At 58.0% G+C, this 67,520-nt stretch overlaps 3 protein-coding genes across 8 annotated transcripts; all 3 read left to right on the top strand.

Moving 5' to 3' along the window:
- Positions 1-12,821: 12,821 nt before the first annotated feature.
- Positions 12,822-41,618, top strand: SEMA3F (semaphorin 3F). 3 transcript variants are annotated; one of them, XM_031470369.2, is made up of 19 exons: positions 12,822-13,320; positions 17,311-17,468; positions 30,555-30,715; positions 30,814-30,876; positions 30,988-31,107; positions 31,819-31,911; positions 33,475-33,568; positions 34,896-35,015; positions 35,227-35,366; positions 35,492-35,606; positions 35,749-35,818; positions 35,984-36,128; positions 36,983-37,205; positions 37,820-37,908; positions 38,040-38,081; positions 38,267-38,424; positions 38,610-38,677; positions 38,928-39,061; positions 39,734-41,618. In XM_031470369.2, exons 2-19 carry the CDS (start codon positions 17,357-17,359, stop codon positions 40,142-40,144), a joined length of 2,358 nt encoding a protein of 785 aa, XP_031326229.1. In that variant the 5' UTR covers positions 12,822-13,320; positions 17,311-17,356; the 3' UTR covers positions 40,145-41,618. The 3 variants fall into 3 exon arrangements, with proteins under 3 accessions (XP_031326229.1, XP_031326233.1, XP_031326230.1); XM_031470373.2 differs by having other exon boundaries at positions 39,825-40,027; XM_031470370.2 differs by lacking the exon at positions 31,819-31,911.
- Positions 41,619-43,471: 1,853 nt separating this feature from the next.
- GNAT1 (G protein subunit alpha transducin 1) lies at positions 43,472-46,976 on the top strand. Its single transcript, XM_031470397.2, has 8 exons — positions 43,472-43,577; positions 44,859-44,901; positions 45,021-45,162; positions 45,261-45,418; positions 45,507-45,635; positions 45,866-45,995; positions 46,267-46,420; positions 46,532-46,976. The coding sequence occupies exons 1-8, from the start codon at positions 43,472-43,474 to the stop codon at positions 46,720-46,722; spliced, it is 1,053 nt and encodes a 350-aa protein (XP_031326257.1). The 3' UTR covers positions 46,723-46,976.
- A 6,817-nt stretch (positions 46,977-53,793) lies between these two features.
- On the top strand, positions 53,794-67,282 carry SLC38A3 (solute carrier family 38 member 3). 4 transcript variants are annotated; one of them, XM_031470390.2, is made up of 16 exons: positions 53,794-53,843; positions 60,446-60,583; positions 60,680-60,761; positions 60,904-61,019; positions 61,580-61,653; positions 61,737-61,829; positions 61,909-61,990; positions 63,059-63,141; positions 63,224-63,282; positions 63,443-63,607; positions 63,690-63,769; positions 64,040-64,140; positions 64,376-64,500; positions 64,605-64,749; positions 65,692-65,795; positions 65,884-67,282. In XM_031470390.2, the coding sequence occupies exons 2-16, from the start codon at positions 60,483-60,485 to the stop codon at positions 65,986-65,988; spliced, it is 1,515 nt and encodes a 504-aa protein (XP_031326250.1). In that variant the 5' UTR covers positions 53,794-53,843; positions 60,446-60,482; the 3' UTR covers positions 65,989-67,282. The 4 variants fall into 4 exon arrangements, 3 of the variants coding, with proteins under 3 accessions (XP_031326250.1, XP_031326251.1, XP_010976520.1); XM_031470391.2 differs by lacking the exon at positions 53,794-53,843 and adding an exon at positions 54,646-55,030; XM_010978218.3 differs by lacking the exon at positions 53,794-53,843 and having other exon boundaries at positions 55,869-60,583.
- Positions 67,283-67,520: the final 238 nt, after the last annotated feature.

Raw genomic sequence — 67,520 nt, 5'->3', positions numbered from 1 at the left:
CTTCCTGGCCCATGAATGGTGAATGGCCTCTGCTTCCCTCCAGGAAGACCCCTCCCATGACCCCCCATTCCCTGCCACCACACCAATCACGCTAAGCTGGGCTGTCCTTCTCAGGGTCCACCACTGCCCCAATGCCAAGAACAGGCCTGCACACAGTGGGTGCTCAGTGAGCGATGCTGTCTGTGGTCATGGCTGTGGGGTGAGTGTTTCCAGGGATGATGCCTGACCAGTTTGGACTAGCTGTTCTTCCTGTTCCTCCAGCCCATGTGGCTTGATCAGGCCCCGAAGGCCTGACCAGACTCAGAACTGGGCTGGGCCCCTCAGTGGGAGCTGCCCATCTGAGGTCCACAAGCAGTCCAGCTGTCCCTGCCCCTGTCACCTGGGGAAAGAAGGGACTGGCATGGCCCCTCTCCTGTTCCTCCCTCATCTGTCATTGGCCTGCAGGGGAGCCCTAGGACCTGGAAGGAGCATGTTCTCTGGGCCTCAGAGCTCTCACCTGAGAAACAGGGATGATCATGCCCTGTCTCTGGGGTGTGGGGCTGCTGTGGACACAGGATCTAAGCATTCTGCCTGTCATCCCTCAGAAGGCTTCAGCCTCTACTTTGCCCGCTGTATGGGGTGGGGGCAGGGGGCTTATCGACCTTCATGTATCTTTCCCCAAGACGGGCTGTCAGTGCTCTCTTCCTAGTGAGGAGGCCTTCCAGATAAAGCAGGGGTGGGGGATCTGGGGTCCTGGGTGCCTGTAAGACTGTGCACGGGGCTCCCTAAGGGTACACAGGGATCCCCGACCGGCCTGACTATGCTATGAGACCTTGCTACAAGATCTCTGGCCAGTGGCGAGTGTGAGGTGTGCTAGCCCCTCCCTCTGGGTACTCCAAAAAGCAGTAAGTGCATCCCCCAAGGTTCATTTTCCATTTCCTGTAGGTCAGGATCTCAACCTGACAGGCATCCCCTCTCACCTCCCAATCACCATTCCTCCCGCCCCTTCCCCCTCCCCCTGCTCCCCTTTTCTATTACCCACCACTTCCCCCTACCTAATCAGAATGTGCCCCCACCCCCAAAGAGTGGCTTCCTCTCCCTGTGTCTCACTCCCACCGGGATGAGAGGCCAGCACCCGGCCCCCTGCCTCCCTGCAGACCCTGTCCTCTTCCTTCTGCCCTTCAGGAAGCCCCCACCCCATCCTGAAATCCCCCACTCTTCTGGATCCCCCCTCCCCAACCTGGGATTCAGTGTCCTGGGGCCCCCACCCCCAGCAAACTTGGCTCCTTTCAGCTCCCCTCCCTCGAGGGCAGAGGCAGGGCGTTCAAGTCCATTTAATCTTGGCAGAATGCAATTTCCTGCTTCAGGGAGCTGGCGGGTTTAGGAGGCTTAATGAGGGGGGAGGGGGGAGATGGGGAAGAAGAGACGCTGAGCGGGGCTGGGAGATGGAGACAGTCCCTGAATGGGGTGGTCCAGAGAGCTCAGGGATGTGTGTGTGTACCTGGGGGTTACCTGGGGGGGGGGTGTCTTTGGGTCAACTCTTCAGCTTCAGGCTCCCACTAATAGGTCAGGGGCCTCTCCACAAACTTCCCCACCCCAGCTATGTGGGGTGGAAGTGGAAGGGGAGGGGCCTCAAAGTGGCCCACGGTGTGTGTGTGTGTATGTGTGTGTGAAGCACACGTCTGCATGGCTGAGTGGTGGGAGTGCAGGTCAAAGTGTACAGTTGGGGGAGGGGGTCCCAGGGAAAATGTGCAGCTGGAGCGATCCTAGGTGGATTGTACACTCTGGGTGGGTCCTGGGGACCATGCAGCTGGCAGGTCCCAGACCCCCAGGTGGGGAAGTGGGCAGCCGCCGGGCTGGAATTTCAGCCCCAAATGGGATGCTTATCTGGATACTGCCACCTAGGAGGCAGAGAAGATAAGGGACAAAGGGGCCTCTGAGTTGCCGGAAGCCCCACACCTGGTGGGGGCAGGGCGGCCAAGAGCTTTGTGGAACACCCAGAACACAGGCAACCCCTGGGGGAGACTGAGGCTGGGCGGCTTCCTGCTGCCCCTGTCCTGCAACCCCACTTGGCTCCGCATTCCCGCCCCTCCCCATCTTTCCTGGGACTGGGTTCTGTATATATACTTCCTGGAGAAGCCCTTGGAGGAGCCACAACCCAACAGAGAGTCCCTAGGCAGAGCTGGTGGAGGGGTGGTCAGGGACTGGTGCCCACAGGAAGCAGGCAAAGGGGCAGGTTGAAGGGTCTTCACAGGGAAAAGCAGGCACCCTGAGCCCTCCAGTAGCAGTGCCCTGGATAGGGAGGCTTGGCTAAGCCTGGGGCCCCCAGTACGGGGTGGGGGACAGAACAAAGAGGGTGAAGAGGGTTTGAGGACTCTGGAAGGCAGGACTGGGCCTCAGCTTACAATCTGAGCCCACACTCTGCTGGGAATTCTCATTTATGAGGACCTGGGAGGAAGGCCAGTGGATACCACGGAGGGCTGAAGCCCTCAGCCCCTTGGCTCATTGGGCTCCACTGGGCCTCAGTTTCACCACTCGCGACAAGGGAACTGGGACATGGTTTCTGAGGAGTAGCCCAGAGCTCCCTGGAAACAGGAGGGCCCTGTCCCAGCCCAAGAGTCATATGGGCGTGTGCTTGAATGGCAGTCAGCTGTGTAGAGATGGACACTAGGGAGCTGGGGCAAATGTAAGGTATGACCTGGACACAGCCTGTGGCCTTGTGCCCTCCTGGAAGCCTCAAGGCCCCCCAGCTCCCCATCTCTAATGAAAGCAGCATCTTCTCCAGAGGAAGCATCCAATCTCTGAAGGATAACTCACAATCTACCAATAGGCTATGCTCAGGGGCAGAAAGGCTGGCAGGCTGGAAGTCTATAAGAGCCCCCCACCCCAGCTCCTTGTGTAGGGTTGACCTGGTTCCTTGCACCCCTGCTTCCCCTTTGACTAGCTCATCAGCTGTCTGGACCAGCTGCTGCCCCCTCACTTGGCCTCTTCCTCTGACTGACGCCTCCCCAAGTACTGTTCTGGGACCCACATCTGCCCTCACACTGCCTCTTTGCTGATCTCAGCCCTGGCCTTCCTAGCTCTTGTAAGGATCAGTCAAAATGGAGTTCCTGTGCCACTGCCCCCACCCCCAACTCCTGCTGCTGCCCCACACGCATCTCTAGTAGATTCTGGCACTGAGTCCCACTCAAGACAGCCCCACGATCTGGCTCCAAGACACACCTTGACAGGTCACACCTCCAGCTCTTGCCCAGGTTGTTCCTTCATCCTTCAAGCTGGGAGATCTCTGGTCCTCTAAGGCTGAGTGACAGTGTCACTTCCTCTGTACAGTCTTCCCTGTGTCACCCTCCTACCCCTCTGTGTACACACCAGCTAGGATACCCCCTGGCTGACCTGGGAGCTAACGTGGGGCTGCTTCACCTTGCTGGACTCCATAGCTCCTGGTTCATAAATGTTTGGAGGAACTGTGGGCTGGACAGTGGGGTCAGGGCCAGGGCGGGGCTGGTCTGTTTAAGGAGGGAGGTAGGTGTGTGTCCTGGGAGTCCCAGGTGGCCTGCTTTGCTAGCTCCGTGTTCCCATGACAACCCACCTGCAGGCCTCTCCCAGGGAGGACAGTGAAGTTGTCTTTGCTGGTGTAGGCTCCAGTGGGCGGCGAGCCTGTGTGCCGCCCTGCAGGTCCTGAGTCCCTGACATGAAGAGGCAGTGGCAGAATACGGAGTCAAGGCTGTCCCATCCTGAGTGGACCCTTCTGCTGGATGAGAAGGATCCACTCTTTCCTGGGGCCCCAGCCTGTGGCAGGGCAATTCAGGTAAGCCCTCATGCCCCTGGGGATGGTGTCTGGATGTCTGTCATCCCCTGGGGAGAATCAATGAGTCATAACAAAGGTGACATGGGCAGAGTGTGCCCTCCATACCCGATGCTGCTCTTGGTGGCTCATTTCATCCTCCCAGCTCTCTGGGAGGGAGCGACTTGCTCTCATTTTATAGATGAGGAAACCAGTCCCCAGAGAATAAGCAAATGAATGCACATGGGCCATGGGTGGGTGAGACCCGCAGGCAGCTAGGCTTGGAGTTGGGGGTCTCTGGTGGGACTAGTGGGGACCTTCTCAAGCATGTGTTTTCTGTGGCCCCAGCCTTGATGTCTGGGTAGGTAGACGAGGCACAGTGAGGTCACAGAGCTCAGTGGCCTTGTCTGTGTCTGCTCACGTTCCTGTGTCCACAGAAGATCTAGTGGCTGTTTGGAAAGCAAGACCAGAGCTGCAGGGCTTCTGCCCCTGCCCAGGTCACTCTTCTCCACACTTCAGTGGGATGCCAGGCCCTCTCCTGTCTGGGGTGCGTCTCCCACCCCTCATGGGGCCTCTCCGAGGTATAGGGTCCAAGGTGGGCCTGGGCCCTGCAAGGACTTGAACTTCCCAAGCCTATGCCATTAAGGCCTCCTGAGGTGGCCCCCACCCCGCAGCCCCAGGCCTATAAGCCTAGCCTACCACTCCTTGGAGACAATTTTGTTGAAATTTCAGGCCAAACTAGGGTGGAGAATCAGCAGATAGGAGTGGTGATTTGGTGATTCTGGCTGGGAAATGTGGGCTCTTGAGGCACTGTGTTGACTCAGGGTTTTGGCTGGGGTAGAGGTGTCCTTGGCTGGGAGGTACTGATTGTTGGGGGTACTCAGCTGGTAGGGTAGCCATAGAGAGGGCAGGGAGGTCTTAAGACAGCCCCTTCTCAGGGAGGGAAGCTGAGACAGGTGGTCTGGGGGGGGGGGGGCGTGTCCATCAGGGGAATCAGATGCAGGTGGGTCTGGTAGGCCAGGGTGCTACAGGCCAGCCCACGCCACGTGCCTGGCTCTGCCCCCAGAGTGAGTGCTGGAGTTTCCTCCTAGTTCTAGCCACCCCGCTCTGCTCTCCGCTTGCCTCCTCTCCCTCAGGCAGGGGCTGGGTGCACAGAGAAGAGTGGGGAGGAGACAGCCTCGTGGGTGAGGGTGGTGTGGGAGGACCGCAGAGAGGCACACGGTGGAAAGAAGTGAGGGCAACTTGGGCTACAGGACCTGAGCAGGGTGCTTCAGTAGAGGACAAAGGCGTGGGCATGCTGTAGGCCTGTTTCCTCTCAGGGATTGTGAGGAGCCCAGCAACTGGCGGGGGAGGGCAACTGTCTCCTTTTGAGGAGGTGGTGCCCCTCTGTGCCCCATCAGTGTCCTGGGGAGTCAGGACCCTCCAGGGCTGGGCCGGCTGAGGGGTACAGTTTGAACTCCAGAGACCCTTCCCTGTGAGCTGAGTGGATGTGAATGAGGTAGAGGTTGCACACAGTAGGTGCTCAGGCAGCTTAAGGACACATGAATCATCCTTCTGGGTGGCAAAAAGCAAGACCCCTCCGAGTTAGTCTGGAGGTGCTGGGGACAGGGCAGAGGGTGGAGTGTGGATGTCTGATCTCTCCCTCTGCAGGCCCAGCCCCCTCGCTTCCTCCATATCCCACCCCCCACCCCCAACTTATCCCTCCATCTAGGCTGGTCCCTGCTCCTTCAGGCAGCAAACGTGAGCTTTGAGAAACTTGTCCTCATATTAAAGCTTAAACTACTGTCTCAGGAGAGGAGGGCAGAGAGGCTGGCCAGCCAGGCCTCATGTGGAGGGTGTATGAGGCCAAGGAGGACACCTCTCTCTACTCCAAAACCCCAGGTCAGATCTGATACACAGGCTCCAAGGGAAAGGTGAGAGGACCCTGAGTTCGAGGATACCCAGCAGCTCCCCCAGTCATCCAGCCAGGTCCCCATCCTCCTCTTTCTCCCGGATGCCTATAGATTCCTTTATGGCCCCCCAGGAGCCAGAGGAATCCTTTAAAATCTTAAATCAGACTATGCCATGCTTCATTGCCCTCAGGCCAGCCCTAATCTTTCCTCAATCAGAGGCTGCGCCCCAACATTCAGGGGAGCCCTAGTCTGGAATCCTTAGTCAAGGTTGCACAGGCCTCTGATTCTCAAAGTCTCAGTATTCCCTTCTATGAAATGGGTACACAGTGCTATTCTGGCCAAGGTGAGAGGCCCTCATCCTTCCTTCCTAAGTCTCCACAGATAGCACAAGTGGAGCCCCCAGTTCCTGGATGCAGGTCCAGAGGCCTTGTATGGCCACAGTGTCCACTCTGCCTAGGTATGTTTGGAAGTGAAATCTTCACAGGACAGGAGGGCACCCTATCTTGGGGTAGGGAGCATGGGCTCAGCTTTGCTGCCCTGCCAACCACACACACAGAGAAAAGAGGCTCATCATTCTGGATGGAGCGCTTAGCAGGTACCAGGTTGGCCAGGGCAGACCCAGCTCTCCACTGCCTGGCATCAGCCCTAGTACCCAACACTCCTCTAAGGCATGAGGCCATGAGCTTTAAAGGCAAAAGTCTCTGCAAGGAGCACTCCTCCTTGGCCAGTCCCAATGCTTCTGTGCCAGAGATGCCTCACAGCCCAGAATAGGTGACAGTGCCGGTCAAGAGCCTCCATTTTCTGGCTCACAGGGGTTGGAGACCCAGATGGGATGCTCTGGCCTTAGATCTCTGGTCTGAGGGTATGAACAGTGACCTCATATTGTAGCCTTTCCTCAAGGAAGACCTAGAGCCAGCCTTAGGGAAGAGGACAAGGATGGCAGGATGCCCAGGGTCTGCCCACCAGCCCCTCCCCCTTCCAGGGGGCTGCTTTCATTTGGGCCCCATTTCCCTGCTGTGAGTGAGGGACCAGGGAAGGCCATGCTGTGGCTGTCACGGAAGGGACATTCCCCAGTCATTTGGAACTAAGTAAGTCCAGATCCCAGCTTGTAGGCCTGGCTGCAGGACCCTCCTCAGGCCCCCCTCCCCCAGGACTGTGGCCACATAGACACATGGAGGGAGTGTGTGCAGCAGATGTGAGCCTGGGAGGCAGCCAGAAACCCCACAGGATCAGAGCCTGGTGCAGTCAGCTTTGTTGGGGGGCTGCCTGGGTCTCCCCTAGCTCTGAGGCACACCTCTGCCTAAGGGACTATGCCTGCCCCTGAAGGGCTCACAGCTAGAGCTTCCTTGCCTTTTAAGTCAAGGCACAATCTATCTTGAGTCTTATGGGCTGTAGCTTGACACACTGTCCTCAGCCCACCTCTTCCATAGAGGAGGAAACAGCACATGGGCACCCATCCCTGCGCCCTCCTCCAGGGAATGTGAGCAGAGGCCCAAAGACGAGGGTAGAAAGCAGCTCCCAGTCTCTGATCAGAAAACAGAGAGGCCCTGGGCTGAGCCCCTCTCTCATTCAGTGAGTCATTCAGCACCTAGTATATACCAGTCTCCATTGTGGGTGCCAGGGAAGCAGAAAATAGATGAAACAAACAGTTCCTGCCCTCTTGTTGCTGATGGCCTAGCAGGGGTGGGAAAATGGGCAATAAACAGCAAGGATTAAAAGATGTAAATGATGATGGATGTTGGGAGGAAAAAAAGAGAGGAAGGAAAGGGAAAGTCAAGAGCGCTGGTTGGGGGGGCGGGTAGATACTACTGAGAAGGTGATATCTGAGCTAAAACCTGAAGGAGATGAGGGAGAAGTCAAGGAGGTGTCTATGGGAAGGGCATTCAGGCAAAGGGAACAGTCATTGCAGGGGTCCTGAGGCTGGAGTGTGCCTGGTGTGGGAGGAGGAGGGAGGAGACTGCAGCCAAGAGCAGGAGGACATGAGTCAGAGATGGGGAGGGGAGATGGGGGGGAGGGGACAGCCACTGCAAGGACTTGGCTTTGACTCTCAGCAAAGTAGGAGCCATTGAGAACTTTGGGCAAGAGACATGAGCTGGCTTCCATTTTAACAGGGTCCCTCTGGATCCTGGCTGGCTAGATTGCAGGAGGCAAGAACAGAAGCTGGGAGCCTGGTAAAAAGGCCCCTGTACTTGTCAGGTGAGAGATGAGGTTGGCCATGGAGGGGGTGGCTACAGAGGCAATGGCTGCAGAGCTGGTGGCCAGGGAGAAGGCGAGAAGTGGTCGCCTGATATTTTGCATATTTAGAAGGCAAAGTTGAAAATATTTACTGATGGTTTGGAGGTGAGAGAGAGTCCAGGCTGATTCAAAGGCATTTTGGCTTGAGCAGCTGGAAGGATGGGGTTGTCCTAACTGAGCTGAGCAAAGCCAAGGAGTGGCTGGTGGGTACTCCCAAGTGGGCTCCAGATCCAAGGTCTTGTCCACACAGACCCAGGCTCCATATCCCATACATCTACCCAGTGGCTGGGGCTGCCCAACCATTACTGACCCAGGGCCCAGGCACCCAGAAAAAAGGCCTGTGCCATGGGGCAGAGGAAATGACGAATTCTGATTCCAGTTCTTAATAATGAGGCCTCTCTGGTGCAGATAAGGATTAAACTCTAGGCCCAAGACCTGGGCTCCCCAGCAAGGGCTGGGCAGGCCCAAGTGGGCAAGGGATGGCTGTCTGGCCTTTGTCTAAACAGGATATGCTCAGGCTAGCCGACGGTCAGGGGTCACTTGGCAGCCAGCCAAGCTTGGGCCCACCCGACCCCCACCTCCCTCAATATGTGCACCCGCGTGCACATGAATTCAAACATAGGATGAGGGGGTGTGGGGCAACACAGGAGGATCTCAGAGCCCTGTGTCTTCCTCTCTTGTTCACTCTGAACTCACATGAGAAGCGAAGTGGTTGCTGACGGGTCTATGTGGGGCCCACCCAGGAGAACACAGAGGCAGAGAGGCCTGAGTCTCTTAGTGTCAGGATGCTGAACTTGCAGAGGCCCAAGGAAGCTCCAGACCCAGCCATTAGGACTGGCTTCCTGGAAGGTAACAGCCAGAGGCCTGTAGAATCTAGAAGGAAATGGGAAAGGCATTCCAGGCACAAGGGAACAGCCTATGCAAAAACCGAGAGGTGAGAGAGAGGGCAGAGCTCCTGGAAGAGGCGTGAGATGCCTGCGGGGCTCCCCTATGAAAAGGGAGGCTGAGGCAGCCTCAACAAGGGAGGCCAGTCCCTTGTGCAGAAAGGGACAGTGTGTGTGGGGTGGCCAAAGGCTCAGGGCTAGAGGAAACACAGGGTTTACACTGGCGCTGAAGTCGGGAAAAGCATTCCTGGTAGAGGGGACAACTGCTGAACAGGCCTAGAGGCAGCTTTGGGGAGCAGCCAGGGAAGTGGGTTGTTCCAGCTTTTGATCGGCTCAGAGCCAGCCCCTTGGGTAGGCTGGGCAGGAGGAGGCTGAGCCCTGAGCCGAACCCCATCCTGAGCCTGGGCTGTGGGTGACTCCTCACTGCCTGCCCCCTCCCAGTGCTGCTGAGCACCGCCCTGTACCCCCTCCTGGGCCCCCTTTCCAACACTCCCCCTCTCTAGGATCCAGTTCCGGGCTGGTGGGGGCTGGGCCAGAGAGCAGGCAGCGCCTGGGGCAGAGGAGATGAGAAAACCAGAAAGTGGGGAAACCTGAGCCAGCAACGCTGGGGCTGGGCGGGCCAAGGCTTGCTCAGCCTGCTAGGCCCGGGAAACAGGTTCCCCGGAGACTGGGCCTGAGGAGGGAGTGCTGGTTTAGTTGCCACCTTCATTGAGGGGGCACGGCCAGTCTCTGAGGCCCAGGCCTTCCATGTCTGGCCTTCCAGGTACAGAGGCTGGGAGGGCAAGTTATCTCTTAAGTTTACCCAGTATAACAGGTTGCCCTCTCCCCACCCGGGGTGGAGGCAGAGGCAGAAAGAGGCAAATAGTGTAGACAGAGAGAGGATGGACAAGTAACAGGAGGCCCATGTTTGCACATCAGTCCCCCACAGCAGAGCCTAGAGGAGCCAGAAGGAAAAGAAACAGGCCTGAGCACTCCCAGAAACAAAGGCCAGGCCAGGTTGAAGGGCTGGGGGAAAAGACCTTCAGAACCCTCCTGCTTCCTGCCAGGACCATCACCTGGGGGGATGGATTGGGATGAAGGGGGGCCAACTCCTTCCCAGTGGTAACCCCCACCATTGGACTCTGTGGCATCTCAGAAGCTGTGGGAGGCTGAGCCATGAGCCCAAGTCTCCAGAGTCAGGATGTCATCCCAAGGGCTTTTCCTCATCTGGGAAGGGAGAGGGAGCTGCTCCAGGATGGGGACCCCAGAGGCTGTGTCAGTGGGGGAAGTAGATCTGGCTTAATCATCTCTGAACCCCCTATCGCCTTATGTGTCCAGACTGGTAGGGCTGTCCAGGGTGGGCCATGGGGTAGCTGGAAAGAAGGATGCCTGGGGTCTGAGTGTCCGCAGAGGAGGGAGAAAGGCTGGTGGGGCAGGGGGAAGATCACCCAAGCCTGGCCTGGCTGTTTCCCTTCAGGCAATCCCACAGGACATCCTAGCTGGTTCTCAGGTGGAGCTAAAGCAGCTGAGTGGCTCTTGGAGGGGAAGACAGAAGGACTCCCGGTGGTAGGGAGAGTGTAGAGTTGGGGCAGCCAGTCCAGAGGAGCTGGGTAGTAGGTAGAGAGTTGGCTCCTGGCCTCTTGGCTCTTGGCTCCTGTTCCCTCTTGGATCTGATGCTGCAGGGATTTGCCCTTTTATTCATTCAATAAAGATTTATTAAACTCCATAAGCACCACATGGGGCTCCAGCACTCATTGCCAGCCTCCTAGCGCTGGTGTGGGTTACAGGCCCTTGGCTCCATGAGGGCCCCATGGCCTGCCCCTTCCCTGCTGGAGCCTTCCCTTAGCTCCTGAAAATTCCACTTTCTTCCCACACCACAGCCAGGCCTGACCCCACTTCTCCCAGTCTCTTTTTTATCTGTACAATTGGGACAGCAGGATTGCTTCTCAGTGGGATGGTGAAGTGCAGGGGTGGGGAGGAGAGGGAGGGGGAAGTGACTATAAACACTGCTGGGCATCCAGGGCTGGTTTCAAGGGGTCTTTGGACTTCAGAAATTGAAGGCAAAATCATTGGAGGCTCTACAATATTCTTCCCAATAATAACATACTATACATAAAATAACATATATAGTGATACAAAATACTCAGCCCAGCACATCACAGGGCAAGGGTGCAGAGTGGATTCACTGCTGCAATAATTGTTTCAATTTCTATTGATTATTCAGCCTTCTCACATCGATTAGGAGAATTGGCATCATTCCACTATGTGTAGCCAAGTTCATCCCTAGCTCTTTTCCCTCTCCCTGTCCCCTTTCTCCCGCACCCTTGCCACCAAAGGCCTCTCTGTGCTGGGCCTATTCTGTGCGTCTGAGAAGAGCTCTATGAACAAATCAAATTGAGTCTCTTTCCTTCCCAACCCAGTACCCTGGAATCATCTTTGGCAAGTCCTAACAGTTCTGCTTTAGTGACCATGATGATCATGCTGGTGGTGGTGACAGGGGTGGCCAGGCTATGAGGAGACCAGGGAGGCTGGGAATGATGGTGGTGGAAGTGATGGCTTTGGAAACCACAGTGATGATGACATAGGCTGCACTGGTGATGGTGCAGTGGTGGTGACCTCAGGGGTGACCTGGTACAGAGGATAGGGGATATGAGGGAATGACTGTCACAGTGTTTTAAATGAAGCATGACAGAGAGGAGATGGGCAGGCACTGTCACTGCAGCAACCGTAACTCCAGGCTGCTGTTTCCTCACTTCAAATGGCCAGCCTCTGCTTGGAGCATGTGGGCCAGCACTCCAAGTCTGAGTCAGGAGACCTTCAGCAGGAATCCTAACATCCCACCCCAGCCTACATTTGCAGTCAATCAGTCAGTGGGTCAGAGGGAGAAATGCCTGTCTTCAGGAGTGTCTTGTTAACCAGGAAGAGAAGGGGGAGAAGAGGGAGAGGAGGAGTGAAAGGAGGAAGAAAGAAGAAAAGAAGTGGGGACAAAGAGGAGGAAGAGAAGAGGAAGAAGAAAGGAGAGAAGGAAGAAGAGAAGAAAAAATAGGAGAAGAAGGAGGGGGAACAGGAGGGGAGGGCAGAGAAGGATGGGGAAGAGAGGGAGGAAAAGGAGGAGAAGGGAGAGGAGGAGGAAGCCCAGGGAATAGGAGAAAAGGGAGGAGGGAAAGGACAAAGAGAGCCCATGCCCACTGGGACCTCGGCAAAGTGCACGGGACAGAGTTGAGACTGTGGTCCTGGCTGGTGAGGCCATGGCCTTGAGGGCTGAGGGCTGATTGGGCTGAGTTCTGGGGATCAAAGTAGGTGCACGACTCGGTTGCTGGGCCCTCAGGTCATCAGGAGGCCATTTGAAAGCAAACATTCATTTTAGGAGAGGAGGCCCAGAGTATTCGGCTTCTCTGGGGATGGAATTGTAAAAGGTGGGTCCGTGGGGCTACTGGCTTAAAATAGGGCTGGCTGCTGAGGGGATCGCAGGGAGCCCTAGTGCGGCTGAACGGAGCTGTGAGGCTGACCTGGCCTGGGCTGGAGGCGGCGGGCAGCAGGTCCAGCGGTGCCAGCCGTCCCAGGGGCTGCACCGCCACCTGCTGAGCAGCAGGCGCAGTCCTGGGTCCTGAGCTGCGGGGCTCAAGCGGGGCCCGACGCGGCCAGCAGCGAGCGGGAAGGAGGGACATGGCAGGGGGATGCGCAGGTGAGCGCAGGCTCGTTGCTCCCCGGCGCGCCTGTCCTTCCCGCCAGGGAGTTGAGCGCCCGGGTAAACACCAGGCGCGCTGTGCGCGTATCCACCGAGAGACAAAGCCCGGGCGGGGCGGGGGCGCCGCCCGCGAAGCCGGGGCGGGGGCGCGGGGAGTGCAGATTAGCTCCCCCGGGCGCAGGCTGCCCCACCGCCTGGCAGCCCCCGAGCCCAGCCCGCGGACAGGTGGAGCGGGGGCGGGACGGCGGCCGGGCGGGTCCCGCCCCGGGGGTGGGGCCGGGCGGGGCGGGCGGGGCGGGGCCGCGCTATGCAAATGTAGCCCACGGGCGGCCAATTGCCGGCGCTCCCCGCGCGGCTCCGAGCGCCGGGTCCCGCCGGCGGCCGCGAGACCAGAGCCAGCAAGCGAGCGAGCGAACGCCCGCCGTCTGGCGAACCCCGAGCGCAGCCCAGCGCAGCCGCCCGGCCCCATTCCAGAGACCAGGGCGAGCACAGCGCCACTGGGCCGAGCCGAGCGCAGCGCCCCGAAGCCCAGCACGCGCCGTCGCCCGCGCCCCTCGCCGGGGAATGCGCCCTCGGCGCGCCGGCCAGGGGGCGCCCGCAGCCCACCCCGGGGGAGGCGGCCCCGAGCGCCCCTGAGCCTTCCCATGGCCCAGGATGGGGCCCAGGGACTCGGCTGCTGACGCACCCGAAGCCCAAGGAACCCGTTAAGCCGGGGCCGCGGCGCCGACCCCGGCTCAGGCACAGCGGCGAGAGGGCGCGGGCAGGGCCATGGCCCCGGGGGGCCGCTAGAGCGAACTGGCCCAACCGGGAGCCGCTCTGCTGCCGCCGCAGCCGCCGCCGCCGCCGCTCGGGAGCCCAGGCCCCGCCGCCGTGGAAGAGGTGAGTGCGGCGGGAACCGGGAGGGAGCGGGAAGGCGGCCGGGCCACCCCGCCGTCCCTCTGGGACCCGCGGCGCTGCAACTCTGAGGAAGTGTCTGGGGCGCGGGGCTTGGAGAGCCAGGGGGCCTCCCGCGGACCAGTGTGGGCGCTGTACCTGTCTGGGCTGCCCGGACCCTCAACATTGAGGCAATGTAGGGATGAGTGAATGATGTGGCCTGCGGGGTCACCAGTGTGCAAAGCAACTTTTTTGCGAAACGTTCTGGGTCAGTGGGTGCTCCCGTATACCTCCACCGCCTTGTTCCTGGAGCAGGAGGCCTGATGCCCCTTCTGGCTCAGCTCTCCCACTAACGCCTCAGGCAGCTCTCCCTAGTAGGTATTCCTTCCCTGCCTCAGTGAGTGGATCTGGGATCGTCCAGTAGAAGGGAAGCGGTATATTGGCAGCCCTCACGTGGAGGGTCTCCAGGATCAGCAGGGCCAGAGGATAGCCAGCCCCAAGGCTTTTCTCCCAGCTCTGTGCCAGCCCCTGACCCCTGGCTGCTAGTTTGGGTTTGCTTTTCCCGCAGAGAGTCTTGCTTGGATTGGGGGCCCTGCTGTATGTGGGGTGTAGGTGAGCTGGGAGAGCCTACACTCAAGCCCCCCATCTGAGCAGACTGGGGCCCCAGTGGTGAAGTGGGCAGGGGACACTAGGAGCTTGTTGGGCTTGCCTAGAGCAGGTGAGACGAGAGAGTGTCAAGGTGGCCAAGGAATGAAGCAGGGCTGGCAGGAGGGGTCAGCTGGAGCTAGAGCTGGAGGCCTGTCTGGATAAATAACTTCTAATTCTTGAGATAACTGTGTTGTGAACATCAGCTCATGAACACCCGGGGTAGAGGGACTGAACTGGAGTCACTGGTGTATCCACCCTGGAGCTGGGTCAGATTGGGGATTCCTGTCTTCCTGAATTCATCCAGATTGTCTCCCAGAAGCCCTTGTCCTAGTTGCAGGGATAGGAAACTGCACCCAGAGGTTGGGAGGCTCATCCCAGCCCAGGGGGTTGGATGGAGCTGGGACCTTCCCCCAAGCTGCAGAGGGAGTGTGCCTAGACCCTTGGGGTAGGGTGTCCTGGAAGGTAAGGGCACTGGGCACGCCTACCTCTGCTGCTATCCCTCAGTTCTGAAGAAGCGAGGCCCAGAAGTGCGGGGGTTGGGGAGAGAAGGCCAGGAGCCCAGCCTCAGCCCCCTGCTGCTCTAGGCACATCTTGGGGGGAAGATGGAGCCAAGCCTAGGTGACCTTGACTGGAAAACCCTGACCATGAAAGGGTTTCAATCCCAGCTATACTGGGGTGTCTCTGCTTCTTAGTCCATGGGGTGTTGGGGGAGGGGGAAGCCAAGGAGCCAGGAAGGAGCTCTGGCCTGATGAGGGGAGTATCAGTGGAGCTAGGTGGGGGTGGGTGCTGTTAATAATTTCTTCACCGTGTTCCCCCGCAGCCCCTGCTCCTGCCTCCCTTCCATCCAGACAGTTCTCAGCTCAGAGGCACCAACCTTCTCTGAGGCAGGCTGTCCACTCCTGGCCTCCCCTCCAAGCCTGGGAAGTCTGGATCAGGCTGGACAATTCGACCTCCTAGCCCCCTGCCCCGCCCCCAGGTGCTTCCAGACCCCCTTGTCTGGCGGCCCCTTCCCTGCACCCCTTGCCAGCCCCAGCTCCTCGGTTCTTTGTTCGAACGTCTCTCCTCCGTCCCTCCCTCTCTCCTCCCTCTCTCCTCCTCCCTCCCGCCTGCCTCCCTCCCTTGCTCCCTCCCACCAGCCTTCTTTCCTTCCTTCTCCGCTCTCCTCCTGGTGGGCTCCCAGGTGGCGGTGGCTGTTCCTTCTCTGTCCACCCACCTGGGCTGGGCCACACTGGGGGCTTCTCTGGGGCTGAGGTTGAGTGGAATGCATCTAGGGGCTGGCAGAGGGGAAGCAACTGTGGAAATGTCCTTCCCTTTCCTCTTTCTGTCCTTCTCTTTCTCTTCTTTCTTCCCTCTCCAACTCTCCTTCCATCACCCACGCTGCCGCTGCCGAAGAGGGGACCTGGACTTGGGCCTGAGGCCCCAACAGATTTGAACATCCCCCATTCACCCCTTTAAAGGGCCAAAGCATTGTGGGAGGTCCCTGTAGTGGCCCAGTGAAGCAAGACCCTCCACCTTCCTGGACATCTTGGGGGACTCCACACTGTCTGTGGTGATCCTGACCTTGTCACCATGAAAATGGATGTAGGAGAAATGAGGTCACAGGGTAGGGGGGGAGGTTAGTCACCCTGAATCCCTTGTGATACAGGATCGAAGCTCTCCAAGGGACCCAGGCTGCATCTTGTCCTCCCCAAGCCAGGACAGTGTCTCCCAGCTTCCTTGAGCCCCACCCAACTAGCAGGTCAAGTTCTTGAGCAACTACATGCTTGTGAGAACATGTGCAGGCATGTAAATGTGGATGTGTGTGTATCCACAACTGTTAGTGGGGGCCTCCCAGGTGTACCCCGAGGGTAATGGTAGCTGCACAGCCCTTTCTCCCATCTGCCCCCCTCATCAGCGCTTGCCATTCGGTCAGCTGCAGCTTTGGGCCCCAGCAGACTCGGGGAGGGGGTGTTTCTGATTCCCCTCTTCCTCAGCCCGCCTCCCCAGGAGGGAGCATCTGTGATGGGGGATCTTGAAGGAACATGAGAGGTGTGTCAGGCACTCAGGAGAGGGTGTTCCACAGAGGGCACCACCTGGGGAATGGGCGAGGAGGCTTTAAGCTGCACTTCCTGTCTGACGAACTATCAATGCTTTGCCTGGCAGGAGAGGCAAGGGATCCAGGGAGGTGGGTCTAAGGAGGGCATCAGGGTCTGTCCAGTAGGGCCTGATGGTCAGATGTGAAGCCTGGGCCTTGCCTCAGTGTATGTTAGCCACTGCAGGGAATTAACAGGCCATAATACCTCTTACCCCCACCCCGCCCCACCCCAAGCTCCTAGAAATGAGCCTGGGGTCCTGCCTCCCATGGGAGAAAGAAATAATCAGACAGATCTGGGGGAGGGGCTCACATTGTCATTCTTAGTGCCCCCATCCCCAGTGCATCTGGGTGGGGGGGTTGGGAAGTTGGCACTGGTTTTTGCCGGGAGGGAGCAATATGTTCTGACAACTGGTGCTGGGCTGCATTTACCCAACAGCCAGCCTGCCTGGGGAGACAATATTTGAAAAACATTGTCTGGAGACTTGGGCCTGCTGGGGGTATGGGAGCTCTGCAGGGGACACTGAGGCTAGCTCAGACCCTGCCCCAGGCCTGCTGGCCATCCTAGCTTCCCTTCTTTGCTCTCTATAGGCAGAACTGGAAATTTTCATGGCAGGAAGTCCTTCTGTATGTCTGACCTGGATACCTCCTGCTGTGATTTCAGTAAAATATTTCAGCTGTTCTTTGCCTCTCTTTTTCTGGCTACTGTCTCTCTTCTACTCTAGGCTGTCTGCATGTGTCTCACTCATCCTCCACTCTTTCATGCCCCAACCCCAATAATCAGGGTCAGATTTCCCTATACTGGGGGGAGAGGTTTGGCTTGAGCTGTCAGGACTGGACCCATCTCTTCCCCTGTTCCTTGAGGTGGGAAAAGGAAGGAACAGCCCATGTTGATTCAAGGAGGATGCAAGGGAGAGAGCCTGTTGGGAGCTGGAGAGGGTTGTAAGATAGTCTGCTTGACCTGTGAATGGAATTCAGGGTGCTGTGGTGGGGGGAGGGTTTGAGTCTCCAGTGGCTTCTGATAGCCCTGGTGACCCCAGGCTGCACCTAGTTGCTTGGTCTTCAGGCCTATTGGCAGGGACAAGAAAGTATATGAAGTTTGCATACTGGGGCATTCATGGCCCCAGGCTGAAGATGTGAGCAAGGAGACGTCCATCACCCTATATGTTCAGATAGGGAAACTGAGCTACCTTGGGCAGAATTACACAAGGGAAATGTTGGTAGGGCTGGACACCCCCATCTGCCTCACACATTCCAATCTTGGTTCCCCCTCCCAGGTGTCTAGACGGCCGCCTGCTTCCTGGGCCCTAGGCCCCTCCCACAATGCCTGTCGCTGGTCTCCTCCTCTGGGCTTCCCTACTGACTGGGGCCTGGCCAGCCACCCCAACCCAGGACCACCTCCTGGCCATGCCCCGGGTCCGGCTTTCCTTCAAAGGTAAGAGGCTGCCTTGTTGTCCCCTAGTGTCCTCCTCTGTCCAGAGCACTTGGCCCTGTTGCACAGGAGAGAGAGGAGAGGTCAAAGCAAAACCATGACAAATTGTACAGCCACATGGGTCACCCTTGGTATGTGTGGAGGGGACAGGGAGGTGATGACTTGCTGGGAAAGGCTGGAGACTGGACTACATAGACATTTAGAGAAGGGTTCTGAGTCTGGGTCCCTAGAGTCAGAATGTGAAGTCTCTGGGCGAGGGTCCGAAGACCATCTCCCTCTGTGTGAGATGTCACACCTTTCAAATTTGTGTTTGCAGAAGCCCTTCCTTGCTGCTGGTTTTGCCCTGGGCAGTCCCTTGGATGGAGGGTTAGACAGTTGTGCAGACACTGAGGCCTCAGGAACCTGGAGGAGCAGGACCTGCTCTTGATTCCTGGGTGCTTGAGGAACCTTCCTTTGGGTCTCCAGTGGGAGGGGTTCCCAGGAATTGGGGAGGGAGCTGCTGGCTGTGACTGGAGGGTAGGCCACGTGGTGAGTTCGAGGAGTGCACGTGGTGTTGTGACAGGCCTGAAATCCTCAGTGAGCACTTTGCCTGAAGTCACTGGAAGGTTTTAATGATGAGTTGAGGTCTGCAGAATGAGAGGCTGGTCCCCCAGCTCCATCACCTTTGCAGCTAACCCACTAGGCAGGTGAACATGCATGGCACATGTACCCAGGCGTACAGATGGCTCACTCACCAGTCTCTTCCTCAAAGATGTGCATGATCCAAAGAGTCTACCCTCTGCCTGGGATAAGGGGCAGAGGCCATGCTGGGGCCTGGGGAACCTGGGGTCGCTGCTGACTTCTCAGCCTTGGCCCTCCTCTGGCCCAGGGTCACTTTGTCCAGCTGCCTACCCTGGGTGGGGCTGACAGCCCTGACTGGCTAGATTTCTGGGCACACTTACTAGGGTTGAAAGAGTGGGCTGACCTTTCCTTCCTCGCACTTGGCTGAGGCCCAGCTGCCACCTTACTGTGTTCCCATGTCTCCCAGTAGAGCCCCTGTCCTGGCTTCATCCCACCCCTGCAACTTGATGGTGGAGGGGAGTGAATTTCTGAGGATGTACCTAAAAGGAGTCCTGCACAGGGCCTGAGAAATGGGCAGAATTGATCGGTTTGCGTTGTAGGAAAACAACCCCTCTCCTAGGCCTGGGAAGGTGAGATATTTATTCTGCTGATACATCTACCCTTCCCTGGTGGAATGCCTCAGAGCAGATTAATAAATACTGAAAGGGACCTGATCCCCCTCTCACCCCTTTCCCAGCCCAGGGTGCTGGCAGGGGGAGTAGGGCATCCCCTCCGTACACAGAAGGGAGAGGTGGCTTGGTCTCCACACCCCTGGGACTCTGGAGCTCAAACATCCACTCTGGGTATTATTTTTGTCATCACCCTGGAGACCCATGAGAAGAAGCAGGAGGAATGAGACATAGGGAGGTCCTCTGTACACTCATTTTAAACCTTCTTGGACCTGCCAGGGGCAATGGGGCAAAGGCTTTTGTTCCTGTTTTCCAGAGGGAGAAACCGAGGCTCAGGCAAGGGCAGGGCCAAGGTCAGGCACGAGGCAGAGGCGAGGCCAGAAATAGAACCCTGGAGTCCTGGCCTTGCTGACGCCTGACGCCCACATCGGTCAGGTCGATTCCCTCTCAATTAGCTCTGAAGCCGACACCCGCAGTGACTAAAAGCCCAGCTCGCTGGCAGCCAGCCTGTGGTGCTGACTGTTGTGGCTGCCTGGGGTGGGGCTGTAGGCTGCTTGGGGCCACCCCATCCCTGGGCCTCTGTGCCTTGGCAAACGCAGGTTTCCCTGCCCTGAATGACCATTCCTGTTTCCTACTTGATCTCCTGTCCTAATTTTCTGCTGAGATGTCACTTAGTTTAGCAGATACTCAAGCATCTACTGTGTGCCAGGCCCTGTGCTGAGTACTGGGGACTCTGCAGTGAACAAGATGCAGGAATGCTCACAGTCAAACTGGCTGAAAAGACAGTGGACACCCAGTTGGTCCATGCCACCTGGGATTTACTGTACCCCAGGCTCCATGCACCCCCCGGGCTGGATGTTCAGCCAGATCATGCGTACGTTGTGGCTCTCAGGGAGGAGTAGGGCCCCAGAGAGTGTTGGTGGCATTGAGAATGGAGACCAACACCTACAGAACCTGAGTCCTGGCCTGGCTGTGGCCAGGGCTGTGGGGAGCTTCTCCCGGGTATATATGAGGGGCACAGAGAGGGCACTCTTAAGAGCAAGGGTGGTCACTCCTACTCCATGCCTCAGTTTCTCCATCTGTGCCTTAGATGAATATAGCCACTGGCATACCTCAGGGACTCAGCCTAGGCACATCCCCTCCCCTGGCTGGGTCCCTCCACAGCTGGGAGGTGCTAGTTCCAGCCTGGTCAGGCCAGACCCTCCAAGCCGGAGGTGCTGGTATGAGGGGCCATGCTGCTCAGGGCAGATAAGGGAACAAAGGCAGGAACTGGGCCAGGCTTGGGCTTGCTGCCTGCCTATCCGCCTGGGCACCCCAGCCAGACCTAAAGCCAAGAGGGTGTAAGGAAGGGGCCTAGGGTTCAGTCAGGGTTGGGGGCTCCTATGGCCCATCTCCTGAGCTTCCATCAGCAGCATAGCCAAGGTCAGGCAGACATGAGTGGTCAAGTGGGGAAGATTTCCAGGAGCAGGAGAGGTATTTTTTGAGAGCTCGTGGATGCTTAGGACTAGAGAGCCTGGCCAGCAGGACCCTCTGTCTTCCTACCATCTTTGCCTGTGCCTGGAGTCCCCTTAACCTCAGAATCACTGGCCAAGTCTGGGAGAAAAAAAACTCCCTTCCCTCTTCCTGAGACGGTTCAAGCCCTGGGGTACCACCTCCTGATGCAGCAGGGAGGTGTGACGGCCCTGCCAGTTCCTTTGTTCAGCTTGGGGAATGTTTACTTTTTCCCAGGAAGCCACCCCCACAATACATTGCTGCTGCCTGGGCTGGCTTTGGCCAGGACTTGGGGCCAAGAGGTGTTTGGTGCGGGAAAGGGGTTTTGTGTTGACATGAGGTGGCTGGGCTATGGGGAAACTGAGGCAGGAGTAGGGAGATGGAGTGGAAGGTCACCTCACCTGGGGAGGTCAGGAAAGATGAAAATAATAGAAGTAACAGTAGGTACCCACGATGATAACCAAGTGGTAGTCCCTCCAAGGCCTGGTAGGTGGGAGGAGTGCCCCCTGGGTTTCCTGTGAGGAAAAGGACCCAGAGGCTTCCTGGGTCACTCAGGCTCGACCTGATGTCTCAGTATGTCTCAGGACTGAGAGTAGAGGGCAGGTTGGGGGATGCAGGCACAGCCTTCTCCCATGGGCTAGGGCTAGGGTTCCAGGACCCTGCAGTGCCACCTTTAGCCTGCCCAGCCTCATTTTCCAAGGAGAGGGCTGGGTTAGAACCGGCAGGCGTCTTGTGCCCTCTGCCACTGAAGATTAGCCTTTGGGTTTGCTTATGTCCTATAAATCCAGCCCTCCATCACCCCAGCCCCACCACTGATCAGAGACCCCTAGGAAGCTCTCTCTTTTCGGAGAAGGAAAACCAAGGTCCAGGAGAGAAGAGGGCTCCTATGTCCAGAGTAGCCCTGGGGGTCAACCTTCTCAGACTCAGGGCACATCTGGCTTGCTCTGTGGGAACAATGTTCTGCAGGTGGAGAGTTAAGAGGTGGGTGTTTATCACTCCCCACCAACCCGCCTCAGCCCAGCCTTTGAGCCTCTGGGGCTAATGGCCCAGCACAGTGCCACCTCCTACATCATTTGCATGTGGCATCAGAGACCCAGAGTCACCAGGTCTCCTTATTAGGAAATGAGGAGATTGGAGGTTAGGAGGGGTCACAGTCCGTTTACTTCACTGAAGGGGGAGTGAGTACTTGGTGAATATGGATTGAAATGTAAGTGTCATTAACAAACCTCAACTTAGCAGGCTTGACTGCACTGTGGGAGTGGGGCTGGGGAGCTTGGGGACCCGCCCTTGCCCTCCAGGGGCTCCCTGGCCAGCCACACAGGCTTGGAACTTCAGAGGCCAGAGAGGGCACCAGGGAGCTGGGTAGGGGTCAGGTGGCTTTGACAGCTACAGTGGACTTAGAGCTAGCCAACTGGGGAAGGGTGGGTATTCCAGGATGAGCCTGAAGAGGGAGGAAGGAAGATGCAAAGTATGAACTTGAGTCCAGATCCCTGTGTTTGGGATCTCAGTTCTCCTGGAAATGAGAGCTGCCTCACTTCTGAAAGGGGACTTGGAAGTGACCACTTCGAGAATTGGGAGGTCCTCAGGGCTGGCTGGCTGCCCCTCAGCTGGCCAGGGATCAGCTCTTCGAGAGAGCAGGGCAGGTCCTTATGCTTGCCGAGAACCTGGGTCAGCCAGATCAGGGCCAGAGGCCTTCTGCTGTGGTCCTTCCAGGTCCAGCCAAGCTTCAGATGGGACCGCCACTGACTGGGCCTCCGCAGCACAGGCCTTGTCTCGGGTTCCCTGGCATGATGCCCACCCCTCCCTCCCTGGCTCCAGCTTCCTTTGGCACTGAGTGAGGAGCTGGTGCATGCTCAAGGAGTAAATCATGTTCCTTGGCAGCCCCCGCTGCTTCGTAATCGTAAAGAATTTAAAGAGAAACCGCCAAGATAAAAATCTCATCCTGGCCCATAAAGGCATCTTTCACCCTGTGGCTTGCAAGGCAACGGCCTCAGAGTGGGCTCTTGGCTGTCTGCACCTGTGTATATGCACCTCCAACCCTGTGACCCCTCCAGAGGTGGTAGAGGCCCAGAGGGTGTCTTCAGAGCTGTGGTCACCTGGCTCCTGACTCATGGGAGACCTCTAACTCCTCCCCCAGGGCAGGGAATAGGGTGCTTAAATTTGATAGAATGCAGAGGTGGTGCTGGTGGTGATTGAGAAGGCAGACCCCGAAAGCAGACAGACCCCTATTCTACCCTCGTCAGCTGTGTGACCTTGGACAAGTGGCTTAAGCTCTCCCACCCCTGGCTTCCCTGTGTAAGGTGGGGATGACAGTGGCCCCTTGGAAGCAGCATCCTGAGGGCCCAAGCTGCCTTGCTTGCATCCTGGCTGTGGGTAGACCTTGCATAGTGAAGTCCCTCTGTGTCCCTGCTGCCTCACCCGGAAAAAGGGGGTAAGAATGGTGCTGACCTCATTATGGTTTGGGGAGGATTAACTTTGTGAATACAGTTACGGCCCCAGCAAAGGAAGTCTCAGAGGGTGAGAGTGGCAGACAGGTGAGGGCTGATTCTGGGGTCCCCAAGGAGTCTTCAGTGCCTCACCTCTCCCTCTAGATTTCTAACCTTTGGAGAGGCAGATGGTGTTTGGAAAAGACTGCAAGAGGGCCCCTGAGGATTCCTACATGGGCATCTGGGCCGGCTTCATGGAGGAGGCTACATCTCAAATGGGGGAAGGGAGATGGCAGGAGAGGGAAGAGCAAGAGCAGAGATGGGGTGTGTGTGGTGCAACATTTGGGGAAAGGGCAAGATACTAGATAGAGTCTTGCTCTCAGTGCTAGGATATAGAGTTTGCACATTTTCCTTGTGGTTTTTAAGCTCTCTTTTTCATGGCAGAGGTACCAGATAATATTGGGCAAAATCCAATGACAGAGATGCACTCATGGAGGGGATACCTTGGAAGGAGCTCCCCACTAGATGAACACCCCAGGCTGGCTGGTGCTCATGAGCAGCTGCAATGACCACCGCCACCACCCCCATGCCCCTTGAGCACTGTTCTGGCTCCTGCAGCTTGTCCTAGGGCTAACCAGGCCTGGGTTGTTCACTTGGGGTTCTTCATGGCAAGGTTGAGAGCATGTTTTCCTGGCCTGGCCTGGCGCTGTCCTGGGAATCTGAGCTCCGCCTCAAGGGAGTCCTTGGAGCTTTGGAGAAGCAGAGAAGATTTTTGCTGCATTTTTCTTAGAAATAGCAAGAGGGCTCTTGCCAGAGGCCTGGATGCCAGAAGGCTCCAGTCTCAATCCAAAGCCCAGCTCACGTGGGTGCCTGAGCTTGGCAGACCTACAGGCCCCACCCCCCCAACCCTTTCCTGGGCTCTGAGCAGTCCCAGGGAGAGGGCAGAGGCCTCCTGGGCTCCAGACCCTGACCACTGATCCTGACCCAGCAAAGAATGGGGTCTGGGCGGTGGCTGCTGGCCTAGGATCCAGGAGGCCAGCCCGTGGCAGAGCGAGGTCTTGGCTGGGCTGACGTGATGTTCTCACTGGGGCTGCCTCTCTGCTACATGTCTGCAGGGCAGGGACTGCCCCCAAGCAACAGGCTCCTCCAGGGACCCGGAAACCTTTGGGATGTAAGGCCTTAGCTCCAGTCCCCCCTTCCCCCACTTCTTCCTTCCTTCCTCCCCCTGGAACCCCCTTGCCTCCACCTCCTCCCATCACCATCGTGACCCTTCCTTGGCTTCCTACCCGGACATGCTCTTTCCTCTAAGGTCTCTGCACCAGCCAAGAGCCTTGTTTCTTCCCATTTAGGGCTCAGTGCTGATCCTCTCATTTTGTCCCAAGGGCAGAGTCCACTGCCTGTATACCTGCTGGTCAGCCAGCATGGGTGGCTCTTGTGGGTCATATGCTACACTGGGCAGAGCAACAGCTAGAATGCGGGGGCCTCATGGGCTCCTGTAGCACCCAAGGTGGAGTGGGTGGCACTCCGTGGGGCTCTGCCCAGGGCCGCCCACACTGTCATGTTGCTCAGCCCCCTCTAGTCCCAGCACCAGGCCCGCGTGGAGTCCTCCCTGCCTTTCTGGACTGACAACCAGCTGAGTCCTGCCTGGGCTCCTGACACAGCCTCATTGCGTCCCCCAGTGCTGACCATGAGCACATATCTGTCTGTGCAGTGCCTCAGTTTCCCCATCTGAATTTTGGGGAGGGGGCTAACACTGTCTGGGACATCTTGGGGTGAGTGATTGGAGGGGCTGCTGGGAGCCCAGGAGTCTAAGGAGGGCAGGAGAGATGGGGGCTGGGCCCAGGGCAGGGGGAATGTCTTGACACCCACCAGCCTGTGGGTCCCATCCTGGCCTGTCTGTCTGGTTGATTTATCAGAGTAAATGAGCCATGGAGAGTTTGTTGTCTTTTGTAGTCACAGGGAGGAGGAGGTGGTGGAGGAAGGAGTGAGGGGTTTCCGGGCCAGGTCTGGAATGTGGGAGGAGGGGCAGGCCCCCAGTCCTGTGGAACTGGAGGCCCTGATCCACTCTCCCCACCTGAGAAATGGATCAGTACCATCCTCCCCTCAGGACCCACCCCTCTTACCACCCCTTCCCACTTCTTGGGGCACATTCCAGTGTAAGCTGCTTGCCTGGCTCAGGCCCCCTCCCCCCACCCCATGCACAGGGGCCACCCTGCTCCTTCAAGCCAGCTGTCTTGACCACACTGTGCCTTCTCCAAGCTGGGCTGCTAGAGCTCTGAACATTGTTGCCTGGCTGCTGGATGCCCAAAGCTGTCCTCACAGGCAGCCGTGCACATTAGGGTCCACGTAGGACCTCCTGGCACCCTGAGCCACCAGGCCAGACCTAGAACCATCAGGCACCATGGGGCCCTGGGGGTGGGCAGGGACCAATGGAGGCATCTAGGCCGGAGGGCCCCCTACCTGCTGGTCGAAAGTCACTCGACATCCTTAGAGGGGAGAGGTGTAGAACTGCTAGTATCCTCCTGGCATGTGTGCCAGGAAGTGACCTTGCTGCCCTTTCCCTCCTAGCTTCTCCTAGGTCGGGATGAGCTGTGCCCTCAGCCTGTCTCCTCCTGGGCGGAGCAGGTGGGCGCTGGGGCGGAACGGGCGTGGGAACAGCATGCCTGGGCCTACTGGCTCCAGGCCCCAGGCCCCAGCCCCCAGCCCCCAAAATGGGAGGGAAGCCTGCAGCAGAGCTTGGCCCAGCTGGGCTGCTCCAGCTTGGCTCCAGCTTGGTGTTTACTGAACAGCTGGGATGTTTACAGTAGCCCTTAAGAGGGGCCCCTTGTTTCAGAGGATTTCCCATCTTGAGGGTCCCACTGGGGACTCTTCTGACCTCACCACCTCCCCGCACCCCTGGGATAGGCATGTCAGGGAGGCAGGAATTACAACTATCTCCACCCTCTCCTGGCCTGGGCCAGTGTCCTGGTGCCTGCCCCTCCACCCTGCACTCTGGCTTTGGGTCCCTCTCCCCTGGGGGAAGCGACCTTCCCAGGGAGTGGCAGCTCTAAGTGGTGAAATACGGTAACTGGATCCCCAGTTCAGACATTTAAATTAAATTCAATCAGAGCCGTTATTGAATATAAACACGCAGAGTCATTTACATGTTAATTATGTTGAATGGACTACGAGGCCATAATTAGTTGCTAATTGGGTGAGAGCTGCTGTAATTGGTTTTGTTGGCTTCGACCTGGCTCACCTGCCTGGGGGGAAGGGGGGCGAGTGTGGATGGCTTCTAGGGAGGCCTCTGGGTCTCTAATCTGGAGAGCTTGGCCCAGGGATGGGATTAGAGAGGACAGATTTTGAGGGGCTTGGGACCAGAGGAACCTGGAGGTTCCCCTACAGGGAGAAGGCAGCTTAAGCCCCAGGCAAAACCCTGGGTCTGGCTTCTAGGGGTTCCCATCCAGAACATCCCCGGTAGTGGGAGGAGGGATTGGAGAGTCAGCACCTGGATCCGCAGCGACAGCTTCTCTTGCCCAGCCCCATGTGGGACCTGGACAGAAACAAATGGTAAATGCCCAGGAGAGGATCCATGGGAGCACGAGGCAGATGTCACCCTAGTATGTCCCTGCAGATGCTGGGGCCCTGGGTTGGCCTGGCCAGGATTGGGGTCTTTGTATTGGGATATGAGTGAGGTGGATGTGCTGAGGAAAAAGAAAGGTGCGTGCAAAGGCTTTGGGGCTGCCCTGCCCCCAGCTCAGCTTGGCTGGGGCTCCAGGGTTGCAAGGCTGTGGCCAGGGGCTGAGGCCTTCCGGCTGGCCGCTCATTAAAAGAGGATTAGGCCAGGAGCCAGGGGGCCAGCCCAGCCCCCGGGCCTTCCTCTGGGGCCCCTCACAGCTTGGGGGAGTGATGAAGGGGCTGGGGGCCACCCTTCCTGAGAGCCCACATGGTGTCCAGGAGGGATTGTCTGGCCCCTGCCACTTCTGCTGCTGCCCCTGCTGCCATCTCCTGTCCTCCTGGTTTCCGTCCTCAGAAGGGCAGGAGGATGAATTGCTGACAAAGACCCTGGCCAGCACGCCTGCCCCTCACCCCAACCTCATTTCTCTTCAGCTTAGGGATTAGGGCTGCACCAGCCCACATAAGGTCAGAGGTCAGGGCTGGGCTGCAGGGACCTGTCTATCACCCCCCAGAACCCAAGCACAGCCAGGGGAGGTGACACTGTCAGTCAGAGCCTGCTGCTTTGTGGGGCTATAACCAAGGGGGCGGGGTACCCATCTCTGCTCTGAGACCCCCCTGTTTGCTGCAGCCCCTGCCTCACTAGCAATAGACCTGGTGTCCTAGAGACGGGCAGTAGGGGTCAGGGGCCGCTCACTTGGGGTCTGCGGGTGAGGGCTGCGGACACGCCTCCTCAGTGCTATCCTCGTCCACCGCCTCCTTTAAAGTAAGGCATCATCAGCTGCTTCCCAGAGAGAAGGAAACAGAGACCCCCAGGATTAAGCCTCCTATGCACTGAGAAAGTCCCTGCCTCTGGACCTTTGCCAGGCCTTCTGGGCCAGGACCCCAAGTGTCTAATGGCCATGGGAGAGTGCTTGAGGCTGGGAACGGCTGCGGAAATGAGGTGTCTGATGCCAGAAAAGGCTCTTCCTTCCCAATGACGGGAAAAGCCTTCCCGGATGTCACCCCACCCAACCTGTGCCCAGCCTGGGTGAAGGCATGGGGGTGGGGAGCCCTTCCCTGGAGCATCATCGAGGCACACCACCCTCCCTCCCCAAGGTCAAAGCTTATCCAGACTTGAATCCTTGATACCCACAGAGCCTTTGGTTGTGCCCCAGCTCCTCTCTCAGTATTGTCCTGGGTTCGGAGAGGGGTGACGCTCCTGCTATCAGACCTGGGCCTGGAACAAGTGGAACAGAGGTAGGGACTGGCCTAAGGACACAAGCAGCCTGGGTCCATGTCAGCTCCCTCACATACACTGATGCCCCCTCAGGCCCCAGGTCCCCTTGGCCCAAGTCACTGCTCCTTAGTGGGACTGGGGACCCCAGGCTCTAGCCCTGCTGGCTGGCAGCGCTCCAGGGGTCAGAGCAGGATATCCAGGGCTACTTGACCACCTCCTGCCCTGACCCAGGCTTCTTTGAGGAATGAAGGCCTCCAGTTCCTTTGCCCTGTGGCAAGGCGGGGAGAGAGAGGACAGGACACTGTTTCACCCCTCACCCTGTGACCTGAGGTGAGCACCACTTGGCCCTGGGCCTGTCTTCCTGTCTGGAGCTGGGGGTGCAAGGCTGTCTTCCCTACAATCTGGCATGAGGGCGATGAGCACTCCCTGACCCCAACTGCCAGAAGCCCACACCAGAGCCAAAAATTCCTGACCCTTGGTCCCACCCCTTCCCCACCCACACAGCCTTATGGGGGTTCCACCCCCCTCGCAGTTTCCACAGTGACCAAAACATCACGTCCTGTGACAACGGAGCCATTGACGCCATATCCCGTGGCCACTGGGCGGGGTCCCAAGGGTCCTGAGTCATGTGCCCCATCGATGGAGGACTAGTCACTTTCCGGCCTTGGCCCTCCTGGCAGGCAGTCCCCACCACCAGGACTGGCTTTTCTGGGACCTGCCCCTCCTTCAGCCCAGAAGGCCACAGACCTGGGTGGGAATCCACTCTCCATGCACTCTGACATGTCACTTCCCTTCCCTGTGCCTCTCCATCCTCATCTGTAAATTGGATATTGTGAGCACAGGACTTTGCCCGTAATAGGTACCTGATGACCAAGTGATTCCAACTTCTGCCCAGGGTACAGGGGGCATGTAGGGTTGAAAGGTGGGATGTCAGATCAAGGCTGGTCTCCTGCTCCACATGGAAGTCTGTTTGTTCATTTGCTGAGTGATCTCTCTCCTGCCTTTCTCATGGCGCTGGAGTGCTGGGGCTTTGAACTCAGGAGGAGGACTTGGACTTGGGGCTCTGGCACTGGGCGTTATGGCACTGCAGAGGGGAAGGTTCCACTTTATAGGGGCCCAAGCCTGGGCAGAGATGGAGGGTAGGGATTATGGCTAGTTGCATCCCTGGGGCTAGATGTTCAGAGTTTGCCCCCACCTCAGGTGCCTGTGTCTAAAGGTGTCCACTTGAACTTCACCTCCCTCCCCTCCATTACCCCTCGAATGCCCCCTAGTTCAGCAGGACGAGTAAGGGCACATCCAAGGCCATGCCCCCAGCCAGGGTATAAATAACGCCTGGCGGGCTGTCCCCGCCTGGGGGTGCTCCGCTGGCAGCCCCACTTCCTCTCTGGCCACTTCCTGGCCCTGGGGGTGGGGGAGTGTTTACTTTCCTGTTGTCACTATGACTGGGTGGCCAGGCGGGGGACTCCGAGTGGCCCAACAACAGGTGCAAGACAGGTGCCCAGGCTACCCTGTCCAGGACTTCAGAGGCACCGCCGGACAGGCAGGCAAGGCCTTAGCCAGGCAGGGATCGGCCCTTTGATCCCTTGGCGTCCCTGCGTCCCAGCGGTTGGCCAAGGTCATCACCTGTATTCTCTTGTTGCCATAGTCAGGGCTGAGCAGGGCGAGGCCTTTGCGTGCCCTGCCCCGCCCTCAGACGTGAGCTCTGGGTCGGCTGTGGGAGTCCCCTGGCTCCCAGCCCACCTCACACGCCCATCTCAGCACATCCTGGAGTTCCCGTCAAAGCTGCTCTCAGGCGCAGCCTCCCCAGCTCTATTCCAGGGTTGCAGCGCACAGCAGGGTTCAGGGTCAGCCAGGCCAGTCAGAGACAGCTGCCTGAGTAGAGGGTGGCCTTGACTGGTGGTATGGGGCCACCTGCTGGTTCCACCTTTAGGCAGCATCTAGGGCTCTCAGTGACCTCAGATCCCAGCAGTTCTCCTTCTCCAGGCCTCCCCTTGATTGTCCTACCTGTGAAGTGGGTTACCAGCTTTGGGGCAGGGAGGCGGGGCATGTATGATCTGATGTAGGACATGTGTGTGCTTGTGTGTATACCTGGGCCCTGTGCATATGTACAGACTCTTCTGTGTGCTGCCATCTCAAGCCTTCTATGCCGGTGAATATTCATCACCCTTATTAACAATATCCTCTCCTGAAGAGCTAAAAATAGCTAGGGGTAGGTGGAGGAGGGGCTTGCCAAGGGGACCCCTCAGCACTCCCCCTCCCAGAGGAAGTTTCCCAAGTTTTCTGGAGTCCTATGCTGTCATTGGCCTCTCACTAGCCAAGTTTCCTCCTGTCCTTCATCCCCAGGAAGGACTCAAGCAGAAGGGAACCAGGACTCAGCTGAACCCTGTCCCCAGCCCCAGGAACACTGCAGCATTAGGGAGAGGGGCCTCTTTCCTGGGAAAGACTTCCTGGCTGGTTCAAAGTTACCTGAGGATCCCACCACTGGCAGCCCTGTGGGGTATGGGGGAAGCCCAACGTCTGTTGGACAGTTTGGCTCCAGCAGGGCTTTTCAGTGTCCTGGTGAACCCGCTTCGGGCGAGGTGGGGTCCTTGCTGTGCGCCAGGCTTGCCCTCTGTCTGGTGGGCAGCTGGGGTGAGGACATGGCACTCTGGCTCTGTGCCAGCGTCCTGGCTGCACCTGCCCCACCCCTCTGCCCATTAACCCTTTTAGGCCCTTGTGGGAAGCTGGCCCCACCCTGAGCTTGGGAGCATTAACCCCTATCCAAGCAGAGTCTTTGATGTCATCACGTGCCCTGGCCTGCACCCCCTGCCCTTTCACTGGGACCCGGAGACTGACTGGGCTGCTGATGAATCAGGGCCCTGGCTTTGGGTGTGGTTCCTTCCCTGGCCTGCCCACCTGTCCCACTTTCTTCTCCCAGGATGTCATGGACTAGAGAGGGAGCCAAGTAGGCCCTGGAGGGGAAGGTGGGGGTGTAAGAGGACCATGTGGTGGGGGTCCCCTCTCCATGAAAGCAGGGTATGGCTGGATGGTCTCCAAGTGCCCTCACTGCTGCCCTGCCCTCCGCCCACAGAGCTTAAGGCTACAGGCACGGCCCACTTCTTTAACTTTCTGCTCAACACGACGGACTACCGAATCCTGCTCAAGGACGAGGACCACGACCGCATGTACGTGGGCAGCAAGGACTACGTGCTGTCCCTGGACCTGCACGACATCAACCGGGAGCCCCTCATTGTAAGAGGGAGCCCAGATGTGGGGCAGGGGGTGAGGGACACGGGCCCCAGGGCTTGGGGCTCTGTCCAGCAGTGCCCTCTGACCCCCATATCTGGCAGATCCATTGGGCAGCCTCCCCACAGCGCATCGAGGAGTGCGTACTGTCAGGCAAGGATGGCAATGTGAGTGCAGTGGGAGCCACAGGTGAAGGGGGTGGGGGAATGGGGACCCCAGGAAGGCAGTAGGGCCAGGCAGGCATCTGGGCATTTCCTTGGCTTTCCCTCTGGTCCCAGGGTGAGTGCGGGAATTTCGTCAGGCTCATCCAGCCCTGGAACCGAACACACCTGTACGTGTGTGGGACAGGCGCCTACAACCCCATGTGCACCTATGTAAACCGCGGCCGCCGGGCCCAGGTAAGCCCTCCTCCCTCGGCTCTGTGCTGCCCCCACTGGTAGCTACCTTCCAGGGTTCTGATGGGAGAATGGGCTTGAGCCCCAGCCCTGCCACTTCTCAGCCCTGTGACCTTGGGTGAGTGACTTCTTTCACCTCTCAGAGCCTCAGTTTCCTCACATGAAAATGGGGCTAATAGCTACCTTTCTCACAGGTCGGTGTGAGGAGGAGGCAGTGAACTCACGTTCCCAAAGCTCTTAGCCCTGGGCCTGGCATGTAGTAAGCGCTCGCTCCATACGTTGCAACAGTTCCCTTGGCTATGCCTGTGGACCGTGCCCCTGCAGCCAAGCCAGAGGGCCTGGCCGGGGCCTCAGCGTCAGGAGGCTGGACACCTGGGTCAGCTTCTGCTACACGGCTGGAGGGAGAGCTGCCCTTTCCTCAGCTCTGCCCCGCCCTGCCCGCTTCTGCCCTTCTCCATTTCCATGTGGGCATGTGTGTGCGCTGGTGTGACCTTGTAGGGCATGTGTGAGAGCGATTGGACCTCAGGGGCCCAGGTGTGTGCAGGCGTGCACCAGCTGTGGGTATGTGTTCACACACAGGTGCGTCTATGTACTCTGGGGGCCCATGTGCTCCTGTGTGTTCCTGGCATGTGTGGTGTGAGAGGCTGGCAGCCCGAGCCCGCTCCCCCAGCCCCTGCCACCCCTGCCTCTAACCCCTATTCCTCGTCTTCTCAGGCCACACCCTGGACTCAGATGCAGGTGGTCAGAGGCCGAGGCAGCAGAGCCACGGATGGTGCCCTCCACCCGACGCCCACAGCCCCACGCCAGGTGGGCCTCATCCCTCCAGGCCCTTGCCAGGCAGCACTGCCTCTGAACTGAACTCACCCTAGGCCTGGCCTCCCAGGAACCTGCACCCCAGGCCAGTCTCCCCAGGGTCTTCCGACTGTCTCTGTGCATCCCTCCACCCCTTCCCCTGCAGTGCCCTCAGACTCTGAAGGCATTCCCGGTTGGATTCATGTCAGCCTCAGTGTGACCCCTGCAGGCAAGAAATCACGAAGCCACCAGGTGGGGAAGACAGGAGCCCTGGGGACAGCCATGCCCTCAGGACACTTGTGTGTAGACATGTGTGAGCACACACCAACACACGCTTTGGCACAAGTGCTCTCCAACCCACATGTTATTTAGCACCCAGAGTGGGAACCTGGCTGTCAGGTGTCCACGCCCCATGCCTCCCCTGGGTCACGAGTTAACACAGGGTCCTGCACACTCCCATGCTTGGAGCTCTCTTCCCCAAGGGTGGGAAGGGCAGAGCTGCGTGTCTACCAGATATGACCTGGGACAGGGCCGAGGGAGCCTGAGTTGGGGAGGGAGGTGGCTGGGGCTGGGCCGGGGCGGGCAGGGTGGCCGGGGCTGCCGATGAGTGATAGAGCAAGTGGTCACTTGAGCTTGCGTGTCTGCTGCAGGGAGTGCTGAAAGGTGGGACCACTCAGACTCTGTATGTGTGCGTCCAGGGTGTGAACAGTGGGTCCCGTGTGTTGGCAGTGATGTGTGCCGAGCTGTGTGTGCAGCCCCATGTGTGCAGGAAGTCGTGTGCAGAGTGTAACTGGAATCAGGCCTGTGTATACCTTACCATCACCATCCCTGCCACCTGCTGCCACCTTCTTCTTGCCTCTGTGCCTCTCTCCTTTCCCTCCCTTTCCCTTCTCATGAGCTTGTCCTGGTCCCAGTGCCTTCACCAAGCATCTTCACCTTCCTCCTAGCATCTTCAGGGCTGGGCTGGGAGGATAGGGGGCTTTGTGAATTCCGTGTGGTCTGGGCTGGACCCCTCAACTCCTGGCTCCCTGCGGAGACACGTGGAGCTGGGGGCTCTGTTGGGGAATGGAAAGAAGGCCCTGGCCTATTAATCTGTCCTGAGGACCACAGGTAGGGCACAAAGCCCAACAACACAATAACTCAGAGCCCTCTGGCCCGGTGGGGCCTAATGGCAAAGAACAGGACCCCCAGCCCTTGGCCAGTACCCCCTACCCTGGTCAGGTTGGCAACTCCTTTGTGCTCAAAGAATTGTGCCTCTGTGGCCCAAGGGGGCCCTGGCCAGAGTCTTCCTGAGCCAGTTGGTGTGGAGGGGCTTCAGTCCCTATAAACCCACCCCATGTCCCTCTCATGGTCCCCAAAGCAGAGCCCTCTGAGACCTGGACCAGGAAGTACCTCCTTTGGAACCTGCAGTGCGACCCTCCCCTGGAAACCTGGCTAGACAGAGTTAAAACCCAAGGAGAGCTGGGGAGTGAAGCAGGGTGTCCCTGGGGGCTCACTCTCCGCCTGGGAGCCTGGTGCCCCAGCTCTTCCTGGCTGTGGGATGGTTTGGACAATGCTGAGCCCCTCTCTGCCCTGCAGGATTACATCTTCTACCTGGAGCCTGAGAGACTCGAGTCAGGGAAGGGCAAGTGTCCGTACGACCCCAAGCTGGACACAGCCTCGGCCCTCATCAGTGAGTGCCCCCACCCTACCCTGGTTCTACTGCCTAAAGGTGTGGCCACTGCCTCTACAGTGGGGAGTGTGGCACCACTTACCCCAGTGCAGAGACCATGAGATCACCGTCTCTGAACCCTCTGCAATGTGCCCCCACCTGACAAGGGGAGGGGTACAGACCAGACCCCAGTGTGAGCTGAGGGGCAGAGACGAGGTGCTATAAGCCTCCATCCAGACCCTCAGATGGGGGAGGGCTTGGGGGCCCAGATTCTACCCCGAAATCCACAGTGTGCTCCATGCAAAGGCCAGAACTGTCCAGGCCAGAGGCCGCCTGGAAGAGAAGAACGGCTGAGTCTGCACTGGGGGGTGATGTAAGGGGTGGTCCCATTGCATGTTCTTGGATTGTCTGGGGGGCTGGGAGAGGCCCACAAGGAAGCACCAGTGGAGAGTCCTGGCCCTGTGGCCAACTTGGGGAATTTGTTTCTGGTCTGGCCAAGTGTCTGGGAGAGTCGGGAGAATGTTCTCTGGGGAGGAGTCCTGCCTGGGGTCTCAGGAGGAGCTGCTGCCCCTGCCCCAGGTGGGATGAGCCCACTGCTGACCCTGGTCCCTGCACTCTGCCTAGTTTCTGGCTTCCCAACCCAGTCTGCCTCTCAGAGCAGCTGCTGGGCAGTGTGCCACCTCCCAGCCTAGGAAAGGCGGAGGGTGGGCATTATCCTCCCTGTCTTGGTGAGTGAGGTCCTAGCCTGATGGCAGAGCCCAGGGAGTCTGAAGGGGGAAGACAGGGCCTGCCCTGCTGGAGCCAGTGCAATTGTTAAATTTTCAGATATTTTGTGGGCCAACTGTTAGACTCAGCTATTATTAAAAAGTAAATTATATAAGTGTACGATTTAATAAGTTACTTGAAAAACAAAGGTAAAAATACTCAAAACTCATTACTTCCTAATGATTTTACTACATTTTATGGTTATCAGTGTTCTTGAGATTATTGGCATCTGTGGTCTCCACAGGGTAGAAATACTAGACGGTGGTTTTGGCAGCTCTTCCCAACCTCTTTCCGTAGCTCTTCCCAACCTCACTTTCGGTGACCTCAGATTAGTATCTTGAAATCAGCCATGGCAGGAGTATTTACACCACAGAAATTGGCTCTGGCTACTAATCAGAGCCAATTGATGCTAATCCCAGTCCTCCCAGAGCCAGTTGTTCAACGTTTACCAGCACCCCACTGGTGAAAGAGGGTGCCCTGGAGAACCTGAGGGAAAGATGAGACCCTGCCCTGGAAGTCGTCTGTGCTGTGCAGCGACCCTAGCCAAGGGCGTCCCCTGACTGACCCCCTGGGCCACCCGCAGACGAGGAGCTGTACGCGGGCGTGTACATCGACTTCATGGGCACTGACGCAGCCATCTTCCGCACACTTGGAAAGCAGACGGCCATGCGCACCGACCAGTACAACTCCCGGTGGCTCAATGGTGAGTGCAGCCCAGGAGACCTCCGCGGCAGCCTACCTGGGATGCGGCGGGGAGATCATCAAGAAACACTCGTGAGGGGATTTTCGGCCCTTGACGGCTGGGGCGGGAGTAGTTTCTTATCTGAGAAAGAGTTGGGAGTGTTCCTGTATCTGGCTGGGGAAAGAGGCCTTCTCTGGGGAGGCTCGCCCAGCTGACCCCTGCCCACCTGCAGACCCTGCATTCATCCACGCTGAGCTCATCCCGGACAGCGCGGAGCGCAACGACGACAAGCTCTACTTCTTCTTCCGTGAGCGGTCGGCGGAGGCGCCGCAGAACCCCGCCGTGTACGCCCGCATCGGGCGGATCTGCCTGGTACGCACTGGCGGGGCCGCTTGCCACCCTCTCTCCAGGCCCAGTCCTGGCTCTGTTAGCCTGGCGCCAGCTGAGTCTGTGGGGTGAGGGAGCAATTCTGACCTGTCCCTGCCCCCACCCCCTAGAACGATGATGGAGGTCACTGCTGCCTGGTCAACAAGTGGAGCACATTCCTGAAGGCACGGCTGGTCTGCTCCGTGCCTGGTGATGATGGCATCGAGACTCACTTCGACGAGCTCCGTGAGCACCCGGCAGGAGGGAGGAGTCCTGTGGCTATGAGGCGGGATGGCGGCTGGATGGGTGGTCCCCTGGGCAGGAGTGGGCAGGGCCTTGGGGCTCCTGGCCAAGGTACCCTCATAGCACCGTCTCTCTCTGTCCCCAGAGGATGTGTTTGTCCAGCAGACCCAGGATGTGAGGAACCCAGTCATTTATGCTGTCTTTACGTCCTCGGGGTGAGGCTGGGGTCGGGGCGGGCAGTGGTAAGGTGTGGCTGGGTTGGGAGGCTATGACTTGTGCAGGACCCCATCCTGGTGGTGAGCCATGGGTCAGGGCAGGCTGGGGAGGGGCCCTGGGCCAAGGGTCTGCCCTATGCGCAACAGCACCTGCCCTGCCCACAGCTCCGTGTTCCGAGGCTCTGCCGTGTGTGTCTACTCCATGGCTGACATTCGCATGGTCTTCAATGGGCCCTTTGCCCACAAGGAGGGCCCCAACTACCAGTGGATGCCCTTCTCAGGGAAGATGCCCTACCCACGGCCCGGCACGGTGAGGACCTCACTTACTCCCATTTCCCTTTCCCCTCTTACTATGAAGCCTGCCCTAGGTCAGATCCTCTGCAGACCCAGGCCCTATCATCATGGCACTCACAGCCAAGTGGGAGAGGTGGCCTATATACACGTATAAACTCACCAGTTACCCTCAATAAAGCTGCAGTTAGAATAAAGCTCACCAAAAAAACCCTCCATCGTTTACACAGTGTCAGGCTGTGAAAGAACCCAGCTAGGATCCTGAAACAAAGGTGGTGGGCTGGGTGTGGCAGGCTGCTCCCTCTGGGGGTGAAAGTTGTAGGGAAGAGTCTTCAAGGCAAAAGCTGGGAGGCAGGCTGGAAGTGGGGGTGGGTGGGAGCCCCTGCAGCTGTGGGAGACGATTCACCTGATCTTGATGTGACAGGAGCCAGTGCAGGAGTCTAAACAGAGAGCAGCGTGATCTGATCATGTGCCCAGTGTTAAAGGAGCTCAGGGCCTGCAGTCCTGCTGAGTAGGGGTGGGGTGGGGGGAGGGGGCTGGAAGAACAGCTAGAGAGGAAGGAGACAAGTGGGTGGGGATGAGCATCTAGAAAGGCCTTGGTCGGCTCTGCCAAGTGCTGCCACAAGGTCATGGCACATGAGGCCGGGGACATGGCCTTGGGACTTGGCCATGTGAGACCTTGGATCTTGGCTGGAGCAGAACCTGCAGAGAGATTGGACATAGGGCAAGAGTCTGGATGGGGTTTCAGAGGAGCAGAGCATGGGGGCAGGTGAGGACAGACAGACAGACAGATCAGAGACCTCTTCTGAAGTGAATGGGTCCAGCAGGCCCCACCCAGGTGGCCTGGGCCTGACGCTCATCACCTGCCCGCAGTGCCCTGGCGGAACCTTCACACCATCCATGAAGTCCACCAAGGACTACCCTGATGAAGTGATCAACTTCATGCGCAGCCACCCGCTCATGTACCAGGCCGTGTACCCTCTGCAGCGGCGGCCCCTGGTGGTCCGCACAGGCGCTCCCTACCGTCTCACCACTGTCGCCGTGGACCAGGTGGATGCAGCCGATGGGCGCTATGAGGTGCTTTTCCTGGGCACAGGTACCCACTGCTGCTCCCGGCCCCTCCCACGCTGGGCCCACTGGGTGGAGGGTGCTGATCCAGGGGCTGGGACTACCCTGGTCAGGGGTTGGTCGGGGTTGTCAAGGTCAACTCTGCCATCTTTATCCTCTGGAGCTTTCTCTATGACCAGGACAACTGAGAGCAGGGGTGGGGAAACCCCATTCCCACCCCATCCCTGGTGGCCAGGACTGGGTGCCTGGGGACTCATGTGAGCAGGAAAAGGGGGAAGATGGCAGATGCCTCCAGGATACATGTGTCCAAATACTGACACACATGCTCTTGTGTGCACACACCAAGTGCCCCTGCTGCTGTTCAGTAGCCCTCAACACAGGAGAAAACCTCCAGCATCCCGTTCTCAGCTTCCCAGAATGAGGGCCTGGGGTCGGAAGGCTGGACTCTAGCTGAAACTCCCCTTTATCCTGGGCCAGCTCCTCAGACCCCTTCCCCTCTTCTGGGGCAACTCTTCATCCTTGGTGCAGAACTCCTGCTCCACTGCCCCTGGGGGTTTGGGCCCTGGTGGGGGAAGGGGCTGAGGCTGGTGCCCCTTCCCCAGCATCCTCAGCCCTACTGAGGCCTTGCCTGGCCCGTTCCAGACCGCGGGACAGTGCAGAAGGTGATTGTGCTGCCTAAAGATGACCAGGAGATGGAGGAGCTCATGCTAGAGGAGGTGGAGGTCTTCAAGGTGGGTGTGACACCACCCAGTCCTGTCCTCCTCACCCTGGCCTTCCTTGGTACCAGCTCCTGACCTCAGACCTCCTGGTCAGGGCAGAGAGGGGTCCCTAGGGTCATGAGCTGATGCCTATCTTCTTCTAGGACCCAGCACCCGTTAAGACCATGACCATCTCTTCCAAGAGGGTGAGTTTTAGCGAGGTGGGCTGGGGATGGGGATGGAGCCTGCTTCCCCTTGGGGTCATCCCGTTGGCACAGAGGTGGGTTCGCCCTGAGGCACAGAACAGGAAAGGGAGCAGCCTGGCCCAGCTGGCTCCCTAGGAGGGCTGGCTGCGGGGAGGGAACTGACAAGCCCCTACCCCTGCCCACAGCAACAGCTATACGTGGCCTCAGCTGTGGGCGTCACACACCTGAGCCTGCACCGCTGCCAGGCATATGGGGCTGCCTGCGCCGACTGCTGCCTCGCCCGGGACCCCTACTGTGCCTGGGATGGCCAGGCCTGTTCCCGCTACACAGCATCCTCTAAGAGGTGTGGACCCCCAGACCCTTGGAATTTTGGCCAGGGCCCTGTCCTGGAGGTTTGGAAGTGGATGTGATATAACCCTGAGAGACTATGGATGAGATATCCTACCCTGGTGTTTTGAGGGTAGAGGGACCTATGGGGAGGGGGCAAGCTTTCTTTGGAATACTCCTTCAGGAGCTATCTTCATCCAGGCGGAGCCGCCGGCAGGACGTCCGGCATGGGAACCCTATCAGGCAGTGCCGTGGATTCAATTCCAACGGTGAGTGTGCTGTGTCTCACCACTGGGCACTCCTTGGCGTGGAGCTGCCCACGGGCCCCCGCTAGAAGGCTTCTCCCATGGTCCATGGGGGTGAGGGGATGAGAGGGGTCTTGGAGAAGCGATGTCCCTAGCCACCCCCTCATGGCACATCCCTGCCTGTTTGGGTGGGTGTCCCTGTACATGCTCCTTGCCAGCCTGTAGTCTGCCCAGACGCTGGGCTGCTTTCACGCAGAACTCTCTTGCTCCACAGCCAACAAGAACGCTGTGGAGTCTGTGCAGTACGGCGTGGCGGGGAGCGCAGCCTTCCTTGAGTGCCAGCCCCGCTCACCCCAGGCCACTGTTAAGTGGCTGTTCCAGCGAGATCCCAGTGACCGGCGCCGTGAGGTGATTTCCTGTGCCCCGCAGTCCTTACCATGGCTGTGGGAGTCCCTTATACAATAGAAATTCCACGTGGGTGAAAGGTGGTAGAGGAACCCATCTAGGGCAGCCCTCATCCTAAGAAAGGCCTTCCATGCTCCCTTTCCTACATGAAAATCATTTGGGTGAATCCAGTTATATGGAAACTCTGTGAGGTTTTGTAGGCATGCCCATTTATCTGAAAATTCAAATGTGTATTCCATTGGAAGTATATCAGTGTGGTAACATTGTAGGGAAACGTCACATGGGTGAGCTCCAGCACATGGAAATTCTGTGGGGCAGCCCTCATATTATAGAAATACCTCCTAGGCAATCCCTTCTTGTGTGCAAGTTCTGCAAGGGTGTCCCAATATCTATTTATTCTCATTAAATAGAAATTGTGTGTATGCTCCAGAATTCTGTCATTGTACAGAACCCCCTAAGGGTCATTCCTCCCTAAACGGAAGTGCGTGTATTACTCAGATGTTATGTGCCTTATTCAGATGTTATGTGGCAACTTCATGGGGGCTTTTCTTGGTATATGGAAATTCCACATGGGTGCTCCTATATTGGGTGGCCGAAAAGGTGGTCTGATCTGGGAGCTGGCTGGGGCAGCAGGGTGGTCACGCCACCCCTGAGCCCCACTCCCTGCCTCTGCAGATTCGTGCAGAGGACCGCTTCCTGCGCACAGAGCAGGGCTTGCTGCTTCGCGCCCTGCAGCTTGGTGATCGAGGCCTCTACTCCTGTACAGCCACCGAGAACAATTTCAAGCACGTCATCACACGGGTGCAGCTGCATGTCCTGGGCCGAGATGCCGTCCATGCTGCCCTCTTCCCACCGCCAGTTGTGAGCGTCCCACCGCCCCCAGGCGCCGGCCTCCCAACACCCCCTTACCAGGAGCTGGCCCAGCTGCTGGCCCAGCCGGAAGTGGGCCTCATCCACCAGTACTGCCAGGGCTACTGGCGCCACGTGCCTCCCAGCCCCAGGGAGGCCCCAGGGGCACCCAGGCCTCCTGAACCCCAGGACCAGAAAAAGCCCCGGAACCGCCGCCACCACCCGCCGGACACATGAGGCCTGCTGTCTGAGCCCTGCAATGGGCCAGCCTAGCCCTTGTCCCTTTTAATATAAAAGATATATATATATATATAAAATATCTATATTCTATACACACCCTGCCCCTGCAAAGACAGTATTTATTGGTGGGTTGTAAATAGTCTGCCTCAGTGTCAGCATCGTCCAAAACTTAGACCCGTGCTGGTCAGAGATGACAGAAAATGGAGCCCACCTAACCAGCCCCAGCCAGTTGGCAGGGCCAGGCCAGGACCACAGTCCCCAGGCTCAGCTAGGAGTCTACCTGCTCAACAGCCACTGCCGGGATCTGCCGGACACGGGGAGGGAGCGAGCTCTACCTGGATGGGGCACGGACCGGACACCTCTGCCAGTGTGTGCTGTCAGCCTGCGCCGTCGGCATAGACGTGGATGCGAGGACTGTTTTGGAGACTGGGGGTGGGGGGTGGGGGCTCAGATGTACTCAGAGAAGGGAAGATGGGGCCGTCACAGGATGCCAGCCCCTGCCTGGGAGAGGGGCACTCAGTCAAGGCCAGCCCGTTCCTGGGTATTTATTTATTGGGGACAGGAGGAGAGGAGCCCTACCTGGGTGGGGCAGCACCTCCAGTCCCCCTCCCTCCCTGTCTGGCTACTCTACCTCCTCTTTTTGTCTGTGCCACCGTGATGGGACTGGGAGGAGAGCAGAGGGGCCAGGTGTGGGCAGGGCTGAGGGGGAAGGGAGCCATGGTGGAGGCCTGGGGCCAGTAGGGGCTCCCAGGGCTCCCTTCTGCCTACCACTTCAGATGATGGGTGTAAATAGCTCTGAAGGGCAGTTGGGTAGGTGGGTGGGGGCTCCAGGTGGCCCTCTGCTGCCCAGGCCACACCTACCCTGGGGTTCCATCGTGCTAATAAACACTGGCTCTGGGATTAGACTTTGGCTTTCTCCTTGGCAGAGGAGGGAGGATGGGGTTCAGCCCACACCCAAGTTCTGTCTCTTCTGTCCCCTCCCCTGACAATGTGGCCTGGCTACCAGTCCCCCCACGATATCTTCTGCAAGCCCAGCTTCCATTCGCTCATTCAGTGGTTTGATCATTTGTTCACACCACTTTCTCACCTGGCTTTGTGTCCCACAGGGCACTAAGGACTCAGAATTGGCAAGACAAAGCCATAGCCTTCACAGTTCAGTGGCCTCTGCCCTGAGAATCAGCAGAATTCCCATGCTTCCTGCCTCCTCCTAGCCAGCTCTCAGCAGAGGGACCAGCAGGAGCAAATGTCCAGAGGTCAGGAAGACCAGGAGAGGTGGGAGCTGCTAGAGGGGAAGAGGTGGGGCTGAGGGCCCTGGGCCAAATGGAATTTAAGCCCTGGCAGGGGAATTTAAGAGCCGGAAGGCTCATGGATCCATCAGGGCTTAGGGCCATACCTGGCAGGCAAGGGGAACCAGGTGGGGACTGGGAGGCAGTGGAATGGTTCCCTTTTAAATAAACCCAATATGTAGAAACCAGTTTTTTGTTGGTTTAACAAACCTAAGCTCCTGTACCACCCCAAACCTTTGGGCAATGTGTAGGGGGCTTCAGAGACCCCCTCCCAAACCTCTCGGGCCCACTTACAACATAGTTGGAAGGCAGGTAGAGGATGAATGGAACATGAAGTCTCAAAGTGGCACAAATTGTCTGTTGCTCCTGGACAGATACCCCCCACACCCAACAGGGTATATGTTGAAGCCACCAGCTCACGGAGCTGGTATCCACTTCCCACACGTTTAGGGACAGTCTTCAATGCTCAGTATCTGGGGCCCTGGCACCCCTTTGTGGTCTCTTAGGTCGGCAAAAGAGTTGAGTACTAAGGCAGCCAGATTTCCGAGGAGTCCAGCCAGGGGGCTCAGGGAGGCGGGTAGTAAATCTCCAGAGGTGGGAACTCAACACTACATGCTCAGTTGAACCCCTTACAGCAGCACACCCGGCCCCATCTGAACCCACACACAGACCTCAGATCCCAGAGCTGAGTCAGGTGTGCCCTAGAGATACTTGTAGGCAGGTCCCAAAGCCCCACCAGGAGACAGAAGAGCAGAGCAGATGAGCCCCACTCCTCCATGCCCCTGGGAGCGCCAGACCTGCTCTGGGACTCAGGTTCCCCATCTGACAACAGGCCTGCAGGACATCCCCTGGAAGAGCCTGGTCACCTCTGCAGATCAGAGACTGTTACACTCAAGTACAAGTGTACATAGAGGCACAGGCACATGCAAGCATGCACACATACAGGCAGATACGTGCATAGATGTTCATGCATACAGACACACTGACATACGCACAGGCAAACGCAGGCAAGACCACACTAACGTGCATTGCATGTTCAGGGACTTAGACATTCATGCACACATGCATATGTTAACCCAGATAAGCACAGCGAAGTCCACATACAAACATGTGCACATGAAGAGAAATACACAAAAGTATATCCACACACGCACACACAGGTAAACAAGCAGGCGAGCATAGACACAACACACAGGCACGTGTACACACAGTATACACAAACGTGTCATGTCACTGCCTTGCTTGGTGCCAGTAAAGGACAGACGTACACACCCAGTACAGGTAGCAGACATGCACGCCCACCCAAGTCCGTTGGAATCATAGAGGCATGTAGAAGCCTTGCCCAGCTGAGACCAGCCTTCAGTACAGGGCATACGTGATGTCCACCTTTCCCTCTTGACTCCCTGTGAAGCATGGAACCCTGGTCCAGAATCACTCAGCCCTTCTCAACCACCTCCTGCCGTGTGACCCCCTGAGCCTTCACTTCGTCTTCGGTAAAATGGGGTTAAAGATGGGGGCACCCATCCCCTACAGCCAGTAAGGAGCAGTTTTGAGACCAGTGCTGGGCTGGGCTTCTCCTCCTTCTCCCTGCTGCCAGGCCCACCCCCCACTTCTCCCACCCCCGGACTTGAGGCCCTATCCTCCCCTTTCTGAGCCTGGACCAAGGTCTCCCTGCTCTGGAGCAGGGGCTGGACTGACTTCAGGGTCTCTCTCAGAGGGTTTGGGGAGCAGTGTAGAGGGGGTGCAGAGTCAGCAGTTGAGGGATTGGGGCCATGCCAGCCCGATTAGAAGGGCTGGGGGCTGAGCTGGATTCACCTGTCCTTGTCTCTGATTGGCTCTTGGGTACCCACAACCCTCAAATCCCACTAAGCAGCCCCACCAGGGCTTGCCCAGGTCTGTGGACAGCCAGTTGATTGCCAGTTCTGGGGTCAGAAGGGTGTCTGGGGAGGCCAGAGGCTGGTCTGAGCCTGGCTCTGGGGAGCCCCTCCATCCAGAAGAGCCAACTGACCACCTTGTTCCTTTGCCTCCTGCTGGGACCATGGGGGCTGGGGCCAGCGCTGAGGAGAAGCACTCAAGGGAGCTGGAAAAGAAGCTGAAAGAAGATGCGGAGAAGGATGCTCGAACCGTGAAACTGCTGCTTCTGGGTAGGGGTGTGGGCCCAGGTGGGGCCACTGCCACCAGTCAGAGGCCTAGGGGTAGGCAGGTGGCCCTTTTCTGAAGCAGGGGTGATTTGGGAAACAGAATGAGCTTGCAACCGGGCAGGGAACAGAGTGGGAGCCCTGGCCAAGCAGGGTCAGGTCTGACAGGTGATACCTTGGCTTCCTAAGGTTTGGAATCCCCCAGAACCCCTCTCCGGGGAGCCCAGCCTCAGGCGACCTCCCCTTCTAAGCAGTGTGTGCCAACCACGCTTTTGTAGAGGTGTATGTATGAGGCACACTTTTGCCCTGGCTGGGGTCCCTCAAACTCTAGCCTTTGGCTTGATGGGTCTGTGGGGCAGAGCTTAGAAACTAGGGGCCTCCTTGGGAGCCCCACAATAGGGCTGCTCCCTTGGGAAGGAGAAAATCACAGTTCTGAATGAGCAGCAACTAGGACCACCTCGATCCAAGGACAATGGCCCTAGTTTCCAGGGCTTTACTGTTGGAAAATCTGCGAAGCAGCTAACGAGGGTAGAGGGATAGTAAGACCCAGTGGGGAATAGATAAAGCCATGTCCATGGTCCCCTGGGTAGTGAGGGGAGATGGTGCAGAACCAGTGCCTCAAGGCCACTGCCTCCCCCCAAGTGGAAGAAAGAGCTGCTTTGAAAGGGAATTGCAGGCTCTACCCAGGCTCTCCGGTGTCCAGTCAGAAGCTGGATGAGGGCAGAGGGGCCAAGCTAGAGTACCCCAGGAAAGACAGAAAGGCTAAGCTGGAAATCTCATTAACTGTGCCCAACGCCCACACGAGAGTAGGCTCAGAGGGGCTGTCAGCTCTGTCCTCTCCCCAGCCCAAAGACACTAATTCCTTCTGAGCCCCTAAGAGACACACCCTCCCACCCAAGGTGAAAAGCAGGGGTTGACCTGGCTCAAATAATCTCTGCATGCAGTACCAGAATTTTCCACAAGGTGGCGCTCCAGATTTTCTTTATTTTGGTCTCAGGCTACTAAGGACTGCGTATACCAGTCTTGGAGGCTCCCCAGCACAGTTGGATTTCCCTCGTCAGCCCCTTTCTGTCACCCTTGACATTTACAAACGTTTTTCCGCCTGGGTGCCAGTACTTTATTTTGGAGGGTGGGGGGAAGACAAGTGGAACTGTTCTGGGGGTTGGGCTAGTGCTCTGGGTCCCCTAGCCATCTTGCAGACCTTGGTTTTTTGTGGGCTTTTTTTTTTTTGATGGGGTAAAGGAGTAGTGCGGTCAGCGTGGCTCTGAGGCAGGGCTTCCATTTCAGGTGCCGGTGAGTCTGGGAAGAGCACCATTGTCAAGCAGATGAAGTGAGTGCCTCTGCCCTATGGAGGCCCCTGGGGGCCCCTGGGGGTGGGAATACGCAAGCACGGGGTCTGTCCTACCCCACCTACCCAAGATAAGCTGACCCGACTCCTCCCGCCCGTAGGATCATCCATCAAGATGGGTACTCGCTGGAAGAGTGCCTCGAGTTCATTGCCATCATCTATGGCAATACGCTGCAGTCTATCCTGGCCATAGTGCGTGCCATGACCACACTGAACATCCAGTATGGAGACTCTGCGCGTCAGGTGTGCCAAGAGGAGGGTTGAACAGGGCCTCTGGGGACTCGAGGCACGAGGCTGGGCCCAAGTCCGTGGTCACTACCAACCACTCCCTCTTCCCCCAGGACGACGCCCGGAAGCTGATGCACATGGCGGACACCATCGAGGAGGGCACGATGCCCAAGGAGATGTCAGACATCATCCAGAGGCTGTGGAAGGACTCGGGCATCCAGGCCTGTTTTGAGCGCGCCTCGGAGTACCAGCTCAACGACTCTGCGGGCTAGTGAGAGCGCAGGCCGGGTGCAGGGGCGTGGGCGGGGCCCTGACACACCCATCCACGCAACCCTACCCACACCCGGGGTCTTTCGCAGCTACCTCTCGGACCTGGAGCGCCTGGTAACCCCAGGCTACGTGCCCACTGAACAAGACGTGCTGCGCTCGCGTGTCAAGACTACGGGTATCATTGAGACACAGTTCTCCTTCAAGGACCTCAACTTCCGGTATGACCCCGCGCCCTCGCTCTATCTCTGGGGGCCTGCCTACAAGTTCACCGCCCAAGGCCCAATGGCTACAGACCCTGCCCCTTCTCGGACACCCCGCCTACAGAAAGGCCTGGCCCCGCCGGATGCCAGTCCCATCTGGGTGCCTCCCAGCTAGCATTAGGAGGGGATGCCTGTGGGTGCGTCCAGTGGGCTCAATGGCGCAGGTTAAGGTCCCCACGGCCCTGCAGAATGTTTGATGTGGGCGGGCAGCGCTCGGAGCGCAAGAAGTGGATCCACTGCTTCGAAGGTGTGACCTGCATCATTTTCATCGCGGCGCTGAGTGCTTACGACATGGTGCTGGTGGAGGACGATGAAGTGGTGAGTGTCCAGTAGGGCCTGAGCGTTAAAGCCGGGAGGTGGACAGCGGAAAGCGGAGACGGCCTTGCAGGCGTGTAGGGGACATTCGTCCCAGAGCAGTCTGAAGGAGGAAACTAGGCAGCCTGCAGCTCCGCTCAGGGGCGCTAAATGGGAGGCGGTCTTGGAGCTGTCCTGGAGGGCGGGGAGGCCTCAGAGCCCAGAGAGCAGGGATCGGCCAGGTAGGGGTGGCGGCCGCTGTCCTCCGGTGCCCGACAGCCTCTGCCCTCCTCAGAACCGCATGCACGAGAGCCTGCACCTTTTCAACAGCATCTGCAACCACCGCTACTTCGCTACCACGTCCATCGTGCTCTTCCTCAACAAGAAGGACGTTTTCTTTGAGAAGATCAAAAAGGCTCATCTCAGCATCTGCTTCCCTGACTATAACGGTGAGACCCTCGATCTGCCGCTAAGCGGTGCCCCCACCCTACTATCTCAGCCAGCTCTCCTCCCACCGCAGGAAGGATTTGGGGCAGAGTGAGAGCCACCTTTCCCGCCAGGGCCTAACACGTATGAGGACGCCGGTAACTACATCAAAGTGCAGTTCCTCGAGCTCAACATGAGACGCGACGTGAAGGAGATCTATTCTCACATGACATGCGCCACCGACACACAGAACGTCAAGTTTGTCTTTGACGCCGTCACTGACATCATCATCAAGGAGAACCTCAAAGACTGCGGCCTCTTCTGAGGTGGCTCTTCCTCGAGGGCCAGGATGCTCCCCTGTCGTCGTGCCCCTTAATCCCAATACTCCAAGCCCCATTCCCAGCTTGCCACCCCATCTCTCAACAGCAGGCGCATACCCAGCTTTCCAGAGCCACTCTAATTGCCTGTAGTCTGGCCCCCAACTCCCAGACCCCACTGCTACCAGGCTCCACCCCACTGCCACTGGCCCCTACCCTCTGCTCACAAGCACCACCCAATCAATCCCTTTTGACCCCTCCACAACCCTCCAGGTGCCACTGCTTCCAAGTCCACCTTCCCGCCGCTCTCAGCCTAAACCCAATTATTTTAGTGCTTAAGAATGTTGACTCTGCTCCTTTTTCTCCTCACAGGTACCAGAACTCATGCGTACCCCTGAGATTCTGTAGACCTAGCCGCCTTGTAGCCCTGGTCCACAGGACCCAATCTGCCCCCAGGACTCCTGGGCCCCAGGCTATGGCCCCACCAGCCACAGACCCAAAGCCCTGAGCCCCACTAGCCTTGAGGCCCTAACCCTCCCCCATGGCTCCCAGGACTGCCAGGTCTCCCGGAGCCTGGCACCCCCACCCCTAGTGCTGCCCTTCACGGCCTGGCTGCACTGGCCTCCACAACCCACCATAGCCAGCCTCAGCTAGAAACAAGCAGAACTTGGGGCAGCTAGAGCTCATGGTGACTCAGCAGTGTCCAACTGACCAGTCTCCTGTGGCTCTCCTGCTCCTGGAGGTCCATGACTCACCTGGTGGGTCTGGGTTCAGCAAACAGCCCTCCCTCCCAGAGTTTCATAAAGGGCAGTAGGGCAGGCAGGAAACCCTCCTCCACGCAGGCCTGCTGCTTACCATCAGCCCATTCTAGCCTTACCACCTCCATGTGACAAGTCTGACACCTGCCTACCCAGTGGCTAGTGACTGCCCCGCCCAGCAGCTTCAGGGGTCCAAAGTCCAAGCTAGCTCTGGCCTGTGTAGATTGAACGTAGATGAATTAGTGAGTAGGGGCAGGCCTGGGAGCCCCTGGGTGCCAGAGGTATATTCAAGCTGGACCCTTCCCCACATACCCTGACCTCCTCCCCCACAGGCTCTGCCCCTTTCATCCTCGGACACTGAATTCATAGCCTACCTCATCCACCCACCCACAGCACTCCAGGCTGGCTAGCCAAGGGGATGATCTATTGAGGGAGGGTACTGTTGACACCGCTGTGGCCAATGGTCAAACTGTCCTGAGGGGTGGCTGGGAGCAGAGTCCGGGTCCCATCGATCAGTCCGAGACAGAGGATTTGAGACAGGAAGGAGGCCCAGGTTGTGCCCAGAGGAGTCTACCTCAGGTTGGGTCACAAGCAAACCCAGGTGGCCCTCCTGTCCCTGCCAGCAGTTTCTCTCACCCTTCCCATTCAGGGCCCATTCCCTGGTGGGAGAAACTGAGGGCCATGCCTCAGCCAACAGGGACAAATCCCATGTCCCCACAGCCCTCCTCCTTACTTCCCCATCAAGCACTGAGTCCTTGCTGATGCCCACAGGCCAGGGCCTGTGCTGCACAAGGACAAGGAGCTCCTGTCTAGCAAGGCCAGGGCATAATTCGCACTCCCTTCAGCTAGATGCACAGACTCAGCAATAAACCTTTGCATCAGGCCCCAGCTGTCCTTTCTTGCGGGGAGGGGGAGAGCATTCATTATCACGACTCATGGGCATTTATTAAGTGCACAGTGCCGGCTGGACATAAGTGGGAAGATGGTCCCTTCCAGAGAGAGGCACCTGACCTGACTTGGCAGGGGCACTCTTGGGGCATGGGATCAACTTGTGCCTCTTGAGAGGGGTTGAGGAGTTGTGGGAAACATTCACAGGGACAGTCTTGTATCAAGAGGGGGTTGCAAGGTGGAAGCTCATTCCAGCAGAGGCAGTAGGGTGTAGAAGGCCCAGGATCATGGGCTTGTGGGCCTTGAGTGTTCAATGGAGTGGGAGCAAGGAAGGGGAGGTGGCGTGGGGAGACAGTGGGCAGGTGCCAAGTGCCAGCCTGAGGGCCTGTGCTTCCTGCAGAAGATGATGGGTCCAGGAAGCCCTCGAAGCTAGGACATAATTGCAGGGCCAGGAGTGAGGCTCTCACTTCAGCAGCAAAATTTAGGGTGGTGCTAAAAGATTCAGTAATTTAGATAGATATTACTGCAGTATTTTAAAAATCAAAATTACTACCAAAAAAAATCCATGATGAACAAAATATCCAAATTTTAAATAAAGATCCAAGTGAGCCCTGGAGAGCCATCTTGGACCCCAAAGCAAAAGGAAAAATGTCCAACCCTATATATGTTTTTATGCAGTTTTAAAGATTAATTTTTTAACAGAACATTAGAGGAAAAAACATTGAAAAAAATTGAAAGTACTTATATGAAAACTCACAACATGACTTTAAGCTTAATTATTTTATTTCTACCAAAAACAAAATTTATAATATTATTTTCCTGGCTTGAATGGAAATAAAATCTTCAATGATAATTTCCAAATCTGCTTCTAGAAAAAAAAGTCATTAAAAATTTTCATAAAAACACATGTATAGGGGCACACATTTTTCCTGGGGGTGGGGCATGGGGGAAGAGAGGAGAGAGGATGGGGCTGTGGGATCCCTGAGGAAGAAACTTATGTCCTCATTCCCCATGGGGCCAGGATCAGCAAGGAATGGGACTCAGTGACAAGGGTCTGGATCTGTGCATGTGATGCCTCCACCGAGCTGGGATTACAGAGGATTGTTGAAGGGACTGAGTTTTCTGGGCCGGTGGCCACTTGGGGGAGATGTCCAGAAGTAAGACAGATCCTTGCAGCTGGGCTGAAGGTAGCAAATTGGCAGCATCCTCAATGTCCAGGTGGAGAGTGGCGCTGTGAGCCTAAGGGGGCTGGAAGGGGAGAGTGAGGGTACTCAGGCCTGTGCACAGACTGGGGGAGACACGGGATGGGTTAGGGAGCCCAGGACACGTGGTCAGCCACGCTGGTGCTGTTCAGAGGCCTGAGGGGAGCATGGGTCTCAGGCCAGTAGTTCAGGACCTCCACTGGATGGTTTGGGACCTGGCTGAGTTAGGGTTATTCATCCCTACTCAGAACCCTCTGCCCAAACAGTTTACTGGTGAGAGGTGGCGCAGGTGAGAGTGATGGAGAGATTTTAGAGGGAGGCTCAAGGCAGAAGATGGTGGCCTTGAGGAGCTGGAGCTGGCAGGCTTGAGACATAGGAAGCTGTCAGGAGAGGTGGGCTACTGGGGTCTTCTGCGAAGCCACTGTGTCTTGCAAGGAAAGTAATGAGCTCCCCAGCCTTCTCTGGGGAAGGGACAGAGAGAAGGTCAAACACTAGGCAGAGGCTGGACTCCACGCTCCAGTGAGTCCCTTTCCAAGTGTGGTTCTGATCCCAGAGACTGGGATTAAAGACCAACATTCTTGGACCCCATGTACTAGGGACGCTGCCTGGCCTCAAGCTGCCCTGTCTATGGGCAGCAAGGATCATAGGGTTGCCTCTGAGTCTCCCGGCCCAAAGCCTCCCCAGCCCCAATCACCGCACTGGTATAATTACAGCATAAGGAGCAGGATCAATGGATGCCCAATGCCTGATTCACAGTCCAGGGCAGAGGATCAGAGAGAGCCGGCCCAGAGTTGGCCCAGTGGCGGCCACACCCTAGTCTTGGAGGTGAGGGGTGTTTACTGTGGTCACCTCCAGCCACTGACTTCCCTGCCTGACCTCAACCTCCAGGTGGGGATCTTCTCGGCCTTCAACTCTGGCTCTGGTGGGACTGACCTGGCCTGGCCACCGACCAGAAATTAGACAGGCCTGGAGGATGGTTAATGCTGCTGACGTCAGGACCTGGTCGGGTGGCCCTGGGGGCTTGAGCCCTCCCCATAGGCAGTGGCATGGCCCACGTGCCCTGGGCTCATTAAGCTGCTTCAGTGGCCACAGAAGCTGGGGGCTAGCTCTCAGGGGAGAAAGGGAGGGCCCTCTGGGACTGGGGGCCAGGCTTCAGCCAAGAGGTCACCAGCAGTTCTAGGGACCCAGGCCAGGGGAGAACTAGACAAGAGGGCTTGCCTGTGGGTCCCCTTTCTACTTCCATACCCCTAAACCTCTGCTCATGTGGAGAGGAGCCTCCCAGACACCAAACTGGGCAGAGTGTAGTCAGAAGCTGTGGGTGTGGAGGTGAGAACCACCCTCCCCTGTGAGGCTTTGAAAGCCCTCCACATGACTCCAGTCCAAGGGTCCTGCCTCTGCACACAGCCCTCCACCTATTGGTGCTAATCCCACACTCACACTCAAGTTTCCCTGTGGCAAAGCCATTTCTTCCATCCACAGTGCCCTCTCTTCCCCACGCTGGCAGGGGCCTTTCTTTGCCTTGGCAGAGTCAAGCCCACAGACTGCTCCTCCATCAGGCTTTTCCTGATCCACATGCTCTAAGCTGGCAGGAGCTTTCCTGTCTAGAGGTCCCACACAGAGCTCTCCGAGACACTGAGGCTGAGTGGTGGGAGGGCCAAAGCAGTCGCAGTACATGTAAGAAGAGCCAGCTTTTCCTGGGAGTCAGGCTGGGTTCTCAGAGCTGATCTTCTATTTGGGTGTTGAGGGACAAGTGAGAATTCGCCAAGGAGGTGGGACACGATGGGGAACCAGGAGGGCAGAAGCACAGGGAGCTGAAGGCTGGCACATTCTTCAAACAGCAGGAATGTATGTGGCCAGCCAGGCAGCAGAGGAGGTGAAGATGCCAACTGGGATGAGGAGCAGGTTGGGAGGATGTCAGGGAGGCCAGCTGGGTGAGAGGCAGGTGCCTGCAGGGGGTCTGAGGAGTCAGTGGATACAGATGCTAGGATCTGGGTTGGAGGTGAAGATGGGGCCTCACTGTCAGAGAGGGTCTTGGGGCACTGTGTAGGTGATGTGCCAGGGGAGGGGCTGGCATGGTGAGAGGAGACTGCCTAGCTGGAAGCTGAGAAGATGTGACTAAAGAGAGAGAAGCAAAGCAAAGGGCTGCCAGGATCCTGGAAGGAGGGTCCAAGTGATCCTGGGACCCTAAGTTCTGCTTCACATGTCTGATAGCATCTTGGGCCAGTGTCTCCATTTCTGGAGATGGGGGAGTGGAGGTAGGGGGCTGGGCTGAAGGCTGACGCAGGTGGCTGACCCCAACACTGCAGCTGCGGGGGTGGACATTCCCTCTGGCCCCTGGAAGAAGGTGCTCGGTACCTCTCATAGCCCCATAACGGATGCCAGCCATCCAGCCACCTCAGGCTGGGCTGGGAGACTCAGCAGGTGGCGGAAAAGGCCTCCAAGCTGTGTTTGCCCTGGCTGGGGCCCAGGCCCTAGCATCAACAAACAGGCAGCTCCTCTTCTCAGCCTGGCCACAACTGGCCTGGCCCAGGACCCCACATCATACTGCCTCTGGGCCTCCCACAGCAGCCCAGCCCAGCTGGCCCCTGATCCCTCCAGTCTGGATTGAGGACCCCAACACCCACATGCTAGGTGAACTTGAAGCCATGCCTGACTCCTCAGGAATTACCAGTAGGAGCTCCTAGCCCTTTGCAAATGGCTTCTGTGAGCATCCAGGATGTCTGGAGGTGGGAGGTGGGGGGCAGACCTGAGTCAGACCTGGTCAGCACCTCTCCTATTGTCTCTGTCCCATAGGCAGTCCTCAAGCCCCTTTGGAGTCTCTCATGGCCAAGGTAAGCTGTGATCTGGGGATTACACCAGCTCCAAACTGAGAGGGAGAGCCCATCCCTTCCTGTTTTTTGGCCATCAGCAGGGCAGGAGCTTGGATGGTTTGAGATTTTCAAGGATTGGCACCATCCTAATGCCTTTCTCTTTAGCCCTCCCAGCCCCTCCTCTGCACTCCTAGCTGAAGCTGAGTCCCCTGCCGGCTTGGCACTCAGACCTTCCCCCTACCCCCACTCCCTCAGGCCAGAGGAAAAGACAGAAACATTTCCTTGTGACACAGAGGGAAACTGAGGTAAGCTAGGGTTTGACTGTGGTGGTGCTGTGAGTCAGTAGGAAGAGAACTCTGGAGTCCTGACTCCCAGCCCAGGGCAGGGGAGGGGCGAGGACAGTCCTCCCAGGGTATTCTCCCCAGCACCAGGGAGGGGGGCAGACATGACACAGAGACATCCAGTGGCTGGGAACAGCAGAGGCCATGGGATTAATCGGATCAGAGCCAGTGGCTGAGAAGCAAGGGACACAGCTGTTCTGGGAATCCCCCCCACCAGCTCACCCCCAAGGTCAAGACCTCCCCCAGCTCCCTGCTGGCTGTGCCTGGGGTGGCAGGGCTTAACACCCACTTCCACCTCTGAGCACCAAGGCCCTGGGTGGGAAGGAGGCAGGGGTGGGATAGGAGCCCCCAGCCAAGAACAGGGCCACCCTACAACCCCTTTCCCCAAGGCACCAAGTCCCAGGCCCCACTTCCCATGGGCAGACACAGCTGCCTCCTACTCCTTAGACATAAGAAAATGGGGGGGTGGGGGCATGGCCAGGGAGATTCCAGGCAGGGCTCAGCATGAGCCAGGCCTTACTCTACTCCTGTCCTCACTGCCCCTACCCTTGTCTACCCTCAATCTCTTCTGAATATCTGGGGTGAAGACAGAAGAATTGATGAGGGAGGCCCTGTCCTCACCCTATCCCATTTCTGCTTGGGAAGGGTGAGGCAGGCAGAAAGACATTTTGTGCCTGAGTGATATGTGAAACTCCCCCATTCAGAGCACCCGTCACTGAGGTTAAACGTGGCCCTCTTCCCACTCCTCTTGGTTGAAGAGCCTCTTCTGGCTTCAGGGAGGTGAGGGCAGAGCATTTCAAGGGTTAAGGGGCACTCAGAGACTCAGAGAGAATCTGCTTTGGACTGAAGCATTCCCCCTACAAGACTCAACTGAGCCCCTCCCGAATCAGCTGCTCTCCTACCTAGGGGCTCCTTAGCGCACAAGCTGCCCCTTTGCTCCAGGCCTGCGGGGGCCCCCCGCCTCTCCCCGACCAGCCCCTCCTCCCGCGGGCCGCCGGGGATTGGCGGGCCGGGGGCGGGTCGGGGGCGGGGCCGGGCGCCCTTCATCCCCCGCCGCTGCGCTCAGCCGGGAGCAGAGCGGATAGCACCCGCCGGAGCGGAGCACCGCGCGTCCCCAACTGTGAGGCCAGGTACCGCTGGGGCGCCGACCCCCCGCCCAGGGGCACCAGGGGGGCGGAGCCCTACTGTCCACTCTCGCGTCCGGAGCCGGGCTCTGGGCAGCTTCCCTGGCCTCCGGGGAGTCACGGCCCCTTGCGCTCTAGGGGCAGGTCTGAGGACTCGCCAGTCGAGACTCAGCTCCGAGCTTGAGTTGGTGTCTCGGGCGGGGCACCTCGTCGTTTCGGGGCCCCTCACAGTGCCGGGCAGGACAGCAGGAGGTCGGCGACAACCGGGGCCGAGGCGGCAGGACGCCTTGTTGGGGGCTTTGGTGGCACGACATGGACTTCCCGAGGCAGGGCCCACTTGGACGGGCTCGATAGGGTCCCGGACGGGGGCCTAAGAGGGCCCGGGAGCAGACCCTGGAGCGCTGCCCCGACGGGCGCCTGACAAGCATATCGGCCCGGCTGGCACGCCGGGAGTCCGGGTATATTTATCCCGCTGCGTTAGGCAGGGGCTTGAGGGCAGAGACAGACGGCCAGGCTGCCTGAGGGGCCGCAGGCCACATGTTGGTCCCAGAGCCCGTGCCATTTGCAGCCGGGCCAGCGGGCACGGCCAGCGCAGGGTGTGTGTGGCTCCCTGGCCTGAGGGCGGGGCTCGGTCTGCACTTCTCTCGGCGGAGCTCTGGGACCGGGTGTGAGAGCTGGCAATGCGCACAGGGGCAGAGGGAAAAGACCCTGCCTTGGTTTGCGGGAGCCCGCCCCCGCCCGATTGGCCCCTTCCATTGGCCACAGCCAGTGCGTGCGTTTGTTTACACCAGGGGAGGGGGAGGCCAGGGGCGGGGCCTGTGGGAATCCACCCTCTCCCCCACAGTGACCTGAGCCCTGAGCCAAGGTATAGGCTCTAGGACAGGTCTGAGAGGATGTAAGTCAAAGGTCCTTGCACCGTGGGGGGACACCGTGACCCAGGCCCATCCTTCCCTGAGCCTGCCAGTCCTGTCCTTCCTTACATGACTGCCTTGGACCCCTGTGCTGTCCCTGAAAAGGCCCTTCCTCTTCAGTACAGTCTGGCATGGGGGCTCACTTCCTTCTGGAAAGGAAGCAAATCCCTCTGAGATTCTCACTGTGGAGCATAGAAAGCTGGAGAAATCCGGAGACAATCCCATTTCGAGACGGGAAGGTTCTGCACAACCATGGAAGGCTTCCTGCAGGAAGCACCAAAGGTGGGAGGAATCTGATTGGATGAGGCCAGGCCTGGCACATCGCCAGGAGGTCTGGAGTTGGGGGCAAGGGACTGTTTCTGGGGAGAGTAGGGGTGTATGTCTCAGAACTTTGTTCTGCCTGGGCCCATAGAACCCCTGTCCTCACCGGCTTCTCAAGCCACCCTTTGTTCAGTACTAGTTCTTTGGGCTCATGTCACAAACACTCACAGTCCAGGACTCCAGGTGGCCAGACCATGAGAGTTGTTTGCTCTTGTCCTGGTGCCTGCTGCTCTAACAAGTAGGCTTGGATCCCCAGACAAATGGAAAAACTGAAACACAACAGGACAGGCTGGGTGGTTCATGGTCTCTGTGTAGGGGTGGGGAAGGTTTTTGAGCTGAACTGAGTGCACCCGGAAAGTCTGGGCTGAGTAGGTTGCAGGGACTCAGTGTGAGGGGAAAAATATTTTGGGGGAGTGGCTGGCTGCAAGAGAGGTACAGTGTTGGCATCTGTGTGCACAGCAACCTGGGGTGGATGTGCAGCCTATACCGTAGCAGGATAGGGGCGCTGCTGGAAGATGTTCTAGTGCAGAAATGGCCAGGGAGCCAGGCGCCACTTGGAGTAGATGAAATGGGCTGGTGGCTTGCCAAAAACTTAGAACTCATTCCATTCACTTAATTTTTACTGAGTATCTACTATGTGCCCTGTGCATACTCAGTCTGGTGGGTGGAGGGCTGGACTTTGGATAAGAAGACAGATGCAGGATGGGGGCGCTTTAGAGGACCAGGCGGGGCTTCTGGGGGCCAAAGGGAAGGACCAGCTGCTGGGGCAGGAGGGGCTTTCCGGCCAGCGACCTGGGGTGGCTTGGTTTTGAATTTCCGCTCTGCGGGCCACGTCCTGTACACAGCCTCTCAGCCGGCACGTCTGCACACGTGCGTGGCCGCTGAGGACAGGGTCACTTCGACTGACTGTCATCTCAGTGTATGTTTCCCATTGTGCAGGTAGATAAATGATGGGTGCTGAACTCTGGGGCTCTGGGCTTTCCAGCTGCGCCTGGCTTTGTGGCCTTAGTGGGCTCAGTTCTACCCTCTAGATGTCTTGCGTCTGGCTAATGGGGGCATAACCTGCCCTTGTAGGAACATGGAAATGCTGTGGCAACCCTGCAGTGCCCACTGGGCCTGCCACCCCCCTCAACTGAACCTCTGGCTCCCTCTCCGCTTCTTGTTCCCTCTGGGACACTGTCTTTCACTGGCTGTCTCTTGCCGTCTCTTGCTGTCTCATTGTCTCTTTCTCCATCTGGCTATCTCTAACTGGTTGGCCATCTCTGTCTCTGTCTCTCACCGATCTGATTGTCTCTTTCTGTCTCCTTGTCTGAATGTCTACCCACCAGTATTTTTCTCTGTTTGCGTCCCTCTGTATCCATCTGCATTTCTTTCTCTCCCCGTGCCTCTGTCTGTCTCTCGGTCTGCATCAGTATGCATGGACACATGTGTGTATGTTTTCTCTCCCTGTCTCTCTCTTCCCTCCCTCTGCCTCACTCTGCTTCTTCCTGACATTGGATGGCGCCTCTCCCCAGGCTGACCTTGCCTTTTGCATCCCCATCAGGGTCTCCAATGAGTCCTGAGCTGCCCTGGGCCCCTGCTTCAGCTTTCTTTGGGGCCAGAAGTCCGGCTGTCCAAATATTTGGCCGCCTCCAGGGGATTCCGGGTCAGTAGGAAGGAGGATTGGCTGGCTGGCTCGGGGTCTCCCCTGCCCCTGGGGGGCCACAGGCACGTGATGTCCTGTCCTTTGCCTCAGCTGGGCCTCGGGCTGCACGTCCTTCTCAGCAGGCTGGCAGTGGAAGGAGAGGGCTGCTGCAGGCTCTGGCCAGGTCTTGAGCCAAGAGGTTCTGACTGCTGCTTCCACTGGGGGCGATCTGAGCAAGGAGGGTCCAGAGTTGGGCAGGAGGGAAGGCCTAGGTGTCTGGGGATAGGCCCAATGCTACACATCTGTTAGGTGTTTAGAAAATGTACCCTGTCACAGGAAAGTCCATCTTCCGGTCCCAGCTGGGGTCCTCAGATCCTCCTAGACACTTCCGGATGCCCAGAACACAAAAGCACGTGGCCAGCGAGCTAGGGGATGAGGATTGTTGTGGCCAACACATCAGCGTTCTGCACCATTTTCCTTTCCCTGGACGTGCCCCGTCCTGCATGCACCCCCTCAGTACTAGCCAGGTGTCGGCCACACACTAGCCACTTACTCAGTGTTGTTGACAGTGGGGGAATGGTGGATGGAAGACTGGATCTGCTGAGGTTGGATCTGGAGTTGTGGTTCAGGGGAAGGGGCAAGGAGTTTGCTTTAGTTCTCTCCCCTGTTCTGCATACCCTCCCACACACCCTATCCCTAGATGCCTGACCTCAGCAATCAGCTCTGCACCAATCCCTGTGGCTGTGCCTTGAGAACATACAGTCCAGCCATGTCCATTGAATCCGGTTCCCCTGTTGACTGATAGCTTCTCCGAGGGGGGTGTTTTCCTTCTGAAGCCTGGAGAAGCAGGTGGGCAAAGGGGTGCTGGTCTGGGGAGGGCATCTTCTCTTAGCCAACAAGGGGACTGGTAAAGATGGGTGAGCTAGACCTGGGGCCAGCCCCAGGGATAACCACAAAGAACCCTTAAACCAGGCCAGCTGCCTCTCCCCTGAGATCTGGGCTGAGGTAAGGGCTACCCAGGCACAGGAAGCCAGGGGCCATAGCAGCAAGCTTTGTGGGGTCTGTGCCTCCACCAGCCCATGTGGCCACAGGATGGAGGGAAGGACAGTGTGGATGGCTTCCTGTAGCCAGCATGCTGCTGCAGACCCACTTCCGTCCCTCAGCACTGGGGAGGAAAGCTGGGCTCAGAGCCCTGGTGGCTCCAAGGACCTTGATGCAGAGACAGAGAGGTGTGCTTCCCATAGCAGCTGACGCAAGCAGTGGCCCCATTGTGGCCTGGATTCCTGGGCCTCAAAATCTTTAATTAGCCAAACTCAATGCCTGCCGAGGAGGTGTGCCTGACGAGTTCTCACCCTGTGATGTCTGCGTGGGTGGACATTACCTGTTGCGCGATCCCTGTGGCGCCTGGCCCCTCCTGGCCTTTATCTCGCAGCAGAGCAAACAGGCCCCAGGGCAGTGGCCTGGGCCATCGATTTACTGTCCAAACGCATGCTACACTCAGGATAGGTGCTATTCTGATGACCTGCCCAAGGTCGCAGTGATCTCCCCACTCCAGAGCCTGGCTCCTCTCTGGGGGCGAAGGCTTCAGGGAGGCTCCTTACTCTGTTCCCTCCTTTGGCCAAACTTCACAGAATTCCTAGAGGACAGGAGGACACTGAGGTCCTGAGTGGGGAATACTTTGCCCATAGTCACGTGGGGATGCAGAGCCAGGCCAGGCCTCAGACCCAGAGTGGTGACTCTGGGCTTTCCCCATAGTGGGTCAGGATCTGCTGGTGAGTTTCCTCAGACAGGGACTATCCCCTGAGTCTGCCCTGATATCTGGTGCAAAGGAGCCTGGGAAGTGACAAATCTGAGATGAGAACTGTCAAAAATGGGCTGCAAGCCTCGGGGAATGGCTGAGGGTCTGCATGCCAGGCCAACACCAATCTCTATCCTGGCCCCCTGGTCCTTAGCCCTGCCTTAGACTGAAGTACAGACTCCTTGACCTGGCCTTCAAGGCCCTATCAGGCTTATCTATGGCCATGGAATCTTCATTTTCTCCTCACAGCCTGCCTCATACCGCATCTCAGGGCCTTTGCCCATGTTGTGCCCTCAGGTACTCTTTCCTTTTCCATACCTTGGGGGCTTCTACTGGAATTTCATTACTGGCTCCATCACCTTCTCCTCCAGGAAACCTTCCTTGTTGCTTCTCTCACTCTCTATTTTTTTTTTTTTTTGAGTCCCAGCACTATGTGGCTCACACACAGTTACAACAGGAGCCATACGATGGGAGTTGCGTGTTGGGGTTTTGTCCCTTTCAGACTGGAAGCCACTTGAGGAAGAATATTCCATGTCCTCTCTGGGATCTCAGGCCAGCCTGAAGCCTAGCCGTGACTGGTCATGAGTTATAGACAGGATCTGAAGGTCTAGGCCCAGGTCCCTCTGGGGGGATGGGGAACCTGGAGCGAGGACCTCAGGTACCTTGGCCATGACCATGCCATGGGCTGTGGTCTCCCTGGAGACAGTGCTTGGCTGCTAGGGAAGAATATTAAGGGAGAGAAAAGTGCTTTGTCCAGGCTGCCAACTCAGCACACTCTCAGGGCCTGTCCCAGCCTGCCCAGGGCAGGAGGCCCGGCAAGGGCAACCCCAGCTGAGAGCCAGGGGGCAGTCTGGAGTGACTCTGGAGACTAGGTCTGGTATCCTTGGAGAGATACTGTAGGTGAGGCTCAGGGCAGGGACATGAAGAAAACAGGCTGACCTTAGGGACTCTGGTCAAGGAAAAGAGGGCATGAGAAGAGATGCTCAAATTGTTATGGTCCTGAGTGGACAGGACTGGAGGGCTAAATCTGACCAAGGAAGGCTCTGAGTTCCTGACCTGGGGCCCCTGGAAGTGGGGAATCTACTCAAAGGGTGGGCATCTAAGGGTGGAGGTTCCTCAGCAGGGGAGGAGAGGTTGAAAGAGAACATGGCCCCGAGGCCAGAGCTGTGTGGAGGGTGAGGCCTATGTGGCCCAGGGAACGGGCCTCAGGACACCCATTTCCTGGAAGGCCCCCTGAGGGCCTTCACAGCCAGGCGGGCAGGGCCCAGGTGTCCAGCCACCCAGCACCGCCTCAGGCCTCCTGGCTCCGGGTGGGGGGTGGCCTCTGCGCCTGCCGTTCCCAGCGCCAGCTCTCAGCCCACAGAGGGCCCTTTGTTCTGGCTGCCAGCAAAGCCCGCCGGGCGGCTGGGAACAGGGCCCACAGCCCTCACCCTCTCCCGAGGCCTCCAGCCGTCGGGCAGTGCCATTCTAGGTTGGCTCAGAGGCCCCTGGCACACGGGGCCGGCACAGGAAACTGTCTCCCAGCACTCATGTCAGAGAGAGGGAGTCAGTCCCGGGCCCATCCCCAGAGTGGGGTCTGGAGGCCTGACACTCAGCATCCTGGGATCCTGGTGTCACTGGGCTCTGAACTCAGATCATCCAACTGACCCTCACTTCACAGATGGGTAAACTGAAGTCCCTCGCCTGGGCTGGTATGTGAGTGTGGTGGGGGCAGCACAAGGTACTGGCTGAGGTGTCCCCTCAGGATGTCCTGGAGAACTCATGTATTCAAGCTCTATCCGCCAGTGGCAGGTTCCAGGGGGCAGCAGGCAGAGGTGCATGTGCATGTATGTCCCGAGTGGACTTCTGGGAGGTGTGTTACAGCTGCACACTTCCTGTGGGAGTCTGGGCCATGGGCCCAAGGCATGAGGGTAACCAGAGGGACTGTCTGCTCTGTGACTTCTGACTGTGTCAGTGTAAGAACTAGTGTTCCTGGTGGTGGTCCCCGAGCCATGGAGGCACCTCTGCAGATGGAGATGGTGGAGCTGGTGCCCAACGGCAAACACTTGGAGGGGCTACTCCCAGTTGCCACCCCAACGGCCAGCAACCAGAGGTGAGCAAGGGACGCAGTAATGGCTTAGGGCAGGGCAGGGCAGAGTGCAGGACCAGGGGCCAGAGCTGAGCTGCCTGCCCTGGCCTGTGCCTACAGGGTCGAGGGCCCCGGACGGAGCTGTGTTGAGGGCGAGGGCTTCCTACAGAAAAGCCCCAGCAAGGAGCCACACTTCACCGACGTGAGCGGGGGCAGCAGTGGGGGGCTCAGGGGCACATCTGGGAGCAGTGGGGGGCCAAGGACAGTGAGGGGGAAAGCTGATTTGCCCTCCATCTGATTTGCTGACCTGCCTCCCCTCTCCTATCTCACTCTGGTGCCTGCAGTTTGAGGGGAAGACTTCATTTGGGATGTCAGTGTTCAACCTCAGCAACGCCATCATGGGCAGCGGCATCCTGGGGCTCGCCTACGCCATGGCCAACACGGGCATCATTCTTTTCCTGTGAGTGCCGTCAGCAAACCTACTAAAGATGGGAGCCCTAAACCTGACCTCCCAGGACCTGCCAGTTTCCTGTCCTAAGACCCAGGCTGCACTGGGTGGGCACTTGCACTCAACCCAAACCACGGCCGAAGAAACCATCCAGGGCCAGACAAATATACCTCATTTCCCAGTAAACCCACTGAGATGACGACACGGGGCCAGCCTAACAGGCCGGAGTCTGTCCTTCTACCACACTCACACATGATGGCTGAACCCCCACGGCCAGGCCTTGTGTGGGGACACGTGTCCTTACCTGGGAGCTCTGCCCTGCAGCCTAAATGGAAAACATGTTTGTTTCAAGAACTCAAGGGGTGGTGCTCAGAGGGCTCCTTCTGGGTCATGACCACCCTGGGTCAATCCGAGTAGTGTTTGCCACTCCTGGGGCCTGCTGAGCTAGCATCCACACACATGGGGGGTCCAGACACCTCGGACACAGGCCCTGCACACTCAGGCCTCCCAGAGCTCACTACCTCGTGCTTCCAGCGGAGCCCCAGTGGCCTCTTTTTGTCCATCTTCCCCAGGTTCCTATTGACGGCTGTTGCCCTGCTGTCCAGCTACTCCATCCACCTGCTGCTCAAGTCCTCAGGGATCGTGGGTGAGCCCCAAACCCAGCCTGTAGCAGGGGAGGTGTGGGCTGGGGATAGCACTCCTGACTGTCCTGATTCTCTGTCCCCACAGGCATCCGTGCCTATGAGCAGCTGGGCTACCGTGCCTTTGGGACCCCGGGAAAGCTGGCGGCAGCCCTGGCCATCACACTGCAGAACATTGGAGGTGAGGCTGACGGGCAGGCAGTGGGCAGTGGACAGGCTAAAGGCTGGCTGGCTTGGCTGACTCACCCTTCTCCCCCCAGCCATGTCCAGCTACCTGTACATCATCAAGTCCGAGCTGCCCCTTGTCATACAGACCTTCCTGAACCTGGAGGAGCAAACCTCGTGAGCCCCAGGGTGGGGTTGGGCTGGGTGAGGGTGGGAGGCCCTAATCTATCCCTCCATGCCCCCCACTTGCAGAGCCCAGGCTGGGCTAGTGGGAGAGAGAAGAAAGGTTGGAGGTGGGGTGCGAGAGCTGCCGGCAGAGCTGACATTCAGTGCACACTCCTTTATGAGGCACCTAGGGAAACCTCCAGGAGGGCCATGTGGGGCCAGGCATGAGGCTGAGGAAACTGGACCCCGCCTAACCCTGGACCCAGCCTATGAGCGCAGAGGACCTGAGAGCCTTGGGCTTAGCTCTAAGCTCCTGCTATTCCTGACCGTGGCTTGGGTGTTAGCCCCCCCGCCCCAACCAAGAAATTAAGCCCACAGTGTCCCAGTTGCCTATCATCAGTTTAGCCAGCACTGATGGCATCAACCATGCTTTGTGGGTAGGAGCAGAGACAACAGCCAGGTCCCACCCTTGGCAGCACAGCCTAGACAAGCAGAGGGGCTGTGCAGCTGAGAGTAGGCCCCCCGGCCTTGGGGGCCTTTCCCAAAAAGTTGGCCTTTGAGTTTGCCCTTGAAGGAGGCTCTCATTCCTCATCCGTTTAGTTCCCTGCATCCATTGTCCACTGGGGGTGTCGGGCAGGATGATGCCGGATACAGATGCCAGGAGGGACAACAAAGAGCTCAGGTGGTTGGCAAGTCCCTAAGACCCCCTGAAAAAGGCCCCATCCCCCAGAGCCAGGTTCTTCCATGCCACTCCGAATCTGGGCCCCTTGGGGCCACTCCCTGGGGAGGCTGGACCCAGACCTGTGCGTCCTGGGAAAAACAACAGCGACTATGACTGTGATGGTTACCAAGCAGGAGCTGAGCTCACTAGTCCTCACCTCTCCCAGGAGAGTGCTGAGAGTATGCCCATTTTGCAGATGGGGAAAGGGAGACTCGGACCTGTGGGCAAGGATTCTTCAGAGGCCACTCAGTGGCATCACTCAGTGGCACCACCGGTGACCCTGACTGGGAGTGCAGGCAGGTAGCCCCATCTGCAGCTGAATGCGCTCTCATCTGGGCTCCCCACTCTCATCCATGCAGGGGCTGGTACACGAATGGGAACTACCTGGTGATCCTGGTCTCTGTCATTGTCATTCTGCCCCTGGCACTGATGCGGCAGCTCGGTGAGTGTGGTGGGACCAGGGCCTCAGAGGGACGCCTGGGCAGGGACCTTCAGTCTCATAACTCCCCTCCCCCACTTTGCAGGCTACCTAGGTTATTCCAGCGGCTTCTCTCTCAGCTGTATGGTGTTCTTCCTAATTGCAGTGAGTCGCCCTCCATGCTGGTCGAGGGAGGGGGCAGGTCTCTTGGGGAAGCATGGGTCAGAAGTCACCTCCTCCAGTCCTGATCTAGATGCGGCTTCAGTGACTTCCCAGGCAGCCTAGCCTGGCCCTGATAGCCTCATCCTTCCCTGCCCCCACCTAGGTCATCTACAAAAAGTTCCACGTGCCCTGCCCACTGCCCCTCCATTTTGCCAACATCACAGGCAACTTCAGCCTCTCGGAGGTCATCAAGGAAGAGGGACAGCTGCAGATGGAGACGGATGCCACAGCCTTCTGCACCCCGAGCTACTTCACGCTCAACACACAGGTTCCAACAGGCTAGAGTCGGGGCAGGGTTCCTGATGAGCACGTAGAGGGTGCTGTCCTGACACAGAACCATGTTTCCCCAGACAGCGTACACCATCCCCATCATGGCCTTCGCCTTCGTCTGCCACCCCGAGGTGCTGCCCATCTACACAGAGCTCAAGGAGTAAGCATCTATGGCTGGGAGAGGGGGTGAGGGCTACCTTGAGTTGGTCTGGGGAGAATGGATGTGATCCTAAAGGGGGGAAGGAGTGACAGGAGCCAAGTCATTTCATCAGAGATCTCCATGGCTGCCATGAGGGGAGATTAGGGGCAAGAAGGAGGTGCTTCAGCTGCCAGATGATGAGCTTGTGGTGCCAGAGAGAGACCCCGGGGCACATGAGGGTTTCCCAGTTGGCCCAGCTTGGCACCAATCCCCTCCCCTGCTGCCCCATAGCCCCTCCAAGAGGAAGATGCAGCACATCTCCAACCTGTCCATCGCCGTCATGTATGTCATGTACTTCCTGGCCGCCCTCTTCGGCTACCTCACCTTCTACGGTATGGCTGGACCGTGGGGGCAGAGGCAGAGGCCAGGCTGGGGGGCAAGGGACTGGCCAGTGGCCATGGCACCCTGCACACTATAGGCGTTCATTAGGTGTGTGATGCCTAACTGTGTCCTGTAGCTGTGGAGGTGAGTCTTTTGCCACTTCCCCACAGTGTCAGGGTCAACCCAGGCTCAGAGCCCAACCCCCTCCCCGGGCTTCCTGCTGACCACCCTCCCTGCCTGCAACAGACGGGGTGGAGTCGGAGCTGCTGCACACCTACAGCAAAGTGGACTCTTTTGATGTGCTGATCCTGTGTGTGCGCGTGGCCGTGCTGACAGCGGTCACACTCACAGTGCCAATCGTTCTGTTTCCGGTGAGCCCATGGGCAGGTGGCCAGGTGGCCAGACCAAAGGGGAGGGGTGGGACTGATGGGGCTGACAGACTGATGACTCTCCTCACCTACCCTTCCTCCTGCAGGTGCGCCGCGCCATCCAGCAGATGATGTTTCAGGACCAGGAATTCAGCTGGCTGCGGCACGTGCTCATTGCCCTTAGCCTGCTCACGTGTATCAACCTGCTGGTCATCTTTGCCCCTAACATCCTGGGCATCTTCGGGGTCATTGGTGAGAGTCTGGCCCTGCTGTGTATGAAGGCAGGGTATTGCCCCAGAAAAGTTCCCTTCTGTCAACCCTGGCAGATTCCTGAGCCTGTATCAAACATTTAAGTGATGGCTGCTGGCCATGTGCACAGCTTGGCCTTGAATCTGACATTTTGTCCTTAAGGCTATTCTAATCTATTTTGAAGGCTCAGAAGCACTGAGTCAGTTATCTTTGCTGGGGGACAGGGTGGAGCCCAGGGGTCAGGGGCCCACTAAGGATCTCATTGGGTCTTGTCCCCATTTCACATATGAGGAGCTTCAGAGTGATTAAGGGAGAGCCACACAGCTGGTAAGTGGTGAGCCTTGATTCAGCCCCAGGATCATGGGACTATAGGTTTGGGGTTCTGTCCACTGTCCATCTCAGTTGGGCCTCTGAGCTGGAAGATCAGACAATTCTGAGACAACCTGGCGGTGACCCAAGTCAGGAGACTGACTCCACAACCCAACAGGGACAGGGACCTACAGTCTGCAGGGACCAACACACAGACCTGGAGGCTGAGTAGCGTGGAAATCATAGACAGTACCCTTGGATCTATACCTGAAAGCCGACTTAAAATGAGTTAAGCAGAAAGGAATATATTGCCTCAATTAATGGAGAAGCCTTCAGGAATAGCTGTATCTAGGAGCCCAGTATTCTCAAGGCTTCATCTCTATCTCTCAGCCTGCCTTTTCTTCTTTGCTAGCTTCATTCACTGGCAGATTCTTCTGACATCAACAGCACTAGCCTTCCATCCTAGGAGACAGAGAACAAAGGGAGGGGCTGGTGGGCTCTCCAGACTCAGGCAGAGCTCTTAAGCGGAGTCTCAAGATGAGCCTCCTTCAACCAGGAATGTTTGAAGGGTCCACCCCTGAACCTTAGCCAATAGGTGGATGTGAGCCAGCAGTGGCCTTTCCTTCTTCTTTACAGGTGCCACATCTGCCCCATGCCTCATCTTCATCTTCCCTGCCATCTTCTACTTTCGCATCATGCCCATTGAGAAGGAACCTGCAAGGTCTACGCCCAAAATCTTGGTGCGAGGGGCCTGGAGGTTGGTGGGCTGTTGTGGGGCTAAGGGGATTACCCTGACCTCAGGCCTGACCCTTACTTCCAACCCCACAGGCCCTTTGTTTTGCTGCACTTGGCCTCTTGCTGATGACCATGAGTTTGAGCTTCATCATTATTGACTGGGTCTCGGGGACCAGCCAGCATGGAGGAAGCCACTAGGATGACCCCCCTATCCTATTCGGTCTACTCACCCTAGTCCCCTTGCTCAAACTCTTCAGCGCCTGCTCCCATCCAGTGGCCAGTCAGGTGGAGGAGAAAGATGTGGTGAATGCTATGGCATTTGGCCCTGTCCCACGTCCTCTCTGTCGAGGTTTTTGTTAGAGCCAGGACCAAGGCCCTTGGGCCACTGCCCTGCTGAGCTCCTGGGATACAGGGGCTTCCTGAGCTGGGAGCAGGGCAGAGCTGTACTGCTGCTCCCTTCCCGATGCCTCAGATCCCACCCAAGCCTCTTAGCCTCTTTGCACAGGTGTAGACACTGAGGTCACACCGCCTGTAGGGGCACATAGAGCTGAACCAGGTCTGCGGTCACCCCCCTCCTTTGCTGCTGGGGCCTCATCTCCCTGAGCCTGCTTGCCTTTCCTCCTTCTGTCCCCGAGGCCTCTTTCAGGCACTTGGGCTCAGGCCCTTGGATACTCTAGTCCCCTTCTCCCATTCCTCCACCAGGAGCAGACCTCATCACCTTAGACCTGGGGCCAGCAGGTTCTTTTGAGGGTTTGCCTGGTTTGGGCGCCCCCAAGGGACCCCTGCCCTGGACCTTCACCAGTCCCGGGGAGGCTGGGACTCCCCCTACCCCAAGCCCGGGCCGTAGCTCACATTCCACTGCTGGGAGAAAAAAGAGGCTGGGGCCCAGAGCGTCTCTGTCCCTCGGAGCTAAAGACCCCAGGTGCCAGTCTAGGGCAGGGGTGGAGATGCTGGCAGCCCCCTTTTATAAATATTATACATGAGACCAACTGTGTTCTATATTCTTGAGCTCCATGGTCCCTGGGTTCCTGGGAAGTGGGGTGGGGGCCAGGACGTGGATGGGGATGGAAGGCCATCCTGCCTCTTTTCCTGGGTTGAGGGTGGGGACAGGGTGAGTCCCCTGCTGCACCCTGCCCCCTGCTTCCCAAACCAACCAGGGCGTGCTCAGACCCAGCTCTGGGCCCGGGCCAGGCTCAGCACAGACCTGCTTTCTCACGGGGTGAGGTGGGGAGGAATTAATGAGGCCCCAGGAAATGGGACAGAGAGAGGCCTCCGGAAGGAGGCAACGTGAGGTGCATCCCCAGCAGCTTCAGGAAGGGTCTGAGCAGGAGGCGGCTGAGCCCTGTGGAAGGGCCCCCTGCCCTCCCTGGCTGCCACGTCAACTCTCTGTCAGTGCTTCGAGTCTGGGGACAAAAGTCCAGGGATCTTATGCCCTGTCAGGCTAACTTGTTATTAATAGTAAAACTGCTGCGAATAAAGGTGGGTTACTGAGTGCCTGTATGTGGGGCCTGAGTTTTGAGTCGGGGAGTCCAATGCAGGGCAAGAGCTGCAAGGACGCAGGGCAGCCCCAGGTGCCTGGCCCGGGTGGGACTGGGAAGCTGCCTGCTGCCTGGGGCAAGCCTGAATCAGCCAGGACCCAGCAGGACAGAGCTGCCCAGGCCTTGGCATCAAACCCTCGTTAGGAGAGACCCCGCACCCGGCTAGGCCGCCATGGAAAGGACAGCAGGAAA

This window comes from Camelus dromedarius, chromosome 17 (genome assembly GCF_036321535.1).
Source record: "Camelus dromedarius isolate mCamDro1 chromosome 17, mCamDro1.pat, whole genome shotgun sequence".
NCBI lineage: Eukaryota > Metazoa > Chordata > Mammalia > Artiodactyla > Camelidae > Camelus > Camelus dromedarius.
Note: the sequence above shows the minus strand (reverse complement) of the source record. Positions and strands in the feature narration are given on the sequence as shown.

Excerpts from the sequence above, each read along its gene's own strand:
- GNAT1 (XM_031470397.2), top strand. The coding sequence starts at position 43,472 with ATGGGGGCTGGGGCCAGCGCTGAGGAGAAGCACTCAAGGGAGCTGGAA. Across the intron at positions 43,578-44,858 it reads CGTGAAACTGCTGCTTCTGG|GTGCCGGTGAGTCTGGGAAG; the intron begins GTAGGGGTGTGG and ends CTTCCATTTCAG. Across the intron at positions 45,636-45,865 it reads TTCAAGGACCTCAACTTCCG|AATGTTTGATGTGGGCGGGC; the intron begins GTATGACCCCGC and ends ACGGCCCTGCAG.
- SEMA3F (XM_031470369.2), top strand. The coding sequence starts at position 17,357 with ATGCCTGTCGCTGGTCTCCTCCTCTGGGCTTCCCTACTGACTGGGGCC. Across the intron at positions 33,569-34,895 it reads CACAGCCTCGGCCCTCATCA|ACGAGGAGCTGTACGCGGGC; the intron begins GTGAGTGCCCCC and ends GGCCACCCGCAG. Across the intron at positions 38,425-38,609 it reads TACACAGCATCCTCTAAGAG|GCGGAGCCGCCGGCAGGACG; the intron begins GTGTGGACCCCC and ends ATCTTCATCCAG.
- SLC38A3 (XM_010978218.3), top strand. The coding sequence starts at position 60,237 with ATGTCCTGGAGAACTCATGTATTCAAGCTCTATCCGCCAGTGGCAGGT. Across the intron at positions 64,501-64,604 it reads TGCCAATCGTTCTGTTTCCG|GTGCGCCGCGCCATCCAGCA; the intron begins GTGAGCCCATGG and ends TTCCTCCTGCAG. Across the intron at positions 64,750-65,691 it reads GGGCATCTTCGGGGTCATTG|GTGCCACATCTGCCCCATGC; the intron begins GTGAGAGTCTGG and ends TCTTCTTTACAG.